The sequence below is a fragment of the Cyprinus carpio genome, chromosome A23 (assembly GCF_018340385.1).
Source record: "Cyprinus carpio isolate SPL01 chromosome A23, ASM1834038v1, whole genome shotgun sequence".
In the NCBI taxonomy this organism is placed as follows: Eukaryota; Metazoa; Chordata; class Actinopteri; order Cypriniformes; family Cyprinidae; genus Cyprinus; species Cyprinus carpio.
Window position 1 is genome coordinate 23752796 of NC_056594.1, and position 62500 is coordinate 23815295.

General features: G+C 34.7%; 2 protein-coding genes and 1 long non-coding RNA gene across 3 annotated transcripts; 2 read left to right on the top strand and 1 right to left on the bottom strand.

The window, feature by feature from the left end:
• The first annotated feature begins 4044 nt into the window (after positions 1-4044).
• On the top strand, positions 4045-15484 carry LOC109071280 (cerebellin-4-like). Its single transcript, XM_042713689.1, has 3 exons — positions 4045-4732; positions 14120-14236; positions 14772-15484. Exons 1-3 carry the CDS (start codon positions 4439-4441, stop codon positions 14967-14969), a joined length of 609 nt encoding a protein of 202 aa, XP_042569623.1. The 5' UTR covers positions 4045-4438; the 3' UTR covers positions 14970-15484.
• An 8994-nt stretch (positions 15485-24478) lies between these two features.
• Positions 24479-37786, top strand: LOC122135128. The gene is made up of 3 exons (XR_006153361.1): positions 24479-24991; positions 33419-33486; positions 37409-37786. It is a non-coding gene; the product is annotated as an uncharacterized LOC122135128 (long non-coding RNA).
• Positions 37787-53509: 15723 nt separating this feature from the next.
• Positions 53510-55850, bottom strand: LOC109074934 (N-acetyltransferase family 8 member 7). The gene is made up of 2 exons (XM_042713687.1): positions 55726-55850; positions 53510-54386 (listed from the first exon to the last, which is right to left on the bottom strand). The coding sequence occupies exons 1-2, from the start codon at positions 55742-55744 to the stop codon at positions 53695-53697; spliced, it is 711 nt and encodes a 236-aa protein (XP_042569621.1). The 5' UTR covers positions 55745-55850; the 3' UTR covers positions 53510-53694.
• Positions 55851-62500: the final 6650 nt, after the last annotated feature.

Consider the following 62500-nt stretch of genomic DNA (forward strand, 5'->3'; position numbering starts at 1 on the left):
AATAAGGAAATTGAGGCTATTTTATCGAAAAGACATTGACATTTCTTTAGGCTTTTTTAATTCCCATTTTTCTCAGTGATGATTCAGCATTTCATTATTCCAATTATATATGCAAGTTATTTTTTTTTTCTTTAAATTATATGAATTTTTTTTTTTTATTAAATTATACAAATGTATTGCATTACAGTGATAAGATATGAGGGTGGGGTGTTGTGTGTTGGAATAGCGTCACAATTTTAATGGTTCTTTATCTTTAAACAAAATAGAATTTTGGGAAGTTCTGGTATACTAATAAATACATATTAAAAATATATATATATATATATATTTATTTATATATGTTAGAGCAACAAAGAACTTAATAATATTATTGCAACCCAGTCAGATAACATTCTCATCACTAATACAGTTATCAGCAAGATGAGGGATACAATTTCATTACAATTTTACATAGTTAAAAGATGAATATAACCAAATACCCATGTGTCTTTATTGTGAATGACTTTGATCCAGAACTATGAGGTCTAAACATATGAAACATTTATGATTTTTGAAATATGCATGGCCACATCAGAAGCTGTGTTTTTCTAATCAAGAGAAACTCCATCCACACTTCAGCACAGTAAAGTACTAAATGTGTTTCACTGTCATGTTGTCCTTTTGTTCAAGGAATAGTTCACCCAGAAATTATAATGTGCTGAAAATGAACTCTCATTCAGGCCATTCAAGATGAGAGTTTGTTTCTTCATCAGAACAGATTTTGTAGAAATGTATCATTCCATCACTTGTTCACTAATGGATCCTCGGCAGTGAATGGGTGCCGTCAGAATTAGAGTCCAAACAGCTGATAAAAACATCACAATAATCCATAAGTAATCCACACCACTCAAGTCCATCAATTAAAATCTTTTGAAGTGAAAAGTTGTACTGTCATTCTGACGGCACCCATTCACTGCAGAGCATCCATTGGTGAACAAGTGATGGAATGCTACATTTCTCCAAATCTGTTCCCATGAAGAAACAATTTTAATTTTTGGATGAACTATTTCTCACACAATACAATCATGAGTTTACAGTCAATATTCCCTTCTCTTTTAGAAGGCTGACATTGGGAATATGACGGTGGTGAGAGGAAAATGAAGAACATTATGAAGGTAAACAGCAATAACAGCTCACATTTATTCATTAATTTCCCAAGCAACTCAATAGGTTCCCAGGTGAGTAAACTGTTAATTTGTGCTTGAAAGTCTTCCATCTTTAATTTGTTCCATAAATGAAAAGCATTGCATTGCTCAAGTTTACTCCAGAGAGCTTGAAATCAATGAATTGAGGTGAGTACAAAGTGTATTATGCATTTTTCATTGACGTCTGAACTTCTGAATCTAAACTTCATTCCTGGATCTTGTTGCAAAAGCTATTCTTGCAGTGGCTTGATTGCATGATCCTGCATTTAACGACTGAGTTCTGATGAGAGCAATTCATTTATAAACTCATATAATCACAATCTCCAATCTCAAAAAAAAAAAAAAAAAACTACATTGACAGAATTGCATTGCTTAATAGTCCGGCATTAGAGCAAATAACATTCATGACTCCAGCTTGAGATGCACAACGCAGAGCCAAACACATAAAGGCAAATATTGAAAAACACTTCAAGGCTCCATTATATTTCACATAAATTGTTTGTCCCTCTTATAACGTCACTCAATATTTTCGTTATTTTTGAAGCCTGAGTCTGGTATGCCGTATTCTCCTGAGACCCACCAATTCATTTGTGATTTGTGTCCAATAAAGCCTTTTCTTTCAAATAGATAGAGACCAAACATACCACTGCCTTTATCAACATATGCTGTATGCATATATTATAAAAAATATATATAGTATAAAATATATATAACATATTTTTATTTACGTATTATTATGCATGTTTTTGGGTCTGTCCAATATTACGATATTAATATATAAGTAATATTATTAAAATATTATGTATACAATTTGGCAATAAATTCATACAGATATATAATATAATATTTGCATTAATAATAATTTTAAGATTTATATATATATATATATATATATATATATATATATATATATATATATATATATATATATATATATTAAAAAAAAAAGTTTGAAAAATTTCGTTTATAGTTGATAATATTTATAGTTATAAAAACATAAGCTCAAATGTAGTTATAAGCTCAAATGTAGTCATGTTTAAAGCTATTGATTCTAAAACCTATTTATATTGTATATCTTTATGTACTTATTATTATTAAACTAAACTGGCTTGTTTAATGGTTTGAGATCTATAAACCAGAACATAACTACTCCAGAGCAGGTTAGCTGTGGAGAAAAAGTTATGGTGATGAACAGCGATTAAAGCTGAGCTGCTTTCATGGTACCTAAAACCCAGAGTTGGCGCACACTAAACTTAAACTTAGCTGGCAAGCTTACCTGGTTATTTAAGTTTGCGTTCTGTTTACCGATCTTTGTTTATTTACTTTATTTTTATTAGCTTTTATTAGCTTAGCTTTGCTATGCTTCAAATAAAATCACTTGATAAGAATATTCCTGGTATTCAGCTTGTGTTTATTTTATGGTGTTGTTAATCAAGAGTGTGGTGTAAACCCTTTTGGACACCATATGTGTGAGGTTTACTAGAGCTGGGAAAGAAGAGTCGTATGTGTTTCAATTTTTCTTTGGCTAACTTTTGTTAGCATCATCTTTGTTTTTTTCCTTGTTACTCCATCGTCAAACCCCTAGACTGTGGAGAAAGCGTAACAACGTGGCTAAAAAGAGTTAGCAAAAAAAGCAACGAATGAATAAACGTGGAGAAATCTCCTCCATTGTCAATAATTGTAAATATATTCATTAATAATATTAATTAATCATGAATAATCATACATGAATGTAATATATAAAATACATATATAATATATAACACAAAAATATATCAAATATTTTATTGACATATTGTTAAGTTTCAGGGTGTGTGTGTATAGCCTATATATATATAATTATACAAATAAAAAATATTATACATTTTTATTGAATTATTGTTATTCATGAAAAAATAATTGTACAATTAAGCAAAATATTAATGTAAATTTTGTTAGTTGTTAATAAATTAATCATATTAATATTATCATGAAAAATATTAGCATGCATGTAAAATATTTGCATTAGTGGTAATAATAATAATAATAATAAAAAAAAAAAAAAAAATAATACAAAAAATAAAATTTAAAAAAAATAATTATCAAACTGTAAATAACTTTCTGTTTGCTGGGTCTCAGGTGTATATTTAAAAAATCATCTGATGTTACGCAGCATATGGTGTGTCAGTGAGTTCATAGAGTCGGGCATCATTAAAGGCACAATATGTCATTTTTGATGCAATCCGACAGGACTCGGGCAGAAATCATGTTCTTGGATGAGCTAATGATTGTGATGAACGTAGGAGAATGAAGCAGGGTGAGGCTGAAAGCTGTCGAAGCAAACGAGGCCGCTGAACGAGCGTGACACATGGCTCAAAAGCAGTTGAGCTTTTAATCATGCCACAGTCGACATCTTCCGCTCCTTCCGGTCATGCGTATAAAGCAGCGCTGTTTTATCATACTAGATACATTTAAAAGTTCTGTTATAATGCTACTCTGTGGGGTCGTCGCTGGTCTATTAAAATGCACAACAAAGCCAATTTGGTGTTTCCATGTTTTCTACAAAACAAAACCGGAAATCGAGGGGTTATGACGTCATTGGCAGGCGACACAATGACACTATGGACACGGTCCGTGTCACTAGTTAAAAATGCTTATTTCTCTGGATTTAAACATTCTTCAAAACATTTGGGATAGTGTAAGTACGCAAGTCAGCAAAATATATAACACTGTTCTAGTGTTTTTGGATTTTATTGGAAAAAAAAAATCTTACATATTGTGCCTTTAAGGGTGTGCGCGCGCTCGTGGAAGTGTCTTTTGGTCGAGAGAGAGAGAGAGAGAGAGAGAGAGAGAGAGAGAGAGAGAGAAACCAGATGTGCGAAGAGGGTCATTAGGGCTTTGCTCTAGCTCAAAACTAATATGGACAAAAAGTGTCGGTTGCGCAGGCATTGCGGGTAATTATCTCAGTGCGCACTGAGCGGGTTTTTACGCGGAGTCGCCAGGAACCTACGGTGAACCTGCAGCTCTCCAAAACTCAGCTGACCGATACTCAAGAGTTGAAAACTATCAAAATCACAAGGAAATAAGTCTAACAATCAAAAAATGACTATAGACGTAAGGTTGGTGCTTCCACCTATGCGCGTTTGGTGATTTGTAAATCAGCAGCTGGTGTCCGGACGGATGTTTGGCGTAAACGAGCACAAACACGGAGCAGAAGCGAAGTAACGAGACCCGGAGAGCCGTTTGGATTTTGGCTGCGCTGGAGATCGTTCATCATGGTGTCCGTGAAGCGCTTTAATAAGGCGTTTGTCGAATGCGTGGCTTTTTTCTTCTGCCTGGCCGTCATGTGGGAGCTCGTTTTGGCTCAGAATGACACGGAACCCATCGTCCTGGAGGGCAAATGTCTGGTGGTTTGTGACTCGAACCCCGCCGACTGGAAGAGCTCGTCCTCGCCGCTCGGCATCTCCGTGCGCGCCGCCAACTCCAAAGTGGCTTTCTCCGCGGTGAGGAGCAACAACCACGAGCCCTCGGAGATGAGCAATAAAACGAGAATCATATATTTTGACCAGGTGCGGCTGATTTTTATGGTTTTATGCATGTTATATTGAAACGAATAGTATTTTAAATAGATTATGACTTTTAAGACCGTCTAACTTGGTGAAGCTCGTGTTTTAGACTCCTTTCGGATTACACGTAATATATTTTTATTCTGCCTTTTAAAAGTCAATTTATGTATACTTGCATACATTACAGCTTTAACAACAAAGAAATTGGAAAAAAAAATGACCTTTTGACAAAAGGTACAGTATGTTGTCACACTATATGGGGTAAGTTGTCACAATGTCATTAAACAACCTATTATAGGCTTATCAGCAAACTAAAATACACTTGTGAATAAATAAATAAAAGCAAAAATATATAAAAAGTACCCAATAGATTATATTCAATCATTAATTTGACCAACAAATATTGTATGTAAAAATCAACACTGACCCTGTATTTAAAGCTTATTTTTACCTTCACATAACAGTAATTTAGGATTTTTTAAATGAAACCAATTTGATAGATTATTCAAAATACAACAGGCATGACGCATTAAATAATTAAATGAATTTGTCATCATTACGGCAGGTCATAATGAATTAGCATTAGTTAATAAGGTTCTAAATTAGATTACTGAGATAACTGCATTAGGCCAATTATTATTTTGACTTTAATATGGACATTAACCCGAGTTCACAGAATAATGTGAAAACACAAAAATCATCTGGGATGAATTTAAAATAAATTATTTGCATGTGAGTTCAGATGTATAAATTCAGGATAGATTTTATGAACATATTTGTGCATGAAAATACATAGGCATGACATATCAATGTTATTGGTCATTAGTGAAGAGTCAAACTGTCGGGACTGTAAAGGGCAGGGATTTGTTCTTATTGTATTGCTTATTTTTAACTGTTTGTGGTGAAAGTGGTGCAAACTACACTCATGCATTCACACGTTAGGCTTAACTTCTGCCTTTAGCTTTATGACTGAAAAATTTTAATTGGAAACATTCATACATTTGCTGAATTCATGGCATTCTGTATTTCAAATCACTCCCATTCCATTCGATATGAACTTTAATACGCTTATAAAAGCATTAAAAAAAAAAAAGTGTGAATTTTTTATTCCCTGCATGTTTTGATGCACCTGATTTCATCCAGTTCGCTTTCTTGGTCAAAGACGTGCTAGAATTAATAAAGGAACGTCATTATGCAGGGTCAGATCCAACACAGAGACTGCATGATGTGCATCCCTGAAGAAAACTAAACTAACTATTTTATTACCAATATCCTTGAAATTAATTAAAAAATATGCTGGAGATGATGCCAACGTGTTTTTGGTGATTCATGATTTAATTATTTCTCAAAAGGAAAAGGTGGGATGTTTGGAGACACGTGTCTTCCTTGCAACTTTTTTCTCATCGTTTGCTCACCCTCCTGTTGTTTCAAACCTGTCTGACACAGAGGAACAAATTAAGACTGTGCAATTACAATGAATGGGAACTGAAGATATAAATCTTACAAAAGGATATAGCATGATAAAAGTGATCTAAAATAATTTGTACATTTATTTTCCAAGGTTTTTATGAGTCATATGATTTCTTTTTGTGTGGAACATATAGAAATTTACTTCAGTATTCACTGAAAGTATAAAAAGTTCATTATTCACGCTGTGCATCTGTGAACAAATCATTCCTTCGAATCAGATCTTTTCACTGAATCAGTTCATCCAGAGAACCAATTCGTTCATGGATCAGGCTGATTGATCTGACTGATCCGATTCTCATATTCAACTCACAGACTTGGTATATATTATAAATATTATCAGTCAACAAGACTTAAATTTTGATCTGTTCCTTACACAAAGGTATTGTATGCCAAAATATTCACAATATAGTGCGTGACTACATTTATTATAATTTCATAGTGTTTTTGCATCCTTTTTGATGATTGATAACTCCCCATTTATTGTTATCGAAAAATAAAGTTATAAATAAGATTATTGGAGTACTTTTTACAAGAAAATACTATTTCAGTTACTACTTCAAAATTTCACGTTTCATTCAATGTGTTAAACCTGGTTCAGACTACACACGTTGCTACCCGAGCATTCATTGCTTGTCGTCTTTTTTTAACGATGTGCGTGCTGTCATCGAGAATGTGCCATGAGCGTAAAAACAAACAATGGCTAGCAAACAGTGTGTGTTGTCGTCAGAAAAGCCCCCCAAAAAAAGAAAACCTGACAGTGGACATAAATCTGGATTACATCAAGAGGCCAGTATAAGGACTGTCAAAGAGAATTGAGGTCAAGTAGTTTTTATTTTACATTTTTTTCACTCTGGAAGTCCCTTGAGGAAACATCATAAATGCAGGAGTATTATCGCCATAGCTCCATGAACATTTCCTCCACTGTAAGATTCCACCTAGCAGGACCGATACCATTGTCTCTCTTTCGTTTCGGCTTGTTTGAAAGCTTGTACAAAGGCGCTTCTGTACTCCTATTGGCCAGTGTCACAGATGTGACGGAACCCTAAAAATTAAACATTGTATTCTTTCTGTGATCTTACTGTGGTGACGTCATGAAGCGTCGTGAAGAATCAGCTGTTGTCCACTGTGACACACTACATGAGATGAAAGGATTAAATCTTGCGTTCCAACACCCATTGTCATTTATGAATCCCCACGACACCTACATCAAGCAGATCATGCCAAAATGGGGCTAAAATCATATAGTCTGAACAGGGCTTTACTTGCCATTTCTTTGTCAAGTCATCTTTATTTGTATAGCGTTTTATACAATACTAATTGTGTCAAAGCAGCTTTATAGTGTAAAACATGAAAATAGTTTGTCAGTGATGCAAGAAGACAATAACAGAGTTATTTTTTCAGCTAAAGTCAGTTCATTGATGATTGAGTGATGTCATCATCCAGTTCAGCTCTCTTCCAATAGTGTCTGTGCAATCAGTCAAGCGTCCTCAACTAAGCAATCCAGATGAACCAAAACTCCATCGGTGACAGAAACGGAGAAAAAAACCTTGGGAGTAACCAGGCTCAGTCGGGGAGCCAGTTCTCCTCTGGCCAGATGAGGTTTAATTCCAGGCTGCAACACAGGTGCAGAGGACTCGTCTGGTTCCCGTGGTCTTGTGCCGATGGTCGTCAAGGTGATGAGGTCTTCGCAGGGGATCTGTCTCTGGGGCGCATCTTTGTAATTGGATTTGAAATTTACTAGCAGTTTCTCAAATTCAACTCACCGACTCAGTGATTCATTCACACTGGTCATTGGATGAATACTGTCAGTGGATAAGACTTCAATTTTGTTCTTTTTTCTCACAAAAAGCTATTTTTTGCCTTCAAAAGATTGAAAATATAGTGCACAATTACATTTATGATATTTTTATGGTGCTTTTGCATCATTTTTTATGCTTAAAAGCTCAGTCTCCGTTTACTGTAATGGAAAAAGAAGCCAAATACACTATAAAAAGATTTTTCATTAAAGATGATCAGAGTATGTTTTACAAGAAAATACTATTCAGTTTTTCTACTTCAAAATTTCACGTTTAATTCAATGTGCTCCTTGCTGTTTCTTGTCAAATTGACTAGTAATGAAATTTTATTCTGTGCCACATTTTTCCATTATTGTAATGTAAAAAGAAACCAACTACATCATTTAAAAAACTGTAAATAAGATTATTTTTTATAAGAAAATATTTCACATTTAATTTGATGTGTTATTTGCCATTTCTTTGTAATTGTTTGTCAAATTTACTAGCAATAACTGGTTAAAAATTTCTTCTACACCATTTTTTTTTCTTCAGTGTACATAATTCAAAATATTTATTTTCTGTTCTACAGAAGATGGAAAGTCACATGGGTTTGGAACAACACGAGGGGAGAGTAAATGAATTAGCATCTTAGGATGATCTATTTCTTTAATTCCCAGAGATTTCGACAGATGGGTTAGGATAAAATTGTTTCTTTTTGCTGAGATACACAGGAAGCTGTGCCCTTGAGGAGCCATTATTCTCCTCTCATTGCTTTGGCTGCAGGAAAATGAAAAATACAAGGTAAAAAAAAAGGGGACAGGACTGACCAGCTGCCCTCAGCCACTGAGCTCCAGCACCTTGACACACAGAACACCATCCAATCACCTGGCCTGGAATGTATCTTGCTCGCGGGACGCCGCTGGGAAAGGCTGCTTGGAGCTCACAGGCTGAGAGAAAGAGAGAGAGATCTGCCCTTGTGAATGTACGAAGAGCTTTGTGAACCAACAAAAAGCTTGGTGTTTGGGATGCTGAGTAATCCTAGTGCAATATCACAGCTAGTTTATGTGCAAAGCCTTTGTTACCTTCATATAGCGAGTCCTGTGTCACTGCAGTGCTGCTCTATAAATATTCATGCATTATATCCATCGAGGTCCCAAAATCTGAGAGTAAAAGTACTTCTTGTATTTAGTTTAATACCAAAAACATTAAATGAAAATTATACTATTAGCATAACAGTTGAAGTGAATAGCTGAATTAATTAACTAGTGTCTTAGAATTTGCTTTACCTGACATGAACTAAATTGTTTTCCAGCATGATTGGACACAAACGATTTTCTTTCTCAGTATTTTTGTCTTTTTTTCCAATACAAAAACATTCTTAAATCAAGACAAAATCAGTTGAGAAGCAAAATGACTTACAATTATGTAAAAGTGCCCAAACAAATGATTTTAGGCTTAAAACAAGAAAAACTGTCTGCCAATGCGGGGTCGGAAAATAAACTTGTTTTCTCTTTTAAATTACGTTTATTTTTTCTGACCCCAATGTCAGATTTTTTTCTTCTTGTTTTAAGCATAAATTGACTACATTATTCAGAAAACAAGACTTAATATCTTAAGTTATTTTGCTTCTCAAGTAAGTGTATCTTGTTTTAACCCTCAGATGCTGTTTGCATGGCAGTCAAAAAGGACTGAATTTATTTTTATTTCAATTAAACATTTCAATTACATTTTTAGGGGTTTTTATGGTACTAAATTATATTTATGGTAAAGTTATGATCCATTTATTACCTATTAACCACTTTTTGAGCACAGACCTGAAAATTAAATTTCCAGTTTAAAGTGTTGAAAATCTTTGGAGCACTGTTTGGTCTTTTTAAAGAAGACACTTGGTAGATTATTGCTGATGTGTTTATATTTTTATTTTTAAATTTTATATGAAATATATTTTTACAAGAATAAAACTGTGTGAAAATCAAAGCCATAAATTTATACAAGTTGTGTTTCAAATTTGAGGTTGATATCGCAAAACAATAACTTTTTAGTAAGATTTTGTCTGCAGTACCAAATATTTCCAATAGATGAAATTCACTTCCCATTAATTTCCAGTGGGGTCAGACTGGCTGTGAACAGTTACAAGTGACCGTTTTTTTTTTTTTTTTTCAGGAAAATTTAACCTTTTCAAATGATGTTCAAGATTGTTTTCACATATCAAGTGCCAAGATCTTTACCAAGTTTTGTACTATTCCGATGAAGTAAAACATTCTATAGTCAGAAATTACAGAGCAGCACCAAAGGGTTAAGAATGTTTAGATATTTATACACAATATGACTTAATCAATTTACATCAGAACTTTCTTTTGTTTGAACCGTTCCAAAATCTGAAACCTTCTTTTTAGTTTCAGCCAGGTTTAAAAAAAGAAACAGATTTTCAAAGTGCTCTCAGACTTTTAGATCTCAGTGCTGTAGCCTGTATATTTGTGACCATTCATAAAGAGCTGAACAAGTATGAATTCTCCCTTTTGTTTGAGTTCTTCTTCAGCTTTAATAAAACAAAGATCAAAAGAGAGTGTGCAATGTACAAATTTACCTTTGTGCGCTCAGAGGGTCCATGTACAAACTCTGTCTACTCATCTTTGTGTCTACATGGTGAAAATAAATAGCCTACACTCTCTTTTTGATGTCTACTTTAATTGTTTTTTCGAACATAACCTGAAATTTCATCAGTATTGAGAACACTGTGTTTTAAACCTGTTGCAGGACGTTTGGCTTTAATAACATTTGTTTTCAGTTTAGTTGTCCTACATTTTTGCCAGAGTAGTAATTGGACCTTTTTGTTTTTTGGCTAAATCCAGGAAAATGACATAGGTTGAGTGTTAGGTGTTTTATTATAATTTGACCATGTAAAATAATACAAGAAAATGCATTGTTTTTATTATAATTTTGTAGGTGGCATGATGCCACTATTTAAATCATTCCCAAACCCTGAGTATTAAAATTCAGCACTAACTCCCACACTAATTGTGCATGAATAATATATCATATTGTGAAGTTTTTTGAATTATACTATAGTTCCCGTTTCTGTCAATTTCAGTTTCTGTCTCTTGCACGAGTGAAAATCCACCTATCATTGGCATTTGTGAAAGTGATGTGACGTGTAGCCAAGTATGGTGTCTTATACTTGGAAACTGTGCATGCATTTATCCCATCCAAGTGCACACACGCTCTCTCTTAGCTGTCCATCGTGTTTCGATGATGATGCTTGCTCCAAAGATGGGTGTGTGTGGGGACTGGGGTTCAGCGATGTTGCCGCTGGTGCCACTTCTCATGGCCGTGGACTCTGATCCTTGAGCCGCACACTCTTCCACAGATGGAGCAAGGGAAACCAGATACCAGGGGGGTACCAGCCACCCTCTGGTGTTTCTTGATGCGTCTCTTGGATCGTCGGTCTTGGTTGCTTTGATGTATTTGAAAGACTGCAGTGGTGCAGGTGACCTGCCAGGCTGACCTGTTGAGTGCCAGAGATTCGAGCTGCATTACTAACCTCTAGGTTAGTAATGTGCTGGTGGTATGGGGTCCATGACTCTGCCCCATAAAGCAGAGTGGAGAGACATACCGCATTGTAAACAGCAACCTCAGTACTGATCAGGTTATGGTTTTCAAAAACCCTGCTGCGTAGGCGTCCAAAAGATGATGAGGCTTTATTTATTTGGGTGTGTGTTTCTGTGTCAAGGGAGCAGCATGAGGACAAGGTGGAGCCGAGGTAGGTGAAGTGGTCCACTGTTTTAAGTGGGACACAATTTATGTGAAAACTTGGGGGGTATGGAGGCGGGGGTGGAGAGAGAGGACATGACCTCGGTTTTTTGAGTGTTAACCTGTAGGCCAAAAGATTGGTACAGACTGGATATTGTATTTAGGGAGTGCTGCATAGAGTCAAGGAGGTGCCAATGTTTTGAGCGTGGGTACTGCCAGGTGGTCTTGAACCTGTTCTTATGGAAAATGGTGTTAGTAATGACCAGCTGGTGCTCTGCACAGAGAGAGAGGAGTCTGAGCCCATTATGGTTCATTTTCCCCACACCATGCTGGCCAATGATTTTATTCCATACCAGGTGCTCCTTACCCACTCTAGCATTGAAATTTCCCATGAGTATGAGCCTGTCCGTAGCCAGGGTGGCTGTAGGATGGCATCAAGAGCTCTATAGAAATACTCTTTGATGTTGTCCTCAGCATCAAGAGTTGGAGCATATGCACTGACCAGAGTGGCGAAGCGTTTCTTTGTCAGAGAAATGTGTCATGTCATCAGTCTTTCATTGATGCCGATAGGGGATTCTGGAATGCATTGCAGCAGTTTACACTTCACAGCAAAGCCAACTCCATGGTTACGACGAGTGCCTTCAGGGACCCCCTTCCAGAAGAATGTGTACCCAGCACCAGCCTCTGTCAAGGAGTCCTCCCCATGTAGCCTGGTCTCACTGAGAGCTGCTATGTTGATGTTGTATCTTGCAAGCTCCAGGGCCACCAATGCAGTCCTGCAGTGGGGCCTGTCAGGAGTTTCTGTGCAATGCTTTTCAGGAGCAATGCTTAACTTATTTTTCACTTTAATTTTTCGACTGCAAGGGGGGATGCTCCTACGGTTGTGGCTTGCCGTCCGGAGTGTGGGGAGCAGACAATTTTTATGACCACCTTTTCCAGGTCCTTCCCCATCACAGGTGTGAGCAGTGTGGGGCTGCTCAGTCACAGTGGAAGCTGCTGAAAAGACGCGTTGCTCCATCCCACAATCCTAACGACCATCACTCCATTGCCGCCTGTGTGCATGGTTTGGCCAGACACTCCCAGCCACATCCCTGGCCTGTGCCCACCACCATTCCACATTGCCACAGGACTTTTTTTTGGGGGGGGGGGGTTACCACATAGGTAAAGATTAGGGTGGGAGTGTGGGTGCACAGATCTCACTCCCACCATCTTCACTCCTACCAGATGAACCTCCAGTGGCATGAGAGAACCCATGACGACCGTCAAATGGCAGGAAGTTGCAGGGGGCTGCCGGTAGTTCGCTCAGTTGGACTCCGCCTATCACTTCCACCATTTTCATCATTTTTTTCACCCCTAGCTACCCTACCCACCCTACCCAACCCGACTTATCCCCACGTGTCTGACGGGTTGCCCTCTTTGCCTTCCCAGCCGTTGTGATGGTTCACACACCACCATCTTCCGCCTACGCCATCGTTGGGGTCTTCACTATTTACCCATAGCTGGGACAGTGGTTGACAGGCATCAGGGCATTTCCATTCATCGATGGGCCTGCATGCCAAGTCTCTGGGGCCCACTGCAGCTCCGAGATCCCGTACAACTTAGTCTGGAACTGCAAGGGACCAGTCACTATGTGTCACCATGAGGAAGCGTGTATGAGATCTTGGCAGTGCAGAGGCTATGTACCGGCTGAGGAGGCTTATACACTTGGCTCCTCTTTTCGCCCCTGAAGAACAAAGGGCTATCCGGTGGCAGCAGCTGAAAGCAGAATGTGACAAGCAGGAGCAGCATCATGCATCATGCACTATTACTCCAACACTGCTGTACTGACGCATCACATGCCCTGCGTGAAACACACACACACACACACACACACACACCCGGAGCAGTGGGCAGATATAATTCTGCGGCGCCCAGTGAGCAGTTGGGGGTTTGGTGCCTTGCCCAAGGGTCTCACCTCAGACATGGTATTGAAGGTGGAAGAGAGCGCTGGTCATTCACTCCCCCTAACCGAGACTCAAACTTGCAACCTTTGGGATACAAGTCTGACTCATTAGGCCACGACTGCCCCACATTTGCTATAGTTCATGGTGCCACATCACGAGATTAGAGTTGAATGATGGGCAGCATGACCATGGAAATGAGAAATCAGTGTGACGGTAGGAAATCCTGAGTGTTGTTTCACTGCTGCAGAGAATTAATATTGAAAAGTCCACTTTATTTTACTTTTCACAATATTGAAAAGTAAGCATGAGTGCATTCTTTTGTAATCTTGTAAGATTTTTGCATCACAAGCATACATATTTCACAGAACAAATAGCTGTACAGTCTGGATAGGATGTTTCATTGTAATTGTGTGTTGAATCAAGCCTGATACCTCTGAAATACACTTTTGCAGGTTCTTGTCAACATAGGCAACTATTTCACACTGGAATCCGTCTTTCTTTGTCCCCGGAAAGGAATCTACAGCTTTAACTTCCACGTTATTAAAGTGTACCAGAGCCAGACTATACAAGTAAGCAATGAATATTTCTCTCACACAAAGAAAATGTATAATCAGCTTTATTTTAATATCATATTTGAGTTCCATAATGAACAGAGTTAGAGAAACAGAAAACTGGGTAACATTTGAAGCCAGTTTAAATATTGCATTCAAATGTGTTCTCAATTCATTACAATACACTGTCTTACAATACGCTTTATAGTCAGTATATTCTCATGAATTATTGCAATATATTATATTATCATCAAATTAATTATTTGTCATGCAGGAAGTTCTAATCCTACTGTTTTCAGTGCTTTTTCATATAAAGAAACTCATACTTTAATTGATAAAAACAATTTCAAAAACACTTTTTCCATTAATGTACACATATAATTTTCTTGATTAATAAATTAGAATGTAAATATATTTAACAAGATGCATATTTTTGAAAGTATGTTTTTGTAATTAAAATAAACAATTTCCTCATAATTGATCAAATTGTACTTTTAAAACTGTAATTTAGAATTTATGCAATAAATTATTAGATTTTCTCTCTGTTTTCCAGGTGAATTTAATGCTGAATGGAAAGCCTGTCATATCTGCCTTCGCTGGTGACAAAGATGTCACACGGGAGGCCGCCACCAATGGAGTCCTGCTGCACCTCAACAAAGAAGACAAGGTTTATCTGAAACTGGAGAAGGGCAATCTGGTAGGCGGATGGCAGTACTCCACCTTTTCTGGCTTTCTTGTTTTCCCTCTGTAAAGCAAACCGAAAGACTTCCACCTTTGCTGTCCAATTGTCATTGTGTAACCGGCCTCTCAGCATTTATTGGAGGATCTCAAATGGAATCATAATTCCAGACATTCATTCAGCTGTTGTCAATACAGACTACTGGAAAAAAGTGTCAGGGATGGTGAATCTGGAGAGAGGAAATCTACTTCAGTGCAATATCGCTTTCTGCTGCAAGTCGTTCTACATAGCTCCAGGAGGTTCAGCACATCTTGTCCGATTGTTTGTTTGTTTCATTGTGGATGTTTGTATTGCTTTTCTTTAGCGGGAGGTTTTTAGTGAAATGAGGAATCCTGGTTATCATCTGTTAATAAGGTCATTCCCTTGCAGAAAGGAAATGCATGAAACAGTCTGGCCACTTGAGGGCGCAATATTTTAAAGGGGTCATATGATGCTTCTAAAAAGAACATTATTTTGTGTATTTGATGTAATGAAATGTTTTTATGCGGTTTAAGGTAAAAAAAAAAAAAAAAGTTATTTTCCACATACTGTACATTATTGTTTCTCCTTTATGCCCCGCCTTCTGAAACATGTCAATTTTTACAATGCTCATCAGTCTGAAAAGCAAGGTGTGCTCTGATTGGCCAGCTATCCAGTGCATTGTGATTGGCCGAATACCTCAAGCTGTGACGGAAATGTTATGCCCCTTAAAATATTGTGATGCCCTCAGGGGCGTTGCACAAGATCCCGGGCCCTATGCATAGGCAGTACTGATGGGCCCCCATGCCCCCTTGAAAATAAAATATATTCCAGACTTCAAGGGCCCACTCTTCCTTTGGGGCCCTGGTAATCAGTACTGGTTTTACCCCCAGTCCGACACCCCTGGATGTCCTGTCCGGCCGGAGCGATGAGACATAAACATAAAACCCATTATAAACGTGATATAAACATGATTTCTAGTCTTGTCCTCTTTTGGAAGGTAAAAACAAAGTAGTTTTGCTTCCTCAATGAGACAGCATTACACGCCGTGGTCTAGAGTGAACAGAGGTTCACAGAACAGATGTGGGGGCATGTTAGAACAAGCCGTTTTAGTGGGGTGTGGACAAATCTTAACTTTTGGAGAATATCTTTTTGGATTTGAGATTTTAGTCTTTGCAACTTTACAGATATTCTTTATTCACCAAGAGCTTGTAACACTCCAAAGAGATAGGAAAATTTGAAATCACATCATATGACCCCTTTAAAAACGCTGGCAGGTGAAATGTGTGCTGGTAAAGCACTGCACTGTGCCAATTTACATTAAAATAAAGAAATAAATACAAATTTTAAGTAGCCATTGATTTCAGAGCAAATACACCTTTCTATGTAAATTAGACTTGTTAAATGAATAGTTCATTCGAAAATTAAAATTTGCTGCAAATGTACTCAGCCCATCCAAGATGAAGAGGAGTTTGTTTGTTCATAAGAACAGATTTGTAGAAATTTAGCATCACATTACTTGTTCAGCAATGGATCCTTTGCAGTAGATGGGTGCCGTCAGAATGAGAGTCCAAACAGCTGATAAAAACATCACAATAATCCACAAGTAATCCACACCACTTCAGTCCATTAGCTAACATCTTGTGAAGTGAAAAGCTGCAATTTTTGTAAGAAACAAATCAACCACGAAAGCGTTTTTAACATCAAATCGTTGCTTCCGGCTAATATCCATAATCCATAATAATGCTTTTTCCGGTGAAAAAGTGTTTTGTCTGAATCAATAGAGAATTATGCACAGATCAAACACTGTTTACAAGCTGTGACGAGTCAGCTGCCTGCCCCCAACTATCATCATCACCCCGTCCCTTAATTGCCACCCTTCACCAAGCTCCCGACAGGAGTGGGTGTGTGAGAGAGGAGGGGCGCTAAAATATCCTGGGCTGGCAGCGTGTGATGATGCACACCTGACGCAAATGGAGCCTCATCACCGCTGCTGTTTAAATGCCGAGCGCGCCTCTCCTCGAGAGACCGATCTCTTCCCCGTGCATGCATGCTGGTGTCCTCGTGGGTCCAGGAAGGATGACTCCCACGCCGCCAGAGACGCAAACTGCTGGACCTGTGGTCCGGATGAAAACCACACCCGTTACATGGCTGTCGGGCCAGGATGCCAAGCCGTCTAGTCCCTTCAAGCGCCCCGGCAAGTGAGATGGATGCAGCCGCTGGAAGAAGACACCGCTCCTCGTGCCCTGGACCGAAGAGGGGAGCTCGTGCGGCCGCCGGACTCCGCCCCTTACCTGGACCCTTCCTTCCTGAACACTGCCCACCTACATGAACCCCGCAGCATGACAAGGACACCAGATTCCCTATTTATTTTGAACACTTTTCTCCTTTGGACACTTTATTCCCTGTTTTTCTTACTTTTCTGTTAATAAAAGCCTCTCCGAGGCCTGACGCCACACCCACTGTGTCTGTCGTTTGCTCCTCCCACCACAAAGCGAAAATAGTTTTAAACAAATATGTCAGTGGATTTTGATGTGAGACAACAGGACAATAATTTTTCACTGATGGAAGTGTTACTATGGTTGATGGGCTCATATTTTGGTCAAAAGCTACCATTTAAGGTTGTTTCTTACAAACACTCCGGTTTTAATTTCACAAGACATTAATTGATGGTGTGGATTACTTGTGGATTATTGTGATGTTTTCATCAGCTTATTTGGACTCTCAATCTGACGGCACCCATTCACTGCAGAGGATCCATTGCTGAGCATCAGTGATGGAATGCTACATTTCTACAAATCTGTTCCCATGAAGAATTCATTTACGTCTAGGATGGCCCGAGGGGGAGAAACCTTTCAGCAAATTTTAATTTTTGGGTGAACTATTCCTTTAATGTTAAATGGCAAACCTATTTGCCAGACACAATGTTTTAATTTAAAGTTGTTTCCATTTGTTTCTATCCATCATGGTGGCAGTAATCCATCAAATGAAAGAAAAAAAGAAAACATTATAATGGCCATATTTCTCAACGTGCTCCATACTTTCTGCATTTTAAAGCATTGTAAATATTGCCTCCTCCAACCTGCAAGATGGAGATTTGCGCTGTGAAAATCACACCAGACAGCTTTTTTGTTGTTGTTGTTTGTTTGTTTTTTTGGTTGCATTTGCGACATTACTTGATTTTGTATAGTTCCTTTAGTCAGTCGGGTGCTAAAACAACACAGTGTGTAAATAAACGTGGGTGCAATTCTTTCTTAATTTGCCTTGTAAAGAAAAGGGAGGTTATGTTATAATTTTCTTGTTAAAAATAGCAGGAACGTCTCAACAGAAAAGAAGTATAAAACGTAATTGATTTAAATCCTGCAATGTGAATGCAAAGAATTCAAGCTCATTTTCACCGTTAAGAGGTGTTAAAGGGAATATTTCAGTGAGTTCACATTGATTGTTACAGCACAGTTTGCTTTAACAGAGTCTGTGACAGCATATGACAAAGCATCATGCTGGGTGGAGGCTTCGGTTAGTGGAAAGGTGACACTTATCTCAGACAAGATTAATTAACAAGATTCAATTAACACAGCGCATATATATATATATATATATATATATATATATATATATATATATATATATATATATATATATATATATATATATATATATATATATATATATATAAAGAGTATACAGATTTGGATTGACATAAGGGTGAGTAAATTAGTGGGTGAACAATTCTTTAAAGTTTTGGTTTAGATCTGGGTCTAAAGATTATAATTGGCTCAACCACAAGTTGGCACCTAATATTTAATAATTCAGAGAATTGGTGAGAACTCCATACAAGCTATTAATGCATAAAGTGGCTCATTGTTTCAAAGGTGCAATAACATTAAACATTTTCTATATTTGAGTTTATTAAAACTGATATTTTAATGAGAGATTAACTTGACATGAAGTCAATTTTCTTCAATGCACACACTTCAAAACCTTCAGCCATGTTCATTAGCTACGCTTTATCAGTTTCCCTGAAAAGCCTTTCATATTGTAACACAAGTCTGCCACTTAGTAGCAACAGATTCTTGCTTAATAATATATTTTTATTAAACAAACTCAATATTTGATGGATTAAAAAGTCCAGAAAGTAAATGTTCAATCAACCATGTGGCCATAAAAACCAGCCGCTGTGGTGGTTTGAGTCTCCAATCAACATTAAGATTTAACACAATCTTTATGACTTGCACGGCAAATTGAATACCGTGAGCCACATGTAAAAAAATATTCCTCTCGCTTTTCACTCTGTATTCCAAATGTTGCATCTGTCGTTGTAAATATTACATTTTCACTTTCACTTTGTAATTATTTTTACACTAGATTTGCTGATATGAAGTGTCATATTTCACGAAAGACAGATTGGCCTGATATTGTCAATGATTTGAACCCGTCACAAGACTGATTGGTGTCATCTGTAGTTCAAACTGTTTTATGATCTAACGATTCATTAGTCTTTTAGCAAGATGGTTATAATGGACTTCAGAATTACAGCTGATATTAAATAAAAATGCTTGGGAAAATCATACTGAACTTTTTGAACCCACATGGCAAGTACCTCAGAAACTTGTAACACTGTCTTGTTTTAATTTATGTTTTAATTTTATGTAAAAAAAAAAAAAAAAAAACACCTATTTTTATATTATTTAAGATATTTTATATCTGTGAATGTTCTTGTGTTTATGTGCATCATGGACATGTTTAGATCAAAGTTATTTTTTTGGTTGAAAACAATGGATTTCATAAGTTTGCATTGATGGATTTCTGTGTGACGACAGAAAGACTTGCAAATATGTTTGCATTAATGCTGAAACTTTTCTTTCCGAAATTCCTGAAACAAGAGACATTCAAGACTGAAACGGTTAAAAGCCTAAACAACAGCAGAAATCATGTAACTGAACCACATTAGATGACGAGGGACTTGGATAATGAAAACAAGAGCATCCGGTCTGTGTCATTGATTACTAATCACTGAAATGTGTTTGACCACATGGTTGGATTGTCGCTGATTTTAACAAAAAGCCTTTAAACCATCATGTGTTTCTGTCCAATTAAATTGAAGCATCTGTAATGAATATTTGTTTTTGTTCATTTCACGGCTAATTTGAAAAATCACTCCAGTCCTCAGAGTTCAGAGGATTTGGTCTAGTGTTATTCTGTGCAGGTGAACACAGATTTGATAGAAATGAGAGTATCTTGCACACCGTATTATGTATCTGTAACCTCAGATTCAAGGATGCAAGATTAAGTACACTCTCAATCCACGAACGGATTGTTGTATGACTTGTCATTTAGGTCTTTCCTGGAAAATCTACAAAAAAATGTAATGTAAAACGGAAAAATTGTAACCCGGTGAATCAAGAACAACTGGCAGCCAGTGGGTGCTTGCAGGCTTAATTCTGCACATACTAGTGTTCACCTAAAAAAATAAGATTTGCTATTTACTCACCCTTAGGTCATCCAAGATGTAGAGGAGTTTGTTTCTTCATCAGATTTTGAGAAATGTAGCACTACATCACTTGCTCACCAATGGATGCTCTGCAGTGAATGGGTGCCGTCAGAATGAAAGTCCCAATTGCTGATAAAAACATCACAATATTCCACAAGCAAATCACTTCAGTCCATCAGTTAATGGCTTGAGAAATGGAAAGCTGTGTGTTTGTCAAAGTCAAAATCAAAACGTTCATTTTAAAATACCAAAATTATTGAGGAGTCTTATGGTTTATGGATAAAAGTTAAAATATCTTAATGATGGATTTGTTTCTTACAAACACGCAGCTTTTCACTTCACAAACCGTTCATTTTCACTTCCGTAATTTTTTAGCAAATTTAAATTTTTGGTTGAAATATTCCTTTAAGATGCCGTCACATTTACTGTTGTATAGCAAATTGTCATGTTCAGATTCAGTCATTTTAATAAAAAGACTTGTGAAATTGCTGCATTAACCCACAGAAATATGCTTGGTTTGTAAGTGATTTTTGAATGAGTTGTGCTTCATACTGTACATCCCTATTGACAATGGAAAATTGATATTTTCCTCAATAAAATATTGCCCCTTTATGTTTATTTCTTTAAAGAAAACATTAACCCTAAACCCCAAGCCATAGCAACTGCATAACAACACCCTGTCAACCACTCACAACATCCTAGCATCCCGCAGTCAACTCTTGCATGTGCAAACACCAGCATTTTCTTTAGAAAAATCACAAATGTGGACTTAAAGCTTTCACTTCAGTGTGTGACTTTAAAACCATTCCAGTCACTGTTTTAGCACATTTATTTGTTAGCAAACACTTTTTGTTGCCAACACATGACACTGGCTTGCAGAAAAATCACTCGAGATTTCTCGCCGGGAGGCCTGTGGTTATTTGCCAAGAAATAACAATAATTAAGATTAGTGACCTAAAAAAAAAAGGTGCTCTCCACAGTCAATAGCATTTTGTGAGTTATCCAGTTCACCACCTCAGATATATATACGACTGACCATGAGGCGTATGTGTATCCTTTATAATCTGAGCACTTTTAAAAGTTTCCCACTTAGCAGCTGAACCTTGCTGGGGTGAACAGCACCAGTCCAATTACTCTATATATTAAATCACCCCTGAGCAACAAAAGCACACCAGCTAAACGGTGGCCTCAGTCCTGCAACAGCCAATTCTGCACATTTCACCAACTGACATTATGCAGAATCTGCACTTCCGTCTCTGAATAATTGGTCAATTTGGCCATTTTCCCCTCACGGTTCAAGAATGATAAATATGTTGTTGTGGAGGATGAACACAATGGCCTGCCAAGCACCCAGCAGAAACCTTAGCAGGTAGGATGGATTTTACTGTGGGATGCTTGCAAAGTCCCTGTTTACTGGCCTCTCCTCATTTAATATTAAACACAGGAGATATTAAAGCAACCATCAGCGAGGGCTATTAAAAAACGACAGGGATGGACTGAAAAAAAGAGAAAGAGATAGGCAGAATAGAAAAAATAACCCAAGAAATGAGAAGAAGCTGCATAATGTTGTGCATTTGGGTGAATTTTTAAAACTCACAGTATTGATTTGTCTGTCTGTCTGTCTGTCCATCTGGCTGTCCATGCATCACTTCCTCAATCCATAAATGCATTTGTATGTCCTCTTTGAGCTGCTTCTAAGCATAATTGACAGAATATATACAACTGAGTGTCAAAGGCATCGTGGCAAAGTGCCATCCGAATACAAACAAAGGCCTCGCTTAAGAGTTTTGGGCTCCGGTCCTGCTCAGTGCATCTGAGGGAATGAGAGGGTCCTTGGTAATTATTGTCATGGATGAAATTATACACAGCTGGTGCAATTAGTCAGGAATGATCAAGATTCATTATTCATGCTGTGAGTCTTGCATTGTGCAAACAGCCAATTACATGACACCGTGTCCAGATTACACAAAGATGCATACAGGTATGTGTTTGGAGACAGGTGTACAATGTATTAAACAAATGTAATGCAATATTACTATACATAATAATTAAGCTTAATGCGAATTTGCTGCGTATGCCCAGTTGAAGTTTTTTTTTTTTTTTGCTAACTATTTCAGTCTGTTTATCATTTGGTTTGAAAAGACTTAGAATATAGTGAGTTTTGATTTTATTAAACTTTAAAAGCTGTCCTAATTCACTTTTCTTTTCTTTTTTTTTTTGAAAAAAATTATTGAAAATATATATGTTTTATGGAAGAAAGACACATCTAGTGCACTCAAAATATGTTTGATTTGACCTCCTAAATGCTTTATTTTTTAACTGTATGGAATATATATATATATATATATACAATATATATATATCTATATATATATATATATATATATATATATATATATATATATATATATATAATATATATATCCATTTGGGTGCTACCTGGCCAAGAGTAAACACAACAAATTAGAAATATCTTACTGTTTCTAACTACCAACAGCACCTTCAACTTTTTTTATTCAGTGAAGTTCATTTGGCTAACACAGCACAATAATTCCCAAGTCTCAATACCAGCGAATCTAAGCACTTTGAAAAGAAGCACTTTGTTCATTGCACACGCATATGAACGCTAGGCTATAGTTTCACGACTTTTGTAAATTAGATTTTAAATTATTGTAACCATTTTTGTTTTAGTCGCAGTCTGGAGCCACATCTGATGCACACTGTCAGTATGAAATTCTGCAGTTTTTCTACCTTTTTAAACCCTTATAGCACACATACATCACAGAGACGTCTATTTGACGTCCACATTTACATCTGCAAGACTTATTGTTTTTAGAGTTTTTTTCTCATCTACAATACATCTATAGGACATTTCCTATCAGATGTCAAATAGACATTTTGAAAATGTCTGTAAGATGTTTATGATTAGAATGTAAGTAAAACTGACATCTTAAAGATGTCTATCAGATGTTTGTACACAGCAGATGCTTTCCAGATGAAGAGATTTATAACAGACGTACCTGTGCTATCTGGGTTAACAGTGTTTCCTCTCTAACCTCCAAACTGACCGTCAGTGAGGATGGCAGTCTGACTGCAAAATATTACACGATCCGCTCAACAAAGATGAGCTGTCATGAATACGAGTCCAATAATGGAATTGGCAAAGATCCTTGTTTTTTTATCATAATGGGTTTGTAGCTGCGCTCAAGTTTGAGCGCATAGAGGTGAGAGATGATGTTCAGAATGATCGTAACGGAACAGACACGGCTTATGAACCGCTTTCAGATGCTGAATGAAAGACATAATGATTCTGGACAGAAATGCTTCTTATTTTTTCAGACTACAGTCAGTCACGGCGCTGAGCACTTTGATACTCTGACAAAGCAGCTTTTAATATGATTCCTGTATATGTTTGTGAGAAGTTGAATAAAGCGATAAGAGATTCATGATGTAACACGCAGGACATTCTATATAAATCAAAAGATTAACAAAGAAATGACTGTTTAACCTTGATGAAGATCACTGGAACAATGCTATCATTATTTACAAGTTAAAAATTTAGCAGCGAGTTGAGACCCCATCCACACGGAGACGCGTTTCGCTGTATGCGCATACATTTTGTGTCGTATAGGCGTTTTGGGAGAGTGAAACCGATATTTTTGAAATCGGGTCCCAGAGTGGATAAATTTGAAAACGCCACCCTTGCATTTTCATGTGTACAGTGAATCCGTATATTTTCTGAAACAATAACGTCATCAGCCCACGTCTCACCCCTAGTCAGACACCGCTACGTCACGTAACAGCAACAAAAACATGAACAAACACTGAATGATTCTTTTTATTAACTAACATTAACACAGATAAATAATGGTCTTGTTCCACGTTCGTTTGTATACCGCGCACAAGGTTTATGCGCATAGTCCAAGTCTTCTTCTCCGTTTTTTGTGTATCTCTTTGGCAGAATTACAGCGCCACATACTGGTATGGCATGTATACTACATCGTTTTGTGTCAGTTTCGTGGTTCCGTGTGGATGTAGCCTGATTAAATGTTTTTATAAATGTGAACTAGAATAAACACTAGAACAAAAACTAAATAGGCTAAATAAAAACTACTTTAGTTTTTGTATTTCCAATCAATTCTGGATAATCTGATTGAATTAATCTCCTAAGCATACATTGTTTTATACTTGTGTTCGGTCGGAGAGAGAGCAGCCAGGAAAAGGTGGCAATTGTGGGCATGTGATATAATAAGTCACATGATCACTCTCTTGCCGCTTGTTTGCTCTAGTCTCCACCTATTTCCTCTACACCAATAAAACTGTAAGAGTTCTCATTACTGGCAGCTGCCTGCACTGGTATTGGGAATAAATATTTATTGTTTGTTTACACTTAGAATTCGATTCTCTTGATTCTTTTGGTCTAAACCAAAAATAAAACGATAGGCCTACATTTAGTCCTGGTTCACCTGTTATTTTTTACAAGTTTATAAAACAGACAAATGAAGATCTGCTGCAAGGAAACGGCGGTTCGACATCTGTACTGAACTGTATTGGGCAACATACCTCCTATAACAGGAAGAACCAGGTATGCTTCATCATCACATCCTGTTTTTGGTTTGTTTAGATGTCTTTGATGTGTTTTGCATTCATATATATTCAAACTGCACCAGAGTTCATTTGGAAACTAAAAAGGTGGGTTTCAGTCTGCTTGTTTAGTGCACACCAAGGTTCAGATGGCAGCATTCATACTTATTCAATTGAACAGCACTAATATGGCAATCATGTCAGAATTCGTTTTTGTTTTAGGCTAGTCCAGCATGGCTTGCTGAAAGACAGCCAGGCCACAGTAGCATCTGGTTGTGAACTTTTATCTTTCTCTTTCAGCAGAAAAAAAAAAAAACTGTGTGATTGTTTGATTTTTTTTGCTATGTTGCTTAGTTTGAGGCTCCTCTGGGCTCGCTAATAGGTGTCTGAATGTTTCAACACCTTGAAGACATTTAGAGGCTCTTGTCTTTTTCTTTATTTCTTTTTTTTTTATTCAGAAGGTTTTGTACAAGTGTTAAAGGGCTATTATAAAGTGGAAAAACTATTTGCATATCTTCACTGGGTATTTTATCACTACAGGTGATCCAGCAAAAACATTTTATTGTATTTTTGTTTCAACATTGATTTTTCAGACTTGCTTTTCGAAAGGAGCAAAAGCTTGTCTGATAATACAATGATACAGCACCATTTTTACAGCAGTTACACTGTCTCTGTGATACGTTGCAAAGCAACAAAAACTCAAAGTCTCCTTTAGTTGATCTAAATGATGGCAAACATAACTCCTATGATTGATTCTGTGCAAAATCTTAAATTTAACAGATTCTTTCAGTACATTTGTTTGTCTTGGACTTGCTTCCATAATCGTGACCCACTCGTCAAGTTCAAAGGTTAAAGGCTCTTATTTAGACAGTTAAAGGATTTATCCTTGTCTAATATATTCAGGTAACGCATCTAAATTCATTCACTGTCGTTCCAGAGTCATCTAGAACATCAAGACCGATGTGGGAGTCTTCAGGGGATGTACTTGTTTTGCATTTAATTATCTTCCTCTGATTTTCAAATTAGTTTTCTTTTTTATAGCAAAACTAATAATAATAGACCATGCTGGATCATGAAAGATTAGATTTGCTTGTCTGGAGACAGCCAATAGACAGCCTGTTCTATATTCAAATCATATGAGATTCCCACTGCTTTAAAAACGCTGCTAACTTGTAAGGCAATTAAAGAGAATATATGTTCAGGTTTTCAGGGAATGATTTCTCCATGGCTGGCTTCTTCACTATAAATATTGTTTTGATGCCGATTCTTATTCAGAATGAAGATATTCCTGTTTTAATATCCGCTAAAAGCCCTTTGCAAATAAAATGTTTTTAATGCATTATGGGGCTGTTGAATTCATCTTATTTTATTTTCAATTTCTTTCAGATTTCTGTAAAACGTCTTTATAGTTTAGTTTTATAATTATTAATTCAGGTAAATATTATTTTCTTTTTTATTAATGTTTAATTTTATGAGTTTTTATTTTAATATTTCCTGCTTTCATTTTAATTTAAACATTTTAGTATTTTGCCTTTATTTTTTTTTATTGTTTTTCATACATATGCCTATATATGTGTGTGTATATATATATATATATATACACACATGCATACATACAGTAGTATATATATATATATATATATATATATATATATAAGTGGATCAAAAAGTTTTATCAAATGACATTACACACATGCATACATACAGTAGTCACCATTTTAAGTGGATCAAAAAGTTTTATCAAATGACATTTTTTGATCCACTTCAAATGTTGACTGTGTATAACGTGTGTGTGTGTGTGTGTGTGTGTGTGTGTAGAAAATATATAGAGAAAACAGAAAATTAAGGAAACACAAGTCCATAATGTGACATTTGGCAACTAGCTGAAAAAAGTTTTTAATGTTTTATTTGACTTCAGTTAACATTTATTTTAAGTAACAATTTGTATTTTTTCATTCTTTTAGTTTAATTTCTAGTTTTAGTTAATAATAACCCTGATCTATTAATTTATTTATTGATTGAACAAAATATTATCATAAAAGCTCATGGTAAAATCTGTGAAGCACAACCTCAGACAGACAGTACATAATATGTGATCATGCATTGCTGAGACTTGCGGACGTTTTTTGCAAAGAGCTTAACCTTTGTAGTTACAGAAATTTTCATTGCTGCAAAATAATTTTATGTGCTCCAATTTTTGTTTAATATTTCCCTCTAGTCCATTTGTAAGTATTTTATTCTGCTGTGATAATAAATCCTTTAACATTTTTCTTGGAGATTTCTCCTGTTTCCAGGGATATCTTTCAGAAAACGGGCTGATCAAACCTTTGAGATACAAGGACAGCGGATTGACTTGTGTGGTACATAGAAAACCTGGCAACAAATCAGTTGCCCCTGAGGTTTCCCTCCATGAGCAAACATGCTTTGTCTGCTCCCTTTATGATAAATGACTCCTACGTCTCATCCAATAATCAAAAGCTATATATGGTAGACCATAAGCCGGCCTTGGAATAGCCTGAGGACAGAGAGATAATATGTAACACTGTGACAGAGGACAGATTCAACTGTTTGCTGTTTATTGGCACCACAGGCATCCAGATCTAATTTATACAACAGTCAGGCCAGGTAACAGCAACACTCTCTGTGAATAAAAACCTAAAATACTTAACTGAAGGGGAATAAAATCTAGATAGAGATTTACCCCCATATTTCTTATAATTAGAGCGGTTTGCTTAGGTAAGCATCACTATTGTTATTCCTCATATACTGTTATTTTTCCTCCTCTAAGAAAACTTTGTGCTACAGACAGAACTGAAGCCTAAAAGTAATTGCATTTATGATTTTTGTGGCAATGCAGTGGACCATAAATTAGCACAGAACTGAATTTTACCATTTCATTTTCTCAGAAAAAGAAACAGGGGAAATCAAATTTTACTTAAATATGCTCTATGTTGTTCGGAAAGACAATATTAGAAACAATAATTGATGAAAGAATGAAAACAAGAACAAAAATATCAAAAATTTAATGAAAGAATGAAAACAAGAACAAAAACATCAAAAATGGAATTAAAGGATGGATGGATACAAGTACAAATATTGGTCAAAAATGGATGGATGGATGATATCTTGGTCTAAAATTTGTTACATGATGGACTGATGAATGATATCTAGATCTAAAATTTGATGGATGGATGAATGGATGATGGATGGATGGATTGGTATCTAGATCTAAAATTTGATAGATGATGAATGGATAGCTAGATCAAAAATTTCATGGATGGATGGATATAATTCTAAAATTCGATGGATGATATCTAGATCTAAAATTGAGTGGATGAATATCTAAACCTAAAATTTGATGGATGAATGATATCTAGATCTTGATAGATGATGGATGGATAGCTAGATCCAAAATTTGATGGATGGATGGATATATTTCTAAATTGGATGGATGATATCTAAATCTAAAATTTGATGGATGAATGATATCTAGATTTTAATGGATGGATAATGGATAATGGATATCTAGGTCTATACTTTGTTAGATAATGGATTGATGGATGATGTCTAGATCTAAAATTGGATGGATGGGTAGATCTAAAATTTGATAGACTGATGGACATGAAATTTGATAGATGGATGAATGGGTGATGGATGGATTGATTTCTAGATCTAAAATTTGATGGATTGACAGACAGACTGAAGGATGGATGCTAGATCTGAAATTTCATAGATGGATGGATGGATGAATAGATCTGAGATTTCATAGACAGATAGATTAGCAGTTAAGAGGGACATTATTACAAATGCGCAATTATCAGTCACCAAAAAACCTTCAACATCAAGTCTATTTCTCTCTCTCTTTCCCTCCTAATTCTCTATTACTACACATTTTTATGCTGTTTTCTGCCTTTCACTGGCTTCTTGACTTAACAAAAGCTGCTGAGAACAAGGAATCGTGGTCTGTGTGGATGAAGCCCCATCCATCATATGACCTCCTCTGAGACACGCAAACTTTCGAGGAGAAGCGGAAAAGTGCTGCTGGGCTGAATTCTTATCTTTGTCTGTCATAATCCTTGCATTTGGGAGAGACTCATCAGTAAGTGAGATCTAGAAGTGAGAGACTCATGTTTATGTCTGTCCATCATCACTTCCAAATCTCCCCTGGAACAGCGGTGTGAATCGTCTCTGTTGTTTCATTGCATGTTCTGTCAGATCAGGGGTTTCTCAATTAACTAATTGATGCAGATGAGCTAAGGGCAATAGTCGAGGGAGATGTTGATGCAGAGTGGTTTATTAGTGGTAGAACAAAGCAGATGGCATCTTTTACACATCCTCTGGTTAAAGAGCTCATACCAGGAGATATATATATATATATATATATATTCTTGATTTTTTTTGAGAATAAAGAGCTTTTTATTGTGAAAATGCTCTTTGTTTAGAGGTCAACTCCCCAATCAGTTTAAAAAGACTATTGGTAATACACTTCAAAAACGTTATTTGTGTTACATCGTTACCCAAATAGGTGGCGACAAATGACTTTATCAGTGAATCACTGGATCATTAATTCAACCAGTTTGTCCAAAATACTGATTCACTCAGTAAAGAAAGATGAATGAGTGAGTTCCTGAATCAATGAACTGAACATTAGGTACGTTTACATGGACACTTTTTGCTTCCATTGGAATGAATTCATTCTGATTGACAAATCAGAACGTAGTGTTTACATAAACGCTAAATAAAGTGATCGGATTCATATGCGTTTTTATGTCACAAGCTTCTGATCGGATTTAATCTTTTGACATGTGCACACTGCATAAATATACAGTTTCCCGTTGTTGTCGCATAATGTTCTAAAAACCACATGCGATATTTATCTATTTCGGGTCCTAATTAGGCCACATGAACTATTGTGCAGTGCTGCTTACTTAAAAAAAAAAAAGTAGTAAATGTGCCCCTTTCCGCACCCAAAACCAGTCGTCTGTTGATGAGAGTCTTATACAAGGACTGGTGGGACATTGTGCTGCTCCACTTCACAGACGCTGATTGAAAGTGGAGTTTTATAATGAAGGAACACTCATTTATTACACTTTATTCGCCAGGAAGAACAGCTCGTTCCGTGCATCATATGTCATTACTCTATTTCTACTTCACTGCACATGTGCAGTACTTTTCAGTTTCGGTTTTCAATCCGATCAAGTGTTTACATGTCCTCTCGCTCAGATTACAAAAGGAATAAACCACCCCTTACAATCCGATCAATTTTATTCTGATCTGGCCAATTCAATCCGATTGACCTGTTTACATGTGGCTTTTTTATTCTGATTGTGCTTCTAATCCTATTACAATCGGACTAGTAGGGTCCATGTAAACACAGCTACTGATTCATTCAGGAGCACAAGTATTCTGCTGCTTGGAGAGGTTCAGCTGTTAATTCAGCTGCAAATTGGCCAAATTAGTGTTTGTAAGTACCTGAAGGAGCAATACAATACGCAATGTTTTTTTGTACTCCACACATTCAAGTTTCCATTTCACAGCTTAATGTTTTTTTTTTTTTTTTTTTTTTAAACAGTATCTAACTTTTTTTAACAACGTCCCAGATTACAGTCAGATTTTTTGCAGTTTAAGTAGCACATTTCAGAACAGATTGTTTTGTGAATCTGTTAATATGTAATTCTGGCTCTGAAAATCAGCTGTTATTTTACTGTAGCATCGCGCTGATAAGAGCTGTTTTTGAAATTGGCAAACATCCCTCGTGTGCAGCGTTTCATACATGAAGACAATGTTTACGTGCGTCTTAAGTGCAGAGCAGCGTCTAAACAACACATAATACTTCAGGATCAGAGAGAGCTGAAAATGAAACAATTTTTTTTTATTAATTTATTTTTATTTTTTTTTTGTGGTAGAGAAAAAACTTGCTAACAGGCAAAACTAACATGTCTTTAAATAACATTTACTTACATCCTCATCCTCATCCCCATGCTTTTCTTTTTCTTTTTGAGGCACTTGACATTTCAATTTTGTCTGTCTAATGGAAAAGTCATCTCTGGTGATTATTCATAACTAAGCAAAATCAGTAGCAGAAGAACATGGTTACCACAGTAGAAGTGTAAGAAAATGGAAATAGGTCATATTTCATAGAATTAGACGTCTATTAAGTATGTGAATAAAAGTATGTGGGAGGAAAATTGTGAGCTCTTGCATTCTGTATAACTTTGAAATGAAAAAGGTTATTTATTCTAGTTCATTCCCCATTTATTTCATTCATATCAGTGGAAGATTGTTAAAATATTTAATGGTACTTACATTTATTTATTTATACAAACAAATAAATAAATGCATAACCCAAAGTAAGCACAAAGTTTTGGGTTCATTATGCCAGTGAACTTACAATTGAATCCCTTCTAAATCTTCTGACAGGACATACCAGTATGCAGTGCTCCACCAAATGCATATATGACTTCTGAATGATGAAAATAATCAGTGAGTCATTGGCGAAGGGAAAATTATGCTATTCCTGCCTCATATTCCATATCTGTCCACAATAGATATCATGATCGACTTCTTAGCTGCAATATCACATTGTGTCACAGCAGCACCTGAATTCAGAAAGGGGACTATCACAGAGAAACTGTCCGAAATAGATTGTAAAACATGCCAATAAAGACAAATAACTTAAAAAAAATCCAAATAACCCCTACAACAAACCCCTATATATATATATATATATATCCTTATAGTTATAATATAATGTCCTTATGACCCTAAAATACAAAAAAAAAACCCCTACAACAAACCCCTAAAATTCTTAAAATCTGATCTATAGAAATATTGTTCCATGACCAACAAGGATGTGGACCTCTACACATGTGAACATCTACTTTGTTAAATCACATATGAAATACAATATAAAAATCACGTTAAGCAAAGGCCTGATTTATCAGTTTCAACTGAGCAAAATGAAGATTCTACAGCTCTACTTTTGGAAATCCATTTCTGAAAATGTCATAAAAAGCAGACCCCAGAGAAAGAATTTGTTTGAGGAGAATAAAAGAAGAAGAAAAAAACAAAAACTGAAGAAAGAGGCCAAAAGTGAGGGATGAACACTTTATCTCTCCTGTCAAATTCAGAATGGGATCCATCACTGGGGAAAAGAGAAGTTTTTTGACAGATGGACGCTTTTCAGTTTGATCCTGAAAGGAGTGACTTATGCCCCTTACACTGAGACATATGTCCATAACTTTTTTTTAATTCTTTTGGGACATTTTGAGAGAAAGTGGGAGAATGTAAATGAGCTAATTCAAGTTTGCAGGAACAGAAGTCAAGTAAACGGATAGCAGGTGCTTGCGTGAACTATGACCTTTAGAGTCTTATATGGAAATGAAACCCACGAAGATACATTAAACTGATCAAGAGTGACAGTCAAGGAATTTATAATGTTACCAAAAAAAAAAAAAAAAACTTTTTCAAATAAATGCTGTTTTTGAACTTTTTATTCATTAAATAATCCTTAAAATGTATCACGGTTTTCACAAAAATATGAAACATCTCAACGGTTTTCAACATTGATAATAATCAGAAAAGGATCATGCGCAACAAAACACCATATTAAAATTAAATCCAAAATAACACCATTCAAATAAAAATTCACAAATAAAACTGAAAATTCAGCTTTGATCACAGGAATAAAATACATTTTAAAATATATTCAAATAAAAAAAAGTTATTTTAAATTGTAATATTTCACAATATAACTATGTTTTTATCAAAAATATGCAGCTTTGGTGAGCACAAGAAACTCATTTTAAAAAACATTTGAATGGTAGTGTACTTCTCAAGTTGAGCTGTAAACCGAAGTCAAGTCTTGTTCTGTTGCCTCTGAAAATTGTGCTGTGTTATCAGTTTGATACAGGAACCAGACGAATGCTGTCGGACAGTAAACATCACCCTTATCTTCATGTCTAAATCTTAAAGTTTGTGTCTAAACTGAATGTTTAACTTCAAAACAGAACAATACATAAGCGTAGATGTTTACAAGCAAATAAATATATGTCAGTGTCCCTGAAAATAACCATTATATATAGACTAGTTCTGCAGCATGTGTCAAAATAGGACAATAAACTACTGTAACTACAGCTGGTCAGCATATTAGAAGTTTTAGAGTATAATAAAATGCACAAACTATACACTAAAGGATGATCATTTAACATCTTTCATTTGAAATTGTCAAAAACTATATATATATATATATATATATATATATATAATATGTGTGTGTGTCAGATGAAATGGGTCATTGTTGTTTTTGTTGTTGTTGTTTTTTGAGATGTTAACATATCTATGCTGCATAATAGTGAAAAAACAGGAATACTGTATTAGAACAAATATTACTTTTAGTAAGTTAAAAGTATTTTGTGTGTGTTTGAAGGAATCGAATGGACCATGATCAGTAAAAATTTACATGAAGAATGGAATGCATCACATTATTCATGCGAGGTAAAGATATCTAAATGATTTCCATGCAAACACATATCACACTAACTCATAGACAGGTGCTCACAGCCAGATCAGACACAAAACAAATGCACAGCTTCTTATAGTGTGATACACACACACACACACACACACACACACACACACACACACACACACACACACACACACACACACACACACACAGACAGAGCAGGTGTAACTGCTAGCAGGGGAATCACAACTCATTGCACAAGTGGGTAATATGATTGCACATTTTTCTGATGAATACAGTAAAACTGTCCTTCGGTAATGTAATCAAATTACAATATCTGTCACACTGATTATGCAGTGATGACAATTAGCATGTCATTAAATTATCCATAAAATTATAGGGAGAACAGCATGTGGGGAAACTGAGCATTCTCTCAGCCAGAAATGACAGTTAGGAAATCCTGTGAAATGCAGAAAAACATGCAAATGTAGAGCAACTAGTACTAGCACTTCACATCAGCATATGCAGATGTTTAACTGAGCTAGACATTAAGATCTCGCACAAGGTCATTTCGTGCTTATTTGCTTCTAGGAGAGTTTTATAGCAATGCAGGATTCACATTTACGGTGAGAAGCACAATGCAATCTCATTGATACCAACACTAGCACAAACCTATATAAATTAAAAATTTAAGAATTATGAGAAAAAGACTGTGAATTGTGAGAGACAAATATGATATATAAATTTTGAATTGTGAGAAGACAATTCTGATATATAAATTGAGAATTGTAAGGAAAAAAAAGACAAGTAAATTAAGAATTGTGAGAAACTGAATTGTAGAACTGTGAAGTAAAAAACTGAATTATGAGAGAAATTAAGAAATGTGAAGGAAAAAGTAATTATGATATGTAAATGTAGTATCGTGAGGGGGGAAAGGAATTCTTAAATATGAATTTAGAATTGTCAGAAAAATAAAACTGAGCTATAAATTTAGAATCATGAAGAAAAAAATTGAGTCATGAAGAGTCATGGGTGAATCTCTAGAAGAGGTTATTTTATTTTATTTTATTTTTCTTGCATGCTGTGATCTTAGAAATTAAACCCATTCATTAACCTGATGACTGGATTGCTACGGTGAAAATCTCAAGAAAAAGAACTCTTGAAAACTTTTCTTATGAAAGAACAGTATGAAAAAGTACAGAAATATTTTTATAAATATTTTTATGTGCTTAAATGCTTACAAATGTACATATTTATTATTGATGTAAGATTTATAAATTATTCATAATATATAACATATTTTCACTTACATTTCTGAGTTTATGTATAGTGTTTTAATCTAAATAATTGTATCTTTATATAAATATAGATACCAAATCTGCAGTCAAATAACAATTTGTAAAAATGTCAGTATGAGCTCATCAAATATTTCACATCCAAATGATCACTAATGGTCTTAAAAAGGTATGCACATTTAAAATCTAATTTGTGTCACATACTTGTAGGAATTTCAAAAGTGATAATTAAATTACATTTTTTTTTTTTTGAATGGGCTGCATTTGAGCGAACATTTTTTGTGAATGCTTGCTCAAAAAAAAAAAAAAAAAAAAATTGGTTATATACTGTATATCTAACATTTTTAGACATCACTAATGAATATTGCTAGTTTTCGTCAGTTAGTGCAAAATCTAAGATGCCGTTTCATGATCACTTCCCTTTCAGTCGTGCAGAGCACTCTTCATATGCCAGCAAACAGAACAATTATTTATTTCAGATTTTTATTTGATTAATGTAATCAGCTTGAGTTGTTCAAGTAGCTAGACTGTTCTGAGAAGCCCTTCAGCACACTCCATTGACACTCGACTAATCAGGGCCTCGCTCTCTTGAGCTCTCACCTCCGGGACACTCGCGACTCTCAGCAAACGCTTGTGTTATACTCTGTGTCTGTGTGATTTGTGTTAGGTGCTAATTTAGGCTCTGTTTGAAATGCATAGAAATTATTGTAGTTGGTAGGTGCTAGAAGTCTGCAATTAACTACAATAAAGTGTGAAACGTAACATTTTCAAATCAAAGTTTCAGATCAAGAATATAGCAACAAGACCGCACATTCATAAAAGAGCCAGTCAGATGAAATGAACATGACTTCCATGTCGTTGATTCTTTTTGAAAACCTATGAGCTGCATTTGTAAGCAGCATTTTAAAGGAATATTTCATCTAAAAATGAACATTTGCAGAAACTATATGCGCCCTGAGGCCATCCAAGACATAGTTGAGTTTGTTTCTTCATTGGAGCAGATGGGTCGTATGCAGTGAATGGGTGCCGTCAGAAAGATTAAATCATCACAGTAATCAACATCAAGTATGAATTTATTCACAAATTATTTTATTGATTTGGAGAAATGCAGCATTACATCACTTGTTCACCAATGGATCCTTTGCAGTGAATGGGTGCCGTCAGAATGAGAGTCCAAACAGCTGATAAAAACATCACAATAATCTACACCACTCCAGTCCATTAGTTGACATCTTATAAAGCAAAAAACTAAACTGATTTATTATAAACATGTAGAAGTTTTAACTTTAAACTGTCACTTCTGGTCAAAATACGAGTCCAATATCCATAATAACGCTTCCTCCAGTCTATCCCCTGTTGTCCTCTCACATCAAAATACACTCCCATATATGTTTAGAACTTTTTGAACTGTTTTGGCTTGTAAACGGTGCTTGATCTGTGCAAATTTCTCTCCCGATTCAGAGAAGACGACTTTTTTCACTGGAAAAAGCAATATTATGGATGGGGACTGGCATATTAGGCAGATGCTATGGTTTGAAGTTAAAAACGCCTTGAAGGATTTGTTTCTTACAAACATGCATACTTTTCACTTCACAAGACGGTACCTGATTGACTGGAGTGGCGTGGGTTGTTTGTGGATTATTGTGGTGTTTTTATCAACTGTTTGGACTGTCATTCTGACGGCACCCATTCACTGCAGAGGATCAATTGCTGAGCAAGTGAAGTAATGCTACATTTATCCAAATCTGATAAAGAAACAAACTCATCTACATTTTGTATGGCCTGAGGGTGATTACATTTTCAACAAATTTTAATTTATGACTGAACTATTCCTTTAAGTCCACATGCCCCATTAAACCCCATTATTCATCTCTGAGCACCATTAAAAGCCTTTCACATGCTCTTCATGCCATTTCACCAGGAAAAAACCTGCTCTTTCCCCTTGGATAACCTAAGATTGTTTGAGTGAATCTTACACACACTCTTACCTCCATTCTTTGTGTAAGTCAAGAAAAATATAGTACATAATGAATATTTTCATCTTTTCCAAATGTGTAGCAGTTAAGTTTGCTGTCATTAAATCAGAGAACCACTGATTCGCTGAACCCAAAATAACGGCTGGCAAGGTCAGTGTCAGATCCTCTTCAAATATGCCATAAGAGTGACAAGTGATAGAATATATTATAGCAGGCAGCTGAAGAGCATGCTGAAAGCATTTTCCACACAGATTTGCAAGTATTATATATTATGTGAAATATAGTGCATGCTAATCATGTCAATGAATATCACTGGGGGGATCTGTAGATTTAAAAAATGTATCAACACAAGTAATCTTAAAATTTGCTAAGTTTCCTTTCCGAATGTATCCATATATTAGTGAAATCAAGTTTTTCCAAGTTCTAAGTCCATCTTGCACATTTCTCAATAGGAAGATTTTCTATGTTATTCTATGCAGTCAAGTGTTAAACAAATGTAATTGGGTGAAACCTCCTATATTAATGTGTTAACTTTGGCAGCCCTAATATTAATCTGAGAAATAAATATGAGAAATAGCTTACCCAACATATGTCAAGTGTATTCGTCCAGGAAAAGTGCCTGGAGTCTCAGAATAGAGCATTGTAGATTTAATGATTCTGTGCATTGTCTGAATTTTCAGCCTTTGCAAGCAGATGTCCAAGACTGCTGTATGAGTTCGTATTTTTGGGCCAAACAGAGACAAATTGCAGCTTGGCAAGGCATCGTGCATCTGTGATTTTGGAACAGGTGTTAACAGACCTGAAGATGCATTTTTATTCGACATCAATGGGAAAAACACAACCTGTGCAGGTTTTCTGCTGCAGACTAATGTAAATTAATGACCATGTGGTGTGAAAAACATCCTCACTCCATTTTTCACAATGCATATGCTACAAAACAAAGACTTAAAGGCATTGATTTTAAAAGTTCCTGCATCTGTATCCTAAAATGTCAAACAGTTTTCAAGACAAGGCAGTAAGTATTGTGTGAATGACAGGAAACCTGGTCTTGTCACCATAAAATGCAAAAAGAATAAATAATAATAATAATAATAATAATAATTAATAATATTATAATAATAATAATAATAATAATTAATAAAATAAAGTATATTACAAATTATATTAAATGTAAAAATTAAAATATAAATATTAAATATCAAATTAAAATATTTTCTGTGCAGTGTTTTTTTATAAGTATTATTGAGATACTATAACAGTTTTTAATATTTTGAATGTTTTTATATTTCCCATTCATTTTGATTCTAACGTTTAAAATAAACGAAAATGAAAAAAGTAGGTCACGAATAATATAAAACATGAAATTCAAACATAAGTGAAAATTAAATATTTCTGTAAATAATTAATTATTTGTTGTGCAGTCATTTTAGTAGATTTTATAAAAATTTAACCAATTTAAATTTTTGTATTTTCTGTTTTTATTTTAATTTATGTCAGTTTTAAAATAAAATAAAGTATTGCTAATTTTATTAAACTAAATTTAAACAAAAAAATAAAATAATAAATGTAAAAATTACAATAAACTATATGTGCAGTGTTGTAGTATCATTGAGAAATAGTTCATATTAATATTGAATCAGTTTTATTTTTATATTTTTAGTTTTCATTTTAAATTTGGTTTTAAATTCTATTTTTAAATTTTAAGTTTTAGTATTTTTGTCTTTTTTTCTAAATATGTATTTTTATTTTTTATATTTTAATTTTAGTTTCAGTTAGTTTAGTACATCAAGTTAAACTAAATTAAAATAAGATATCTTGGCAACTAGGTGAATTTTATTTCAGTAACAATTTTTTGTTGTTGTTGTTGTTGTTTTGTTTTAGTTTTAACTAATCCTGTTACCGTGAAATTATTCTGTATTATTTTAATTGTGAAAAAGAAAAAAAATGGTAGTATTTGTTGTAATGCTTATAATTTTTTTTTCTGGTTTAAATAACATAATTGTAAGTGAGAATATGATGAGAATCACTGTCAAAAATAATAGGAATCACAACAAATAAATAAATACAAATTTGGAAGCATAAATTGTTTGGGAATGTGGTTACTTGTAAATGAAAATAATATCATAGTGCAAGAAAATCTAAATGACGGTGAAAAGAAATCTGGACACATTTTATTTTAAGATTCTCCCTCTCATTAAATGAGCTTTTATTAAAATAATAAAAAAAAAAAGCACAGCACTGATATGCCTTGAGAATCCAAGTTCCATATCTGTCTGTATTTACTTACAATTTCAAAACTGGACCAGGTTAAGACATATACCAAGTTAATCCAGCTGGGTGCTTGGGAATGACCCTTGCACAAGCAACCAAGCAATGCGAGACTGTTTGTCTCATGCTAGGCTAGTTTTTGCCCTCCAAAAGCCCTCAATACAATCAGCTCCTCTTCCAGCAGCAGGTCCCTGCAGAGACCCGGAGCTGCGTAGGTGAGGAAGGTTAAGAGCGAGAAAGAGGAACCACTAATAATATACTGAGGCTTAGATCACCTACGCCGAGGCACTTTTTCCTGCCTGGGCAAATTAGCTTTTCATTTTCCTTTCAGAAATCAGAGCTCGTCACGCCGCATGGACACCACCACCGCCGGTGAAAACGCTGCATGCTAAACTGTCTCTCAATCCCTCGCTCTGTCACAGACTGTCACATTCAGGAAAACAGGTCTATAACACGTGTGAAGATGAGAAGATGAGCGTTCAAGCCAACATGAAATCCACGATTATCTGACAGGCAGGCCACAGTTTCTGAGATTACAGGGTTGTGTGTTTGAACGTCTGATAAGTAACATCGAGGACCCCCAGGGAACTGTACTATCTCCCTATCTGAACTTGAAGCTCATTACACTCATATATTTTAGACTTGTAAAATAATAATAATAATAATAATAAAAATTGGACAGAAGTAATTCAGATAATGGAAGAACTTTTTAAGAAATCAAATATAATAGAGATACAAAATCTAGTTTTGTGTATAGGACATATGCTACTTAGTAAAGATGAGTTATTTATTTAGAATACTGAGAATTTTAAACCAGTAACACAATTTTGTAGAAGGCAAGAATCCCCAGTTTTAAATCATTGGTTAGATTTAGTTTCTAAAGTACACTCTATGGAGAGGATAACGTACGAAATTAAGAGTAAAAATATACATTTTGAAAAGATACGGACACCTCTAAAATCAAAGTATACACTATAAAATAAAGGAATCGATATCATATTAATTACCTTTTTATATAATTCTGCCTCCCTTTCAATTTATTCATTTAATTTATTTAATATTATTATTAATTGATGTTCTTAGGAATAAGGTGTCAAAATAATAATTAGAAATAAATATTCATTAAAATATCTTGAAAATAAAAAGTCCACACACACCTTAAAAAATATATATATATATATATATATATATATATATATACACACACACACACTGTATATAATGTTACAAAAGATTTCAAATTAATGCTGTAATTTTAAACTTTGTTAATAATCAGAAATGTTTCTTGAGCAAACAGCATATTAGAATGATTTCTGAAGGAACATGTTACATGAGAAGAGATGATTCCAACCCCTCAGAAGACCTCAGATGACGCCACCCCTCAGACAACATACAAAACTACCAAATCTTGCTATAAGTTTGATCGCAACATGTAATCATCTCTGTTAATAGTGTTCACCGTCTGTTTGATTACAGTACATGTCATTATCTAACTGCTTGAATTTTACCATACATTTCTGCCATATTGACATCAACTTGAGATACCACTGATAAGCTATTACTAAATATAATGTAGAAACTTAAATTTTCTGTAAAGCTGCTTTGCAATGATTTGCATGGTGAAAAGCGCTATACAAATAAACTTGAGTTGAATTGAACACTGAAGACTGGAGTAATGATTCTGAAAATTCAGCTTTGATCACAGGAATAAATTACATTTTACAATATATTCAAATAGAAAACAGCTTGTTTAAATTATAATAATATTTCACAATATATTACAATCCACCCACCTCTAAACAAGGTGAAGGTGGTTGGTTGGAAGGGGCTGAAATGTAAAGGGATTAGTGATGCAAACTGGAAAGGAAGCTTGGCTAGGTATTTTGAAAGATTATAAAGATAACCTTTTTTTTTTTCATTTGAATTAACATGCACCAATGAATCATTCACAATGAGACCAAGAACATGTATAAAGAAAGTACATAGAGTCAGTTCTGATTTCATGTTGACATTGAGCCTTCATTAAAGAGTTGAATAGACTGATTCAATGGCATTGCATGGCTTCTTTTAGATGCATGTAGAACAAGGCAATTCATGCAGACAGCAACAGTAGAGATCATGAGTTCATGGGCTGTAGCCGGCAAAATGTTTATTCTGCTTCCATAAGAACGCACAAAGCTATGTAACCAAGGTGACAGTTATCAGATATTATACTAATTTCATCATAAATACCACTGTATTCAGCATATTCAGTAGTTACGAGCCATGCACAGACAGGTTTGTACATCGAGGAAATATTGCAATATTGCAAACCTTGAAGAGACGATTACACCTGAGGTGAAGCTTAGTCCTTGCAAAAGAAAAGAAAAAATTGCTTGATTTTTTTTTTTTTTTTTGCTAAAGTTCCTTTGCACAATAAAAAAGAACATCTGTGGACAAATACAGATAGAAAAACTATTAAACTATTAGACTATTAAAAAAAACTATTAAAAAGTTAATTTTAACAATTCAGAAGTGCAACATATAAACCTGCAATTCTGAAAGGGACAATATATATATAATTCTGACATTTTTTTCCCCCTTTGATTTCTGTTTCTCACAATTTCTGACAGTTTATATTTTGCAATTCTGACTGTTTTCTCAATTCTGAGTTTCTCTCACAATTCAAATTCTTATTGCACAATTCTGATTTTATTTATCAATGAATATTTATCTGATTTTATTTATCAAAAATAATCTGCAATAAAAAGCATAGTCTTGCTTTCCAGTACAAATATCTCACATTCTTAAATCAAAATACATTTACTTGAAACATAATAACATAAAATAATAAGTCTTATTTTTTTTTTGTAAAATTAATTAAAGTGACTTTTTTCTTATAACAAGAAAAAATAACTGCCAGTGATGAAAAATAAAAATCAATCAATTCACTCAAACAAAATTAATTTATTTTTCTGACAGATTTGTATATTTTTTTTCTTACTATAAGCATAAAGTCACTTAATTTTGATACATTTTTCAGAAAACAATATCAAATAACTTTGCTTTGCATGTAAATGTGGATTGATTTCAGAATGTTTAGATATTTGTCATGGAAAACAAGACAAAAAATACTGAGGAGGAGTCATTTTTGCAGCGTCTCAGTGAGTGGTTCTTAGAGGGCCATATACTCAAAAAATACTCCTCTTATATATCTCTAAGCACCTCTGTAGCATAATAATTTGTGCTTCAAAACCCATATCACCCTGGGTGGCATATCAGCTCAACAAGATCCCAGACAAACATGAAGCCCAGAGCCTCTGCTCAGTAAATAAGCTCAAGTGATTTTATCATGCTAGAGTTATTTGCGCGGGTCTCCACAACCTGCAAACGCAGCAACCTGAGGTAAAGATTCATAGAAGTAGCCTGTTTGTAGAAGCACTTCACTGGCTGCTGCCCGGGTCGAAACCATGGCAACAGCTGTCTGCCGCGGCTCTGAAGGTGCTGCACATCCGTGCCGAAATAAGAGCCCTCCTGCCCTGTGAAGTGTTCAGCATCTCTCTGGGCAGATCGCGCTCTACGTGACTCTGGTTTCAAGTGGATTTTCAAAGAGAATAAAAAGAGGTTGTTCACTCTTTATGGCCTTAATGACTCACGCTGTGCTCTGAAATAAAAGTTCAGTGTCTGAGTGTTGATCAAGTCGCTCATCAGATCGGCTGCTAGAACTGTAGAAAGCTGCTGGGTAAAACTTACAAATTGTAGTCTTTTACCAATTACAAATTCAATTGAAACTGATTTTTTCCCATCATACAGTATATTAAGTAATGTATTCAGATCACTTTTCAATTACTTTTAGATTACTTTTCACCTAACTCGATCACCACAAAAAAAAAAAAAAAATCTATAAAATATAACATATATAATCATACATCTCTCTCTCTCTCTCTCTCTCTCCTCTCCTCTCTCTCTCTCTCTCTCTCCTCTCTCTCTCTCTCTCTCTCTCTCCTCTCTCTCGCTCCTCTCTCTCTCTCTCTCTCTCTCTCTCTCTCTCTCTATATATATATATATATATATATATATAATATATATACATATATATATATAAAAATAAAATCTATAAAATATAACATATATAAAAATACAAAAAATTTTTATTCTCTTTAAAAATAAAAATAAAATCTATAAAATATAACATATATAATCATACAAAAGGAACTATCGGGGGTTCAAGAATTGATGAAAAGCTAATAATATGTCATTAGCAGTTATTTTTAAAGTAAACAATCAAAATGAAATACTCAAACACTAAAAAAAAGGAGAAATATCTTATTATACCTGTATGTCATTAACTGACATCAGATAATCAATAATTATGATAAAAATGATAAAATCATTAAAAATTCGGAATAATTTACTTCCGTTGTATGGAAAAAAATTATCATTTAATCAATAGATGGGTTACTGTTCGATTATGAGTATTGTAAAATGTAATATTTAATTCTTTTTTTGTTTTTGTGTGTGTGTGTGTGTGTGTGTGTGTGTGTGTGTGTGTGTGTGTACATTTGTGTTTGTGAGTTGACGAAAAGCTAATAATTTATCATGAAAATGTAAATTTAATAAAAAATAAATAAATACACAATTTTAAAATAAAATTAAACAGTAAGAAAGAGACACATTTCATTTGTTTACCTGCGTTTTATTAACAGACATCAGAGAATCATGATTAAAATGATCAAATCAATAAAAAATCACGACTCATTTATTTCCATTTTGTGAATACAATTTAATATATTAATCAATAAAAAAGTAAGTGTAGTCAAAATATGAGTTATTTAAAATATAATATAATCTATTTACAAGTACTTAATTTTTGGAATCTGATTACATAATTCAGATAACATATAATGAGTTACTACCCAGCACTGGTGGGTAAAGGCTTATTTTTAACACCCCACAGAGTTACATCCTACTTAGACGTGACTCTTGCATTTTAATACCTCTGGAGGCTCAAGCTAAGCTGGGAAAAGAGAGCATTCACACACTGTTTAGCGCTACGTTGGTTAAGCCTCCGTTCAACACGTTCATCGGATTAATCTTAAGGGCATCTCAAAAATATTAACTGGGTTATTGTTAATTATGTGGCATTCTTTCAATAAAAGGATGGTTTAAGTCTTTCTAGCACTCGTTGTGTCTACTGTCAAGGGAAGAAGTGTCAAAGTAAAAAAAAAGCATTAGCAAACGTCACAATTACAGGTGACAATAAAATTTCTCTCTTTCAATTAAATCTCTTTTTCACTCCTTCCCAGAAACATTCATTTAGTAAAATGAGCATTCTACATTTCATATATGTGTGTGTGTGTGTGTGTGTGTGTGTGTGTGTGTGTGTGTGTGTTCGACAGAATAAACAAACTTTTTGGATTTGCCTCATGTGTGATGAAGTGCTTCAAAACAATCTCTGTATAAAGTGGTAGTGTTTTTCTCTACATTTTGTCCTTTCATCCACACTTTTTTGAATGAAAAATACCTTTTTGAAGATGCTCTCCCAAATGGATACATTTGAAAACAGTTTTTGACACATTGTACCCATATACATTGGTTGTACCTGTACTATGTAAGGAAGTAATTGTGACTGTGATTATTTTTCTTTCTTGTTTACCACAAATCAAAAATCAATTAAACTCTAAACACAAAAAATAAAAAAAAAAAAAAATAATAATAATTATTTGTTTTTTTAAACACAATGCATTGTGAGTCTACTGTTTCTATAGTAACGAACACAACTGACATGCATCTGATCGACAGATAAACCGTGCGCTGTCATAGGGTGTTGTTGGTATTTTAGCTAATTTTGCTTCATGTAGTAATAGCGTCTATGATAAATAAATATTGGCTAATCAATCTAAAAATATATTGTTTTCCAGGGAGAGTGTGCTAAACATTTTGTTTTTGTAATTAACGTGTTTAAATTGTCAAAGCAACACCGCAAACACAGGCGGAGTGCCTTTAGAAGGATTCTAAAATCTAAAATCTTTTGAAATAATTTGTTTGAAATAAAATGATACATAATTTATTTGGATTTTTTAGTCATGAAGGATCATGATATCACATGTGTTATAAGATTGGGATGCTTTTTGAAAAGAGTGTTTTTGTGTTTGTGTGTGTGTGTGTGTGTGTATGTGTCTGTGGTTTCCTACAAAGAAATGTAGAAGATACAAAAGATTACAACACTGTATAACCTCACTGAATTAAATTAGCATATAAACATTTTTTGCATGTATAACTCGCATTAATATCAATATACATTTAATGATTAACAATAAAGATTGAAAATAAGAACAAAGATGCACATGCAAATATGTCGTTAAAGCACGTCCTAGACAAACACAACATCCCCGCTTACTAACTAACAAACATGTACTTCAAAGATGCACAAATAAAGATATAAGTGCAAACAGAATACTATACAGTGACGTCAGTCTGGTTTTAATAAGCAGTTATATGCTGCGTCCCGATTCGCATCTTACTATCCGTCCTAAATAGTATTCGAAAATAGAATAAATATGTCTCAAACTGTAGTATGTTGAAAGTAGTATGCCAAAGATTCCCAGATGGTCTACTACTTCCGGTTAGAATTTGAAGTGCAGATCGATGCGCACACTAATGGCTTCTATTCCCTACAACACTGTGCATTGGACGAGGATTCAATTAGAACTACAAACACACATTTAAAGTGTAAAACCACAAACATGGTTTATATGTGAGACCGACAGACAAGTAGAGAAAGGGGTTTGAGTGAAAAATTATTTCTAACCTGATGAAAGAATATTCAATGTTATATTTCATCTGCAGCAACTTTCAAATGCTACTTTCGTTACACCTACGTAATACGCCCGGCTGTCTTGTTGTGAACGCGCCTGCTTGAGCGACTGGAAGCTGGTCATTAGAGTTTATACAGTCTTAAGAATCAACATTTTTATTAAAAATTTGTTTCACTTCAGAAGGCCTTTATTAACACCCCACAGCTGTGTGGAATAGTTTTATGATGGATGGATAATTTTTTCGGATTCAGAAGCAAAAAAAAAAAGTGACGTGACATACAACCAAGTATGGTGACCCATACTCAAAATTTGTGCCCTGCATTTAACCCATCCAAAGTGCACACACACAGTAGTGAACACACACACACACGCAGAGCAGTGGGAAGCCATTTATGCTGCAGCGCCCGGGGAGCAGTTGGAGGTTCGGTGCCTTGCTCAAGGGCAAGGGTTTATTAAGCTTGCAGTGCAACCACCCAATAAAGCATTACAATAATCTTCCCTTAAGGTCATAAACGAGTGAATTAACATGTCTGCATTTGACCTTGAGAGCATAGGACGTAATTCAGATATATTTTTAAGATGAAAAAATTATGTTTGATATCACCCAAAGGTAGCATGTAAAGCATGAAAAGCAACTGTCCTAATACTGAGCCTTGTGGCACTCCATACTGTACTTGTGAATGACATGATATTTCATCATTCACTGCTACAAATTGATGACAGTCAGATAAGTAAGATTTGAACCATGCCACTTCAATTCCACTAATGCCAACATAATTTTCTAGTATATTCAAAAGAATGTTGTGGTCAATAGTGTGAAATACAGTGATAAGATCCATAGCACCAATAGAGAAATACAACCACGATTGAATGATAAGAGCAGGTCATTTGTAACTCTGATGAGAGCAGTCTCGGCACTATGGTACGGTCTGAAACCTGACTGGAAATCCTCACAGATACCATTTTTTCTCTAAATAGAACATAGTTGTGAGGAGACTGCCTTTTCTAGTATCTTTGACCGAAAAGGGAGATTTGAGATGGGTCTGTATAACAAATTCTCTAGGATCAAGTTGTGTTTTTTTTTTTTTTTTTTTTTTAATGAGAGGCTTAATAACAACAAGTTTTAAGGTTTTTGGGACGTATCCTTATGACAATGACAAATTAATAATATTCAGAAGAGGATCTATGACTTTAGGAAGCACCTCTTTTAGTAGCTTAAGCCACGTTTCCACCGCTGGAACTTTACTCAGGAACTAGGGACTTTGGGCTGGTACTCTGTGTGCTTCCACCACATGAACCAGGATCTAAATAAAGTTATGGGTAAAAAAAATGCTCCTTAGAAAGTCCCTGCTCGCGAGTTAGTACTTTTTCAAAGGTCCGGTGTCCTGACATTTTATCCTTCCCATCAGATTTTCCTACCAGTGTTTACCGCGCATGCGCACAGCAATATTGCATCCTTTTTCTCATGCTAAACAACATTTAATGTATCTGCATCACTAAGGGTAGGTTTAGGGTTGGGATAGGTATAGACTTTAATAAAACACATTCTAATAGGTAGAAAAAATATATTTATTGTTGGTTTTCTGTAAATGTATCCCTTCTAGCTTCAACCGCGAATATAACACATAATTACTGTATTTGCATTACTCTAAGGGTAGGTTTAGGGTTATGGTATGTGTAGATGTTAATAAACCACAATTTTATCGACAGCATTTTTCGTTGTCGAATTGTACTACCCACTGTTTTAATGGGAGGTAGGAAATTTAATGGGTAGTACAATTCGACAACGAAAAATGCTGTCGATAAAATTATGGTTTTGGTTATGGTTACCATAACCCTAAACCTACCCTAGCATGAGAAAAAGGATGCAATATTGCTGTGTGCATGCACAGTAAACACTGGTAGGAAAATCTGATGGGTAGGTTAAAATGTCAGGACACCGGCATTAGATGGTATAGGGTCTAACATACATGTTGTTTGTTTTGAAGATTTAACAAGTTTATACAATTCTAACTTTCCTATAGCAGAGAATGAGTGGAATTGTTCCCCAGGGAATCTTTACTGCACCTATATATATATATATATATATAATATATATATATATAATATATATATATTTACAATTAGTTAAGAGCATTTGTGATTAATTTAAGATTTAGAAACAGTGACAAAAAGATCTTGCTGGCTCTTGAGTTAGATTGTATTGGATTCAATTTTTATGTATTTACTTGATTAATTTAAGATTTAGAAACAATTTTAATTGATCTTTTCTTTTCTAAAGTTTGCTTAATTTATGTATGTATGCATTTATTTATTTATGCATTTCTTTATTTACTTATTTAGGTATGTGACTTGCAGGACAAAGACATATCTGTATTGTGGCCACAAAAAAAAAAGAAAAAGAAAAGAAAACACACACACACACACACACACACACACACACACACATATATAACATAATATATATAAAATTAATATAGAAAATGTAAAAATAAAAAAGGATTCAAAATATGAATTAAAACTATAATAGTATCTGAATGAAACTAAGATAACACTGATTTGTTCCTATTATTTATTAATTTGAGGCCACATTTTCTCAATTAGCTCTGTCATTTATTGGCCACATTATACTAATTTGTTCCTAAAACAAAAACAAAAACAAACTAAAACAAAACAAAACAAGGAAACAAATGAATAAGTTGTGGGAACAAATTCATGGCCATAATATTATTTCCTCCCCACTGCTGTTTTTCTTCAAGCATGAATCAATTTCAGAGCTTTTCCTGCTGCTTAACCAATGTACAACATGACAAGCAATACAAAAGTCCCCGGTCACACAAGTTCAGAAATGAAACCAAAATATTTTTTGCAGTATTTTCTCCTCAACCATGACAGCTAAAGTGGTGTCTAATTCATTTTGAACACTGATCACAGCATCCAGCTTGGGTTTGTCTGGGTCCTATTCTATAAGTCACATCTGTCTGATACCATTATTTTCAGATCTGACAAGCTTTTGAGGAGAACACGTTCATAGAAAGTCACAGACCTGAACTTTCCTTCAAAAAGTGACCTTAAAGTGACCCTCTAGTGTCTTTGAAGCCTGACTGAAGACATCTTCTATTGTGAAATCACAGAATCTAGTGATCCATATCCTGCTGTCACACAGTATGCTGGCGAATATGACTGACAAAAAAAAAAAAAAAAACCCAACAAAAAAAAAACTTCTGTAAATCACTTTGTCACATACAAAAATTGGTAATGAAGCAGAATAGCAAAAGAGTGCTATAAATAATTTTATGTATTTATTTTTACAATTAATAATAATAATAATAATAATAATAATAATAATAATAATAATTATTATTATTATTATTATTATTATTATTATTATTATTATTATAGTTGTTGTAGTTTTACATTACAATTACATTTACATTTTGCACAATTTCATCCAAAGTGACTTACAAATGAGGGCAATAGAAGCAATCAAAACAATTTAAAATGTAAACAATTTTAAAACAAAAGTTTTCAAATTAAAACCATAAAAAACTAAAACTGGAACTAAAAGAAAACCTGTAAAAAAAGACATTTTCATTGCTTGAAATAAAATAAATGTTAACTGAAATAAGTATTAAACTAAATAACAAACTATTTTAATTTTTAATCAACTGAAAAAAACTAAAACTAAAAATGGCACAACTAAAATATTTTATTTATATTTCTCCTCTTATATTATAATTTATAATAATAATAATAATAATGATAATAATAAAATGTAGAAAATTAACCAGTTCAATTGACTTGCACCCCTAAAATTCACATTAAACATGAAAAGGAATTTGAGAATTAATTGCCGTTCAACACTCGCCTCACACTCAGCAACGTGTGTGTGTGCGCGCAAGTTTTTCTGTGTTCCCTCTTAAACCCATGGGTGAGTTCATTAAAGAGAAATGTGTTTTTTGCATCTCTCATCCCTCCTTTATCTCGCCTCTTCAATGTCTGCTAAAAGATGAAAATATATGAAATGGCCTTTCTATTTAGAGGTTATGTGTATTTCTGCAGCTTAATATGCAGAGACAACTATAAAAAATACACATTTATAGTATACCCCCTAAAAAGTAAAAACTCTAAAAATCTATGTAAATGTTGCTTGGCTTGTTTGAGCATCACTATTGACCCTACATAGTGATATGGACTCAACCTTTTGACTTTGGCCAGCAAGTAACCATCCAGTACATAAATAATCTTAGTGCCATGTTAGCATGGAGTATAGAGGAACCTAATCAACTGATTGAATAATATCAAGCTTGTCCAAGCTGTAAATGCCTCCAAAATGCAGAGTCACACAGCTGGACGCTTGCCAATTATTCAGCATTGACACTACGGCATTATCCGACCTGACATTACGTGTGTCCCTTATTTATATGTGCATATGCATGCATTAGAGTCATGATGTGCAATTTAGACAATTATTTAAAAACCTATCCTTATGCATGGTGTGAATAATAATGATGGGAGTCATTATACAGGCTAATTCCCCTCCCGAGTGGCTGAAAGTGGCTCAGCAGTGCTCAGATCATCACCTGCAGACTGGACAGCACTTTAATACCGTCTGACAAGACCTGAGTGGGTGAATGATGTCTGCGCTCTGTCTAGTAATACGAGCACATCTCAGCTGACCACAGCATACATCTGAGAAAGAATACTTTGATGTATATTATGAGGATATTTATCTGAATACATGCATGTAAACCCTGGATATCTAATTATTAATCCAAATGTGTGCGTCTATATATGTATAAATATCTTTTTTTTTATATAGCCAATTGTAAAAATGCATATACTACATCTACTGTGCATTCATATATTGTATTTGGAAAAAAATATATATTCTTATAAATATTTATTATAAATATTATTACAATTAAAGATAAATCTTTTCTGTTTTAATATACATTCAAATGTAATTTATTCCTGTTTTTATTTTATCCAGTTATATTTACTCAGTGCAACAGATAACCTCCAAGTGAAAGATAAACACCTACATGTCAGAAAAAAAAAAAAATCAAAAAGCAGAATCACAGAGTTGAAAAAGAATCACCCCCTTGTGTTAGTATTTTGTTGAAAAACCTTTTACTTTAATTACAGCCTTTAGTCTGTTAGGATTTGTCTCTACTAACTTTACACATCTATACTCTCTTAAAAATAAAGGTGCTTCAAAAGGTTATTCACAGCGATGCCATAGAAAAAAAGGTTCTTCTATGGCATCGTGAAGCACCTTTATTTTTAAGAGTGCACTCTTCTTTGTAGAACTGCTCAAGTTCAGTTCAGTTTAATGGTGTGTGTATGTGGAGTGCAGTCTTTCGAGTCATTCCACAGATCTTCAGTGGGGTTTAAGTATGGGCTCTGACGAGGCCATGCAAGGACATTCACCTTTTACTCCTTTAAAGACTTTGTGCTCAGTTCTGCTGTGTGCTTTGGGTCATTGTCATGTTGGAAAGTAAACCTCCTTCCCATTGACAACTTTCTGGCAGAGGACAGCAGATTTGGATGAAAGTGACAGTATTTTGCCCCATCCATTTTTTCCTTATATCCTGACAAGTGCTCCAGTCCCTGCTGCAGAGAAACTCCCCATAACAGGACATCACCACCTCCATGCTTTACTGCGGGAATGCTGTTATTTGGATGCCGAGCTGGACTGGATTTCCACCAGTCATATTGGTTGGTGTTGAGGCCAAATAATTCAATTTTAGTCTCATCTGCCTCAGAATCTTTAAGGTGTGTTTTGGCAAAACTCAGTCTGACTGCATGTGGCCTTTCTTGAGGAGTGACTTTTTTCTTGCAGCCCTCCCATACAAGCCACATTTGTGGAGAATTTGTGATATTGTTGTCACATGCACACAATAACCACTGTTTGTCATAAATTCCTGGAGCTGATTCAGAGTCGCTGTAGGCCTCTTGGTCTCTTCTCTGACCAGTTTCCTCCTGCTCTTTCATCCAGTTTGGAGTGACGTCCTGATAAAGGGTGGGTCTGTGTTGTACCACCTTCCACTTCTTAATAATAGACTTCACTGTGCTTCTAAGCATTGATAAAGCCTTTGAAACGTTTTTGTGCATGTCCACAACTTTATCCCGGAGACCTTTTGACAGTGTCTTGCCACCCATAGTTGACTGTTTGCTTCAGTTGCACTACCAAGGACTTAAATGCTCCAGGAAAGACCTTTTCATGCTGAGCTGGTAAAAATGAGCACAGCTGATCACAATTTAAAGTCAAATGGTTTGTTGTGTCATTGAGAAGGTGATCAACACCTGATTGAGTTTACGAGTCATTTTTAGGAGGGGGATGATCATATTTCCAACGCGTTTCTGTTTTTACAATCATTAATACTACTATTATTAATATAAAAAATAATATACTCATTAATACAATAATTATCCTCATTATTATTATTATTCTGACATGTTGGTGTTTATATCTTTCACTTGGATGCTATCTGTTGCACTTAGAAATTTTATCCAGTAAATACAGCTGGATAAAACAAAAAGTGTCCATCTTTATATTAGGCTGCAACAACAACAAAATTATTATATGTAACTGTACAAATGCATATACTGGTGCTATATATGTGCACGCACACACACACACACACACACACACACACACACACACACACACACACACACACACACGTAAGCTTATTTCTTATAAATCAATACATGTAGGTTCATATGCAACTAAAAAAAATATCTACATATCTAGTTAAGTCATAAAACTTTAATTGGTTCTTTACATGCAATCTGCTAGCAATCACATCATTTGCTGCACGCTGCGAGCTGATTGGCCTCTGCTGATTCTGCAGCCAATGAGATCGCTTGCTCACCATTTAGTTTCAGTGTCTGCGGTGAGCTGGTCCTCTGAAGTTCCTCTAAAAGTCAGCAACTCAAGATAAGTGAACGGCCTTTCATTTTTTTTCATCACAAACTGTCTGCATAGTTTGCATTTATCAGGTCCCAAATGAACCATACACAAGGTTTAAACCATGTTTGATGTTTAACAAGTTGCATGAAAATTTATTTTACACAAGCTAGTAAACTAACTGAACATGGATTTTACGCCCAATTACATTAAACACTAGACCTTTTATTCTAATCTACACAATAAGCTCACAATGTCATTGTGCCTGCAAGAATGTTAAACCTCCAGCCGCTTTCTCTGGTTTTGCAATTCAGTGGTATTTTCAGATTTTAGTATGGTCTTATGTGTCAGCTGGCACAAATTCATCTGGAGCAATGAGATCCAGCCTTTTCCTGAAAGCTACAAGTAGTTCATATATATTTTTACACCTCAGCTTCTATTTATTATACATTACTAATGGTCAAGAGAGCAAACTATTAAATTTGTATTGTTTGTTGCTTGTGGGGTTTGTTTGGATGCCATATGAAAGTATGAAGAAATCAGGCTAAAATAAAAAAAATATATATATATTAATTTTGCATTGCGTTTTGATTGTTTTCAGAGCATGAATATAGTACTGATTGCTTAGGAATGGTCAAATGTGTGAATATAAGATACAAATATAAACATTTCTGCAAGCCTTTAACACTTAACACTGACTATAAGTACTAGTAACAGTGATCTATAAACAATATAAATAAATATATGTATAGTTCAGGCATGAAACTATAATATTTGTATTGTTTATTGGTAGTGGCTTTTGTTTAGATTCCATATAACAAAGAAACCAAGCCAAAAAAGCAAACAAACAATATTTAATTTAAACTGCCATTGCTGTTTGATTGACTTTGGAGTGAGAATATAGTCTTGTTCGATGAGGGATGTTCAAATGGGTGAATATGGGATAAAAATCTAAACAATTTTTGCAAGGCTTCAACATAGCATTTTAAAGATGCTTTTCCATTTGTATCACTTTGATCCGGGCCAGTTTTGATACCAAATGGTTAGCGTGTGTGTTGCTGTTTACGGACGTTACAATAAAGCCAAGTTTGCGGAAAAGCGAAATGGCTGTGGTTTGTGGGGAGCTGATCTCTACGATAACTCGAGAAAGTCCCTGCTCCTTACAAAACTCCACGGCCGTTTCGACCAGCTGGGTTCCCAAACCTTTACGTCTCTGGCTGAAGGACACGACCAACTGAAACACCTCTAGAGATGGTGCATTGCCCGCATCTGTGTCCCATCCGTCACTCTTTACTGCAGCCAGCAGCCCGGCCACCTTTGACTTCCCGTTCACCTCCATCTCCACCACCCAGAAACCATTCGCCTGGCTATCCATGAAGTTGGCCTGAATATCAGCCATTTCCGCCTCTAGCTTCCTCCTGAGGTAGGCATCATAAATCTCGTGGCAGCAATAGTAAACCAAACAAGACCAGGCTCCTCCGAAGAGCACGGCCTGGAAGTATGAGCATCCTCCGAGCACATATCCGGCAATGGAGATGCTGAGGGTCATGCCAATGTGGTCCGGATGACTCATGGCTTTGAAGAATGCTGGGTAGACGTGCTCCAGAATCCCAAACCGGAAGAGAGAGACAACAGCAGACTTATCTGTGGGCTTGTAGGGCCTGATTACACTCTTCACTGCAAGAGAGGTACAAAAAACAGGGATTCAATTTGATTCTGACAACTTCTGCGGAAAGTCATGCAGTTATACGCAGGAGGAAGGATTATTTATTAGGGTTATTATCGTTAACTTTGACCATGACAACAGTTTCATAATTTGACATATATTTTTTATTTCTGCTATTTGTTATGCCAACATTACACATTTTTATGTAGTTTAAGTAGATGTACTAAAAAGTTACAACAATGCAAACTATGTAGACATTTAAAAAAAAATACATAAATAAAAAATATAAATACAAATGACAAAGCACATAAAAAAACAAATGAAAGAGCAAAGAAAACAATAAAAAAAATTTAATTCAAAATATTAACAAAAACTATAATATATAAATTAACAAAAACTATAGTAATATCAATGAAAATAACTAAAAACTAAAACTTAATGAAAACTATATACATATATTAAAAAGCATAAAAATGACAATCCCACAACAAAATTACAAAAATGAACCAAAACTAAAATGCAAACAGAAAATATGAAAATAAAATCTAATTCAAAATATTAACAAATGTTATATGCTATATTAATTAAACTAAAATAACTAAAAACTAAAACTTCATGAAATATATAGACATTAAAAAAAATAACAAAAAAATGAAATGACAAATATACAACAAAATCACAAAATTTGACCTAAAATAAAAGTGCAAACAGAAAACAAAGTACATGCTAATTGAAAATATTAACAAAAATTATCATAGTACATCAATTATACTAAAATAATAATTAAAAATTAAAACATGAATTATAGACATCAAAATAATGTGTTTTGTCATGTTTCACATCTGAGAAGAGCATATGAAGCTTTAATTTGCACAGGTGAAACATTTCAAAATCAATCTAAATAAATAACTTGTGGTTTGTAAAATCACCTGATTTTGTGAAATATGTGTAAAATTATATGACATTTAACTGAAAAATCACATATGAATAAAATCATAAAATAAAATGAAAATTTAATAAAATAAATAACTTAATTGGAATAAATTAGTTGAATGAAAATAATCTTTTTTTTTTTTTTTGGAATGTCTGTTCATTGTATATGATCAACAAACTTCAGACATTATAATAAAAGAATGTTTCACAATTGGGAAACATGCCATTCAGTGTGAACCCCCGCAACAGCCTTGAATTCACAATCTGAATCTGAAAAATAATGAATTGTGCCACAGCAAACTGCAATTTTTAATAATTCACCAAAGCATAAGCTATTTCAGTCCTTGCATGCTAATTGCATTAGCACCTTTGAGACACCTTTCTCAACACATTCATACAGAGAAAAAGTTCACTTACAGCTGCTTTTCTGTTCCATCGCTGCTGCTCTACGCCGCCTTACCTCCTCACGCAATCTGTGAACTTTAGCCACAGTATGAGACAAATACCCATTTACAGAGCAGCTTAGGGAAAGAAATGGAGTGTGTTCAACACACACACACACACACACACACACACACACACACACACACACACACAAACACACACAGAGGACCACTCATACCTGTCCCAAGCACTCATAGAAACCGGTTTACATTTATTAGATTTCAAGCTATCCATCATTTTGATGTTTTTTTTTTTGTTTTTCAAGATCAAAATCCAACTATCAGTCATAATTACCAGAAATTAAGATTTTAATTACAAATTAAGTATTTGTAATTGTGAGATATAAACTCAAAAACATAATCAATAATTTAGTAAATTTGAGATCTAAAGCCACAAATATGACATATCTTTGCAATTGTGAGATAGAAATTCATATTGTGGGATGTAAAATAATAAATATGAGAAATAACTTTGCAATTGTGAGATACTGTATAAGGGCATATTGTGAGATATAAGGCCAAAAATATAACAATTAACTTTGCAGTTGTGAGATATAAAGATTATAGTAAGAAATAAAGCCAAAAATGCAACAAACAACTTTGAAATTGAGATCTAAAGTAATATTGTGAGATACAGTATAAAATCATAAATACAAGACATAATTTTCAGAATTGTAAGATAAAGTAAAATGTGAGGTATAAAGCAAAAAAAAAAAATATGTAATTGAAAAATAAAATCATAAATATGAGAAGTAACTTGCAACTGAGATATAAAGTTATAAATTAAAGGAAGAGTTACAAATGTGAGATATACTGTGAGCAAATCTTTTTAAGCATTGAGAGATTATTGCTTAAGACACTATTTTAAGCCGGGATTGTTGACTGCATGGTCCTCACACTGTAGCTGATTTGTTCGTGTGGATATCCACACATACACTCATATTCAGCGTCTCGCTAGTATTTAATCAAATCAGCTCTATAATCTTGGCCTGACTGTGTAATGAGGTCCTCATATGCATGCCTCACTGGATCAGACATGGAGCTGCATATCTCAATGAGTTTGTAGGGCTGCTAAATGTGACCTGGGTTTTAATCGCAAGAGTTCAGATAAGTGTGACTAACTAGTGACATTGAATAAGCGCTTTTAAAGATGCATTACAATCAATACACTAGGCTTAAACATATAGGCTGTGGTGCAAATGTATATTGTGTGTGTGTGTGTGTGTGTATGTTTATATATATGTGTGTGTACAGTATGTATATGAATAAAAACACACATATATATAACAACAATAAAAACAGGCTTCTCAACCAAATTTCTGTTTTTTTCTTTGTGTGTCCTATAGTAAGAATAACAGCACACAGGTTTGGAACAACATGAAGAATATTCATGTTTTTTGGGTGAACTGTCCCTTTAAGCATAAATGCTGAAATTCTGTTATTGAAAACAGAACACTGAAGATTTACCCAGTTCAGCGAAGACCCAGATAGATGATTTTCGTGAATGATGTGGCTTCAAGGGCAATGACAATGACTCAGAAAGCACTCTTATGCTTCTAGGATCTTCGGGCGCCTTACATGAGATTTAAATTAGAAATCCTTTAGTTCGTTCTGAGGTGCCATGGACCCATAAATTACACCCGATTGCTTGTCGCTCAATCACGCTGCATGCTACAGAGGACAGACAGCTTTCCAACCCATGCACTTCATTTAGTAACCGGCTTAGCGTGCATGTTTTACATTACAGGGGGGACCGGGGCTAGTTGTCACATAGGGAAGTTGCCACATCGGCTATATCTCAATAACTATAAGAGTTTGAGTCAAGTCATTCATGTATTTGGAATGTACATAAAATTGCCATCCATAACAAACTAATAAACTGAATGTGGCGCATATTTATCAATACACAAGATTTATGTAATAGTCCTAATAAACTGAAAGTGTTTTAGATGCAAAATAGGCAGGTTTATCATCAGTAAATCCAAATTTTATTCTATCACATAGATTTTAGGGTTAAACTGTATATTGCTTATTCCACAGTTAGCCATATTTTAGCCATGCTTATACTTTTTAACTGAACAATTTTTTTATTTTTATTTTAATCACAGTTAACAGATTTATGCTGATTCTAGGCAATCTGAATAAATGCATTTTAAAAATATGATTATTTAAATAAAATCAAATAGATCCAAATAGTTAAAACTATAATAAAACTGATTTTTGATTGCAGAAATATGTTTCTAAACTCATACATATTACCAATCTTTCCAATTGTGGAATTTAAAGTCATATTTTGACATATAAAATCTCACATGTAACAAAACTTTGTATCTGTGATATATAGTAGCAGATATAACAAATAACTTTGCATTTGTAAGATATAAAGTCATATTGTAAAATATAAAGTAAAAAATGATGAACAAATGCAAATGTGAAGAAGTCTTATTGTGAACCTGTTAAACCCTGTTTCTACCTCTTGCATTAAGGTATGACTGATAAATATGCATTACATGAGGTTTAGTAATTTATGTTAAGACTTAGTAAACCAAATGGATGGAAATTTAATGTCCAATTCAAATACATAAACTCTACATGTAGGCCTTTTTTTGTGACATCATGCCCCAGTGTGTTTAACCAACTGTTCAACACACAGTTAGAAATCCCTCATTTGTACTAGACAATTTTCACTTTTTCTCATTATCTCTTCTGTAAATATTAGCTCAGTTTCCATTGTTCGTCAGTACACTTAACGGTGGGCCTGAGCTTGGCCGCCCCAGTGTTGAAAGATTTAACGTTACCTTTCACCTCCATTTATAAGCGCATAAAAGGCACTCAGATCTCAAAATCTCACTGGAATAAATACACGCAATTGCTGTTAAGCTATGATGGCATTTCACAAACCCGTGTGCTTTCTGAATATGTCCCGATATATTTATATTCAGAAATCCAGTGACCTATTTAAAAACAACCAAAACAAAAAAAAACAAAACAAATCTCTATTTATTTATTTATTTACTTATTTAATTAATAAATCATCTAAAAACTCAGTTGTTATTTATAGAGCATCTTAAAGCTCATTCTAACTATATTTCAACCTCTGATTATATGGTATTGATTTATATGAAGCGACTACGCAAGGATCATCTTTTATTCCTGATCTTAACATTGTCAAGTGTTTTTATGACCTTAAAGTGGTTGACTCAACACATGGATCTCCCCATGTTCATTCTGTTTGTAACACTTGAATAAAGTGATTTTAAAGGAATAGGTCATGAAAGGAAAAAAAAAAAAAAAGAAAAAAAAAATTACTCGCATTCAAACCTTCATGAATTTCTTTCTTCTGTGGAACACAAAAGGAGAATCTTTTTCCATGCATTTACAGTGGAAGGGGACCAGTGATTTAATGCTTCAAAAAAGCAAAAGCTCCAATATAACAATGAACCAAATGACTCATGCTCTAAAGATTTCTGTTGATGTATTACAGATCTAAAGAGTCTCATTCACTGAAAATCTTGACATTCGTATTTGCTCTACTTGATGCATTCATAAGTTAATAATTGGTTCCCGAGACAAGTAGCAATGTCCAATTTCTGAACAAATCATTCTTTTGAGTCCAAGACTCCAATCTTTTCAATGAATCATTAAATTGGACCAGTCTGAATGATTCATTCTGATTTAATGTTCCAGTCAAAGAAAGGCAACTTTAATTTAGGTGTGTAAATCACAAAAGGTTTTTGTAATAACAAAAATTCTTACATGCAGTATGTAGCTCAGAAGTATGGAAGCTTCCACCACAAAATGAAAAAGGTAATTTTGACTTTCTCACAATCAACCTTTTTTTTTTTTTTTCTTTTTTTTTTTTTTTTTTGCAATTTTCAAGAAAAAAGCCTGAAAAAAGTTAATATCTCACAATTGTTACTTCTTTCTCTGAATTGCGAGTTTCTCATAATTCTCACCTTTTTCCTCAGAATTGCAACTTTTTTATTATTAAACAAAAAAAAAAAAAATTGCAAGATATACATTTTTTTTCCCTGCAATTCCACATTTATTCTATTTTATTCCCTCAGAAATCTGAGTTTCGCAGTTCTGACTTTTTCCTCATAATTGCATCCTTTTTATCTCACAATTCAGACTTTTTGTCTTGCAATTCTGAGAAAAATTCTAAATTGTAAGATATAAACTGTTTTAGTATTATATAAACTCTTTTAATAAAGTATAAAGACATTTTTTTTTTCACATTCCAAATTTATATCTCACAAATCTGACTTTTCCTGTCAATTCTGAGTTTACATCTCACAGTTCTGACTTCTTTTGTTTCTGCCAGAGGACAAACAAACAATAAAATAAATAAAACTTTTTTTTTTTCTCACAGTTTATGTCTTGCAATTTTGACTTACAGTTCTGAGAAAAAAGTTGAGGGAAAAGTCTGAATTGTGAGATGGAAAAAAAAATCACAATTATCTTTTTTTTTATTATTATTATTCTGGCAGAAGAGGCCTTCTGTACAGAAGTCATATAGGCCACTTTTGATTTTTTTTTTTTATGGTTCTTTTGCATCCTTTTTTAAGCTTGAAAGCTCCAGGCCCCATTAATGTAATTGCATGGAAAAGAGCAACATGTACATTATTCCAACATTTCTGTGCGAGAAAGACAGTCATACAGGTTTGGAACAATAGTAAATGATGACAATGTTCACTTTGTATGTGAACTTCTGCATCTCTTTCTAACTTTCGCTCATGATCTCTGCTGTACTGATACACACACACACACACAACTGTTCACTCAGTGTGTAAATCTTCCCTCTCCCTCTCTCTTCTGTTTTTGACACTTGAATAAAGCCTGGTTCTTAAAATACAGAGTCTCACAATAGAAAAACAAAAACAACATTGAATGCTTAACTTTTTTCCCTCTGGGGCTTCTTTTCTTTTTTTCTTTTTTTTTTTCTTCCCTGTAATGCTAATTATTTTTTGGGTAGTTAATGAGTTTTGCACTGAAATCATGGGAGAGAATTAAAAGCAACGTGCTGTTTACCAGATAATGATGAAACTCAGCTCCTGTAATATAAACACATTATTTCTCCACAATATCGGTCCTAAAATAAAGAATTTTGAACTTTTTGTAAAAAAAGAATCTTTAGTAAAAGTAAATAATGCTACAAATAACTAAATTACCTAATTTCTTAAGGAAATTTTTAGGTTAATTCATGTTGTAGAACAATGTTAACAACAGACATTATTTTACACATACTTTGAAAACAGCTATTATAAAACGCCATGAGAATCTCCCAAGGGATCCCATGACTTGAAAATGCCAATTCTCTTCCTGATTTTGGGATTACAAACTGAATAGCTCTATAGCTAAAGAAGCATTTTGCTTTCCGTGTACATTTTTAATGGACAACATTTCACAATAGTATTAGTGTTTTTGACACTCTAGCAAACAACTTTTCTTTTTAAAGGTATTCATCATGTCTTCAAAATCATTTGGACACTTAAACCACGCTTAATTGAACCACTTTAACAAACAAGTCCTAATTGAGAAAAAAAAAATAACTGAATCCAGTATTTGGTAATAATATAGCATAAATATAGCATAGTTATCAGCTATCTTTGTAGGTTTGTTAAGTGTATCTTTGTGCCATTTTGTACAATAAGCATTTCAAAACACACTTCCCGGTAAACATTATCACACTAGTGTAATAAACAGTGCATACCCCCCCCCCCCCCAATTTTCATATATTGCCAAAATTACCCACAAATAATGCTTTTTTTTTTTTTCACTCAAAAACTGAGATGCACGAGTGCAGATCAATGAGGCCCACAACTAATCAGTTTCAAAAATAAATACAAAACCTGTTCTAAATGAAAGAAAACCAGCTGACAAAAAAGACTGAATCCAATAATAGGTGATTAAAACACTATAAGACACATAAGCCATATCACCCTGGAGCCCAAGACCGGTTTCCCACTGAAGCTAAGCAGGGCTGAGCCTGGTCAGTACCTGGATGGGAGACCTCCTGAGAAAACTAGGTTGCTGCTGGAAGAGGTGCTAGTGAGGCCAGCAGGGGGTGCTCAACCTGTGGTCTATGTGGGTCCTAGCGCCCCAGTGTAGTGATGGGGACACTACACTGTTAACAAGCGCCGTCCTTTGGATGAGACTTTAAACTGAGGTCCTGACTCTCTGTGGTCAGTAAAAATTCCAGGATGTCTTTCGAAAAGAGTAGAGATGGGACCTCGGCATCCTTGCTAAATTCTCCCATTGGCCTCTGACCATCATGGCCTCCTAACAATCCCCATATCTGCTGCTTGTCTCCTCTCCGCCAATAAGCTGGTGTGTGGTGGGCGTTCTGGCGCAATATGGCTGCCATCGCATCATCCAGGTGCATCCATCACACTGCCCCCCCACGATCATATACCCCCTGACAATGTAAAGTGCTTTGAGTGCCTAGAAAAGCGCTATATAAATGTAAGGAATAAAAAAAAATGTAAGGAATTATAAGCTAATTTTTGTAGACTGGTCACTGGGAACATCACAAGGTAAGAAAAACCTCCCCCCCCAAAAAAAAGGACAGAAGTTGTACCCTGTCTGAGCAAAGTCACTAAGTTTTAGCTATAGACTCTATAAAAACATGGATGCAGTGTCCGTGACGTAACCTGTAAGTTTCTGAAGAGCATTTTTGAAGCATAAAGTAAGCGGAGCTGACCGTCACCATCTTGGCAGTGGGTCACTCTTGGATCATCAAAAATGGG

Bases quoted from the DNA above. Each gene is read 5' to 3' on its own strand.
- LOC109071280 (XM_042713689.1), top strand. From the start codon at position 4,439: ATGGTGTCCGTGAAGCGCTTTAATAAGGCGTTTGTCGAATGCGTGGCT. The intron at 4,733-14,119 runs GTGCGGCTGATT...ACACTTTTGCAG, and splicing joins GAATCATATATTTTGACCAG to GTTCTTGTCAACATAGGCAA. The intron at 14,237-14,771 runs GTAAGCAATGAA...TCTGTTTTCCAG, and splicing joins ACCAGAGCCAGACTATACAA to GTGAATTTAATGCTGAATGG.